Below are 72,089 nucleotides of genomic sequence, written 5' to 3' on the forward strand. Positions count from 1 at the left end.
CTTTGAGTGAGGTTGAGATTGAGAAGCATAGTGAGGTGAGAATGGAGAAAGAAATTGTGAAACCCAAGCTTCCTTATCCACAAAAATTCATGAGACATAAGTTAGATGAACAATTTGGAAGATTCATTGACATGCTTAAGCAACTTCACCTTTCTCTACTATTTACCGAAGTTGTCACCCAAATGCCCAACTACGCAAAATTCCTCAAAGATATTTTGAGTGGTAGGAGGACTTGTGATGGAGTAGAGACGGTGAACTTGACCGAGAATTTGACCTCGAAAAGTGCTAAAATTTCACTCAAAGTAGGGGATGAGGTGATAGAATTTGACTTGAATGATAGCAAGAAGAATCCAAGTTCTTCTTTAGAAAATTGCATGTTGATTAATTCTCTCGATCATGTTGTGTCTTCTATGCATGAGCAATTTCTCACTTCTAACGATGCTCTTGAGAATGTTTTGTTGAATAAGGAAAAGATAGGTACTCCTAGCAAGGAGATGGCTTTGTATGAAGATGTGTTCAATGGAAGCTTTGAGGATGTTGAAGAGCAAATGTGTTTGAGCATTTCTATCCAAGAAGCGTTGCAAGTGGCAACATCAAAGGAAGGTAAAGGTGTTCCAATGGTTGAGCTCAAACCTCTTCCATCACACCTTAGGTATGAATTTTTGGGACCCAACTCCACTTTTCTTGTGATTTTTAGCTCTTCTTTGAGTCAGCATCAAGCTTAAAAGTTGTGTGGTGTTTTGAGAAAGCACCGAAGTGCTTTGGGTTAACCATTGATGACCTTAAAGGTATAAGCCCCGCTTTATGTACACATCACATAACTCTTGAGGAGAGTGCTTTACCCTCTATTGAGAGACAACAAAAGTTACACCCCAAAATGGGAGAGGTAGTGAAGAAGGAGATCACCAAAATTTTGGATGCGGGAATCATATTCCCAATTTCTAGTTCTAGGTGGGTCTCTCCCGTTCACATTTTCCCAAAGAAGGGAGGTATGACCGTCGTTGAGAATGAGAAAGGTGAGCTCATTCCGACGAGGACGGTCACGGGAAGGAGGATGTGTATAGACTATAGACGTCTAAACACATCTACAAAGAAAGATCATTTCCCCCTTCCTTTTATTGATCAAATTCTTGAGAGACTAACAAGGTACAAGTTCTATTGTTTTCTTGATGGTTATTCGGGATTTTTCCAAATCCCTATCCACCTGGATGACCAAGAGAAAACAACCTTCACTTGTCCATATGGTACATTTGCTTATAGGAGAATACCGTTCGGCCTTTGCAATGCTCCCGCGACATTTCAATGCATGATAAGTATATTTGGAGATATGTGGGAAGAGGAGATGGAAGTTTTTATGGATGACTTCTCCGTAGGTGGTGTTTCATTTGAGGTATGCCTTGAAAACCTTGAAAAATGTCTTGCAAGGTGTGAGAAGGTGAACTTTGTCTTGAATTGGGAGAAATGTCACTTCATGGTAGAGGAAGGCATAGTCCTTGGCCACAAGATCTCTCACAAGGGGATAGAGGTGGATAAAGCTAAAATTGAAATCATTGAAAAGCTTCCACCTCCGGTGAATGTAAAGGGAGTGAGATCTTTCTTAGGGTATGCCAGGTTTTATAGAAGATTCATCAATGATTTCTCGCTCATTGCAAAGCCCCTCAATGATCTTCTTCAAAAAGATGCCGAGTTTGTATTTGATGATAAGTGTTTAGAGGCATTCAATAAGTTGAAGAAAGCTCTAATCTCTACTCATATTGTTCAAGCTCCAAGATGGGATTTACCATTTGATTTGATGTGTGATGCAAGTGATTCGGCAATAGGAGGTGTCTTAGGTCAAAGAGTGGACAAGAAACTTCATGTGATCTATTATATGTCCAAGACTCTAAATGGAGCTCAACGGAATTACACTACAACGGAGAAGGAATTCTTGGCTATATTTCACGCTTTTGAGAAGTTCCGTTGTTATCTATTAGGTTTCAAGACCATTGTATTCACGGATCATGCGGCTCTCAAGTATCTTTTTGCCAAGGAAGAGTCTAAGACAAGGTTGATCCGGTGGGTTCTTGAGCTCCAAACCTTTGACATTGAGATTAGGGATAAAAGAGGAGCGGAAAATGTTGTGGCGGACCATCTTTCTCGTTTAAAAGATTCTCAAACTCATGATGATGGTTCTCCAATTGAGGATAGGATGCTTAATGACTTCTTGTATGCTGTTGAAGCAATGGAGCTCCCATGGTTTGCCGATTTAGTGAACTTTCTTGCATGTGGAGAGTTTCCTCCTTCCTTTTCTAAGAACCAAAGAAAGAAGCTCAAAAGAGTGGCACGGCATTATGTGTGGGATGATCCCATCTTATACAAGTGAGGGGTCGATGGTTTACTCAGACGTTGTGTGCCAAATTAAGAGGCGCCTAGTGTTTTGAAAATGTGCCATTCGGATCCAAGCGGGGGCCATATGGGTGTCTCTAAGACTGCCACTAAGGTCTTTCAATGCAGTCTATGGTGGCCACATCTCTTTAAGGACTCATGGCACTTTGTAAAGACATGTGACCGATGTCAAAGAGTTGGGAATATCTCCAAGAGAAATGAAATGCCTCAACAACCCATACTCGAGTTCGAAGTGTTTGATGTATGGGGTATTGATTTTATGGGGCCGTTTCCCTCATCTTTCAGAAATCAATATAATCTTGTGGCGGTCGATTACGTGTCTAAGTGGGTCGAGTCCATTGCCTACGCAACTAACGACCACAAGGTGATTATGAAGTTGTTTAAGAAGATAATCTTTCCAAGATTTAGGGTACCAAAGGCGGTGATAGGCGACAACGGTTCTCATTTTATTCACCATGCCTTTCAAAAGATGTTGAGGAAGCATGAAGTCCATCAAAGATTCGGCCTCCCATATCATCCCCAATCGAACGGTCAAGTGGAAGTCTTTAATCGTCAAATCAAGCTCATCCTTGAAAATACAGTTTCGAGGAATCGAAAGGATTGGTCGGAAAAGTTAGATGATGCTCTTTGGGCCTATCGAACGGCCTTCAAGACCCCCATAGGTACCACTCCATACTGCCTAGTCTATGGCAAGTCATTCCATCTCCCAGTTGAAATTGAACACCGTGCTTTGCGGGCAATCAAGAAGATAATTTTGACTTGGCAAGTGTGGGGGAGAAAAGGTGGTTAGATTTTCATGAGCTAGAGGAGCTTCGGTTTGATGCTTATGATTGTGCTAGTGTGTACAAAGCTCGTTCCAAGGAAACTCATGACAAGATTATTGAGAAGAAAGATTTTTGTGTTGGGGATAAGGTTCTTCTCTACAATTCAAAAATGAAGTTGTTTCCCGGAAAGCTCACGTCAAGATGGAGCGGTCCCTATTTGGCCAAGAATGTTTTTCCAAGTGGTGTTGTAGAGGTCTCAATGATGGATTTTTCTTCTCCATTTAAGGTCAATGGCCATCATCTCAAGAAGTATTTCAACGGTGCTTTTGTTGGCCTTGTTCACTCATTGCTTCTCCGACTACCACCTTAATTGGTGGAGGACGTCGAGCTATGACGTTAAACAAGCGCTACCCGGGAGGCAACCCGGTTTTCTAACCTTTTTCTTTTGATTTTACAATTTTCTATATTTCTTTTATCCTTGAGAATTTCTCTTATTTCTCATAATTTTTGTTTGTTCTCTTTATTTTAGGTACCATGAGATTGGATCGAAGAAAATTTCCAACAATTTTGGTGTTATTTCAAGATTTCACGAGGTTTGGTTAAGTTTAGGTGGAAAAGCTTGTTGGGGTTTTATGCTCTCATGTTTGCATTTTTATTGATTTTCTACTGTTTTTCGAATGCTCTTTCAACTATCTCATTATGCAATTACGAGAGTATATACATGGCTGAGATATTCTTTCTTGGTGCACGCGCACCATAGGTTGCACGCGCGCACCAAAGGGGTCAGAAATTTTCACTAACTTTGACAAAATTTAACGGTTTTTGAACCATCCCAGTACCCCCTTGGTGCGCACGCACCCATCCCTAAGCGCGGGCACCACAGGGGTCAGAATTTTGGCCTTCTTTTGGTGCGTGTCAAGCGAGAACCAGCCCCCCCAGCCCCTACCGGTGCGCACGCACCTTCTGGCTACGCGCACGCACCTCCTGGCTACGCGCACGCACCAGGTAGGCAGCGTTTTTTGCCAATTTTGCAGCCCCAAGCCTCGCGCTAAACTCCCCCTTTCGCTATCGCCTGCGCGCACGCACCGTCGCCAGCAGCTAGGTGCGTTCAGCGCCCCCTTTTAACCCCAAAAGCGCACCACCATATTTCTCCATTCTCTCTCCCCGACTATTCCTTCATCCCTATACCCCTTTTTCTCCTTTCAAACCCTTCAATATCTTTGAAAATCAAGCAACTTAATCCTTTTTCATTTCAATTCATCACAAATTACATTAAACACATCACATTTTCGAATTTAAACCAAAATATTTCAAGATTTTCGAACTTAATTTCGAAATTTTGGGGTTATTTTTCGGATTTTATAGCTTTGTGTTGAGGTTTGGAACTTGTCTTTGGGTGTTCTATTTGTTCTTAAATCTTCCATTTGGGCAATTTGCAAGTAAATCAAGGCTTCATTGAGGTATAATTTCTTATTTTCTAGTCATCTTCTTCCTCATTGTTCAAGCTTGAAACCCTTGTTTTGCTTTCATGGTAGAATTCTATTATTAGTTCTTTTAGCTTGTAATTTGTGTTAAATGATATTATTGGATGATAAATTGAAGCTTTTTCATGATGAATTTGTATACCTTGCTTGATTCCTTGATTCACCATTGTTGGTCATTTTCTTTCTCATGGGTATTCTTTATGATGGTTTTATTGTTTTGATAATTCAATGTTTGAGATTATTTTGCTCAATTTGATTCATGATTTGGTCTCTTATGTTCAATTTTGCCTTTAAATCCACGCTTACTTGCTTCATATACATGATTCTATATTAATGGCATTGTTCATATGTAGCTATATCTTGTTTCTATTTTGAGATAATTGCATTTGTACTTGATTCTTGAGCAATTACTTATGCTTATTATTGAAATATGACAAATGTAAAGATTTTCTCATGAGTTGTTTTCCTTCTGGTAGATGGCTCCAATCCGTCACAAGAAGCAGGCAAGATCAAGTTCAAGCAAACCTAGGCATGTTGTTCCACCTCCACCCGAGGTAGAAGAGACATACGACATTGAATTTTATAAAGAATCACATTGGGATCGTTTCAAGCGTCTATCCAAGAGGAAGCTAAGGCCAACAAGATTCTACGATCAAGCAACAACCAAGTTTCTCGGCATAGATGAGGACGTTAGGCTTCTTGCAAAGGGCCTTGATCTTTTAGTGTTCTTGGATTTGAGCCCCCCTACTTATGCTAAGGTGACCTATGAATTTCTTTCTTCTCTTGAATTAGTCCGAGAACCGAGTGACGATTACTCAAGGATTTTGACTTTCCAACTTTTCAACCATGATCACTCATTAACGGATTCTCAACTATGTTCGTACTTCTAGTTTCCATGGGCCGAGGACGCGGATCATTGTATCTATCCGGCGCATAGTAGAATGGCAAATGACCATGAATATAATGAGCAACGTTGGTGGAGAAGTATCTCGGAGGAAGGAAAGTATGAGCCTTAAAATTCCAAGACCGCTTCCATGATTCATCCGGCTATGCGGTATTTCAACCGTCTCCTCACTTACGCTCTTTGCTCCAAGGATTCTTTGGGAGCTATCTCCCGAGAAGAGCTTTGTTGGTTGTGGATAGCCGACCAAAACGACTTTAAGATTGAGCTAGTGGATTTCACGGAGCATTTGATCAATCGATTCTTGGATATCCGCGATGGAGTTAGCCTATCGGGGAGCATACAATTGGGAGGGATGATTTCTATCCTAGCTCTTTGCATCAATGACGACTATAAGACTTTGTTAAATGAGCTTACCCCAATTATCGATCCTCGAGAGAAATCCTCTTCTCATTTCCTTAACATCTCCGCCCTTGTGAACCAAAAGTTTCTCGATCGTACTAGAAAGGATGATGTTTTCATTTGGAAAGTTTCCCGGATTAAAGAATGGTTCTTAATCCCATGCAAAGAGGCAACTACCCGACCAAAAGAGAAAGATTCCTTGTCTTGGAGGCCTCCGGTGCGAGATATTGATCCTTCTATTCAACGAAGGACGAACCATACAAGAGGCCGCTCAACCAACGCCTTCTCATCGAGTATTCACACTCCTACTCCTACTCCAACTCCTCAACCGGAAGGTACGCCTATTCCTTCCCCCTCTCCTACTCTTTCTACTTTTGATTTGTCAACCATTCATGCTAGGCTTAATTCTATTGCTAATATGTTATATTCTATGCCTTCTATGCAAACCCCTAATCTTGGTTATGACTATCATACAAATCAATTGTACGATTTACATGTTTGGAGGGGGGAGATCGTGCCCTATGTTAATTACCCGTATCTCCCAGTCCAACAAGGACCTATCCCTCAATGGGAGCCTTTTGATCCTACCGTTGGTCCTTGGCCTTGCTACCCTTATATGGAGGGCCCTCATGTTCACCCTAGTTCTATCATAGGCACCACCCCGACCACTTACGACTATCGGCGGCCCGGTGGTTGTGATTATACATATGATCCGGCTAATCCTTCACCCTTTTCGGACCCCGAGACTTTTTGAAGGTGGGGTAATTCAGGTGAGCCGGTCTTAGATGATTGGTCTCATTACTTTGAGGTTGATAGAGCTAGGAGGGAAGGTAGGTTAAGGGGTAAGGCTCCCATGGACGTGAGCGAGATGGCTAGCTCTAGTCATATGATGGAGACCGGTGAGGGGAGTTCTCATTCTACCCCCTACCATAGTGCGAAGTGATACTACCATGGTTACCCCCCTTCTTATGTTCTTTATATGATGTTTCTCTGTTGCCTATATGTCTTTAGGTTTAGAGTTAGGGGGGTAGTCCAGTTTAAGCTTGGGGGTGCTTTATGTCATTTGTTTCTGTGCTTCACCGTTTCCCCCCTTTATTTTGTAGTTCATTCCTAGTCTCCTATGCTTCTGGTGTTGATCTCTGTGTCTTTTGGTTTTATGATGATGATGCTGTATTTCTGCTGATTTCTCTTCCCGGTTATTGGTTTTGTTGCTTGTTTCGCTGGTCGCTGTCCGCTGAGTTTCTCTGTGTCCCTGTTATGATGATTCCTGATGATGACTGTCTTATTTCTTGTCTCCTGATACTGCTTTAGTCTGATGATTCTGATTCTTGCTGCTATTATTACTTGCTTTTTCTTTATTTTCATGAATTTAATTTTCTCTTTTCTTCTTTTCTTTTGTATGGAAGTTACTAACAATTTTCTTTGTATATAGTTTTTTATTTCTCACCTTGCTCTATTGCTTATGCTTTGGATTTCGACGATTCATAAAGGTGCTTTTTCACCTTGTTTAATGTGCAATAGCTTTGGCGCCCGGTGAGATCTTTCTTTTTCTCTTCTTTTTCTTTTCTTGGTTGCTAAGTCTAGGATTAGTTGTAGGAGGAGTTGAATGGTTCGAGGTTGTTTGCTTTCTAACACCCTAGTGTGTTTGGGAACATTGGCGTTGTGGCCGAATGTTCACTTGTTTGTGGATTGGGATTTATGTGTGTTAACATTACTTCCTTATTGCTTCCTACTTCTCCTTTACTTTTCTATTTTTCATTTCATTTCCCTTTTCTTCTTTTTCCTTTTCTTTTGGTTTTCTTCTTCCTTCTTGTTTTCCTTTTCTCTTTTTCTTATTCTTTTGTTTTCTTTTTATCCCTTGTTCTCTTTATTTTTTTTTAGTCCTTTTCTTTTCTTCAAAAAAAAAAAAAAAAAAAAAAAAAAAAAAAAAAACTTGTTTTTGTAAATATGAATAAAATGTTTTTAAGGCATTGCTTTTCTTTCTTCATCTTTTTGCTTTTACTTTGGACTTAATACCACTTGAACTTGCACATTGGCTATTTTCTTCCTAAATACAATGGTTTGCACGGTTTGAGAGTATCTTTGGTTGACTCTAGGATAGGGTATGCTAAGGTAGAGGTTTAGACCTTTTGGGGCCTTGAAGCCAGATTCTTTTGGGTTTGTGGTAAGACGGAGTTGCTTCCTTTGGTGGATTTGACAACTTTAGTAAGTTTTTGCTACATCCGTGTGAGCATTTTTTTTAAGCCTTCATCATTTTTGATTGTGCGGCGTGGATCCTTCGCCTTTGTATACCTAATCTTGAATCTTGACTCATAATTCTCAAACACGAGACCGAACCAACTAGGAAGGACAAAGGCCATTTTTCAGGGTGGTAATTTTTCATTTCTAGGAATTTCTTCTTTCTTTTTAGTTCTTTGGGTTTACATTTGCCATCTTGCTAACCATTTGAGCCTTTCCCCTTCTTTTCAAGACATATCTTTAGAACTTTGAACCTTTTGTTTCTTTTTGTTCCATTCTTGGTTTTTGTGAAGCAAATGGTCATGTTTTTGGAGTTTGTGGTCTAAAAGGTTGGATATTGGTTTTATTTGTAAGAAAGCTCGTCGTTTGTATATATTGTGAAAAATGGCAAATGAATAAATTGAAAAAGCCGTCCAAAGTTGGAAAAAGGCAAGGACATAATAAATGCAAAATCGAAAAAGTCGTCCAAAGTTATAAGAGGCGAGGACAATTGCTTTGATAAAATGAAAATTAAAAAAAAAAAAAGGGGGAGTGAAAATGAGAAAATTCAAAATACAGTTTGATGTGATTCTTTTCCCTCTTCAAGCATTGAGCACAATGCTTCTTTTTAGCTTGGGGGAGAAGCGTTTACGCTTTTTGTATATATGCTTATGGATATAGCTTTGAATAACCTTGGGGGTATTAGTTTGTTTTTGTTTGGTGACTTCTTGGTTTTGGTGTCGAGGTGTGGCCAATCTTTGCTTCATAACCTAGGTGTACCACCAAATTCTAAATTTTAAGCCTACCCCTAACCTTTTTCCCTTACGTTACAACCTTTGGGAAAGTCCTTTTGACCTAGTAGTTGAGTCATATACCGAGGGAGGGCATTATGAGTTAAAGCCTAAGGAAAAGGGATGCAAGGTCAAGATGTCGAGAACCCTAAAATTCTATCCTTTTCCGGTTCCTTTGAGGAACCGTAGAGACGCTTACTAAGGGAAGATTTGAATCCATTAGGGAGAACGTGGTTAGATTGGTTGGGATGAAAGTGGATTGCGCCTCATTAGTTCTCTACTCTTAGCATGCCCTATGTTTCAATCAACCCTCGATATCTTAGAACGTGCTTACCATTGTTGTTTTAGAAAGTTTGATATCCTTCGTGCCTTGATCATGTGCAAAAGTCCATTGTATAAGCATTTCTTTTCTTTTCAAGGTTTTAAACTTTCTCTTTTCTTTTTGCTTTGCCTCCCTTTTAATAAAAAGTGTTATAGGTTAACCTCTTTGGAAACCTTTATGAGAGCATCACTTTCTTTATTGACCGTGATTATTCTCATCTTCTCTAGTTTTCTTGTTTCTTTCTTTGCTTGAATAGTGTCATCATTTTCCATTGGGTTTGATTTTATTTTGCTCGAGGACGAGCAAAAGTTTAGCTTGGGGGAATTTGATGAGCGTCGTTTATGGCGCTCAAAAGAATAAGATTTAGATTCATTTTCTTTATTTTCTTTCATCATTTTCATATAATTCCCTTAGTTTTATTTGATTTTCCATTTTCAGAATTCACTTTGGTTCTCGTTTAGTTTTTACGAGTTTTTCATATTTTTAGTTGATAATTCATAGTTTTAGTTTTGTTTTATTTTGTTATGCTTTCTCTCTTTGTTTTATTTGTGTTTTGTAGATGAAAAATCAAGTCAATTTGCTCATTTTGGGACTGCCTTGCTCGCGGGCATCATCTCGAGTGCACTGATGATGGGGATGCTCGGGAGCGCGGAGTTTGATCAAGCAAGCGAAGGAGCCAAGGCCTCGTGCACCACACAGGGGTGCGCACGCGCGGCACAGGGGTGATCAACTTATAAGATTAATCTAGATTGCATTGTAAATTTCAATGACATGAACCCTTGATTTGAGAATTGCTTTAATTGATTGAATTTGATTGTGATTTTTCTTGTTAGCAATTCATAGTGAACCCTAGCTTGGCTTATATGAGATAGCTTTTAGATTCCTTTGATTGCAACTATTGTTTGTCCCTTGTGATGTTGAATCGATTGAGTGATCTATAAATTAGCATAATCATTGAGCTTGCATGTGGAACCATTATCCCTAGTGTTTAGCATATTGAATTCTTCGATTTGTATAGCTTTTAGACATCTTAGTTACCAACCACAACCATTTATATTCTTCGAATTAGCTTGACATAGGCTATAACATTGTTCCTACTCATTCCTTTGGGTTCGACCTTTGACTTACCATATACTTGTATTAGGTTGGTGGAGTGTTTACAAATTAAGTTTGGCTCTAGGGAGAGGTAGATAACGACCTACATTTTCCTCTTGTCAGGTGCGCGCATGGGCAGCAGCATGGCGCTGTAGCTGGTGCATGTTGTGCGTGTGGTATGTGTGTGCAAATAAGTGGCTGTGTGCGGCTTTGGTGCAGAGAGAAGGGCAGGCGACCAAGTGCGTGCTGCCTCGCACCTTGTAACCCGCAGCAAACACTAGTAGGCTTAGAGCCTAAGGAGTGTTGTGTTGGTGTGGTGCGGGCGCACGCACTATGCCGCATTGCCAGAGTTGTTAGGCAGGTGTGGCTAGCAATGGCGAGCGCCTAGCTAGTCTAGGTGTGAATGCCACTTGCGTGTGGTAGGCTTTGTAATTTTGTGTTTTGCCGTTTAATTATTTTATTTAATTAATTTTTGGAGGCTAGGCCTCGGTTTCCGAGCGACACTTGCAAATTTTTAATTTGGCAAAATATTGGGTTTACCGGCTTAATTAATCGGATTAATTATTTTGGATGCGGAATTTAGTGAGAGCTTCATTATTCGAGCTATTTTAATTGCGCTTTATCACATAATCGATTAGCAACTTTGACTAGTTTTAATTAGGCGCGTTAATCAGATTAACCACCTAAGTTAGTTACAAGTTTAGGAGTGTTGATGCATTGTTATTTTTTTTTCGTTGTAAAATGCATGGGTCATTCACATATAGTGAATGGGTGAATTGAATGTATATTCTATCACAGGTTTTAAGAAATGACAACTAGTAGGGCCCGATTAGGATAGAAAATACGGACTGCATTTCGATATGTATTTTTGTAAATCTAAATAAGGTTTGCGAACCATTGCGTTTTTTTATACCTTAATATTTAGATTGATCCTAATCGTAGATACTAGTAGTTGCATTTTTTTTTATGTCTTGAAGACGGAGTTTCTTGGAAGACGAAGTCATGAAGTTGCAAATCAAGACCCTTGAAGACTTGAAGACTCAAGGGGTCATGCTAGTTGCCAAATTGCATCATTTACTTGTGTTTTTTCGGTATATATTTATGCTTATATATATGGATGATATGTTAGATGCATGTGTTTGGATTTCGAATGTTGTGATAATTAATTAAGTTCACTTAAATCAACCAACATAGAAACCCTAGGTCCCTAAAATATTGAATGAACTTGTCATTCCAAACCAACACTTACCGAACTATTGAGATTAGTGATGGGCTACGCAAAATCGAGGCATTACTACTTTCCTAGGAACATAAGGTATGTTGATTGGTTTTCCAAAGCAAGACATCATAATATATGTTGGTTTTGGTTAGACTCAACGAAATGAGTGATGGAGTCCTAACATGTCGTAACAAAAGAGATAAATTATTAAGAGAGCATTAAATGCGACGATTTATCTAACCAATAGTGGCTTGGAGCCATTAGCAAAGAGTTTCTTACCTTAGAATAATAAGTGTTAAGACAAGCCAAAGCATGCTTAACTAATCATTGATTCTTTGGATCTTGGAATCGACTTATTCTCACCAAATAGGGACAAATTTAATGTGTGAATAAGACGTTTAAATAAGTTTGATATATATGCATGAATTCAATCTTATTAAAGTATTATGAATAGTTTTTCGTTTCAAATTCTTTCAATTGTAGAACCATGTCTTCAACTTATATCGACAACAACTACATGTGCCCGGAACTCCCGAAGAAATTGCCATTTTGTCTCAATTTGACCAATTTCAAGGAATGGGAAGAAGAACTCAGGAAAACTCTTTGTAATTATTCCATAGAGTACATTCTTGACACTCCCATTCCAAATTTCTTCGCCAAGGGGATAATGAGTGATGAGACTCATGAGACTTGGTTCTTGGATTATGACAAGGTCACACTTTTGGTGAGGAATTCCCTTCCGGAGTATTAGAAGAGGAGATTCACCTCATACCTTCTAAGCATGCTTCTAAACAGTCATAAGGAGCTTGTCACTATGTCTTCTGAGACAAGGGACTTGAATGTTCATAACTTAACCAATTCGTTTATGAACATGAAGATCAAGATCACGGATGAAGGTTGCCTTGCTAAGGAAAGGCTCGAAGTGTGGAACAAGGTCTACAATGCTAGGCTTCGACCTGGAATGCCTCTTCAACCTCATGTGCTTCGAATGAAAAGGCTTTTCAAGCATTTGGAGCTCATTAGGAAGCCAATAGTGGATGAAAAAGTGGCTTACATGCTACTAAGCTCACTCCACTAAGGTTATGTTGCATTGAAACTGCATTTGATGGCCAATCGAGATAAATTCTCATTGATGGAGGTGGTTCAAGAGCTTTATAGAACCGATTCTTGTAAGGGTACCAGGTTTTTTCTAAGGCCAAAGAAGAAGGAGTTCAAAGACAAGTCAAAGATGTTGTGCTTCTACTGTAGTAGGCGAGGCCACTACAAAAGGGAATGCAATGAGTACCTAGAAGATGAGGTGAAAGGAAAAGTAGCTCTCACCTCTGGTATCTTCCTTATAAATCATCACTTGAATATGAGCAATTCATAAAGGTATTAGAGGTCGTACATGGCTCACTATATGCTCCGATTTCAGAAACTAAGTGAGAAGAAGCTTCACTAGTGGATGTGCATTTACAAGCAGAAGAAGAAGACAATCTATCCATTAATCATGTTATTGCATATTTTGTCTTAAAATAGATCTTATTTCAGTTTTATTGTTGAAATATTTTGATCTTTCGATGTCGGACGTCGGGTTGTAAGATCACAAGACTATAACTGTGATTGTTTTAAGTCTTGTTTATATGTTTTATGGAATGACACGTTTATCCAAATGCTCTTTATTTAGACAAACAAGTTTGTAATGTTAATGATACCACCAAAGAAAGCTAAAACCATTAAATCAAATGAGACATACTTGTGGGATTGTCATCTTGGCCACATTAACATCCAACGCATCAAGAAACTTCTACAAGAAAGTGTTCTTAACTTATTCAATTTACAATCATTTGAAAATTGCGAAGGATGTCTATTAGGCAAGATGATAAAGCAGCCATTCTCCAAGTTTGGAGAAAGGGAATGTGACTTATTGGGCCTAATACACACTGATGTATGTGGACCAATGAGGACAACCACAAGGAACGACCATCAATATTTTATCACCTTCACAGACGACTATAGTAGATATGGATATTTCTATCTTATGTCGTACAAATCTGAATCGTTTGAGAAATTCAAAGAATTTAAGAGTGAAATTGAAAATCAGCATGGCAGGAAAATCAAAGCCCTTCGATCAAATCGAGGTAGTGAATACTTAAGCCAAGAATTCGATGATCATCTGAAAGAACATGGTATAATTTTAGAATTGAGACCTCCAGGAACTCCATAATGCAACGGAGTATCCGAAAGGAGAAATCAAACCCTGCTAAACATGGTACGATAAACAATGGATCTTAGTGATCTTTCTATCTCTTTATAGGACATGCACTTCTAACCGTGTCATTAACACTGAATCGTGCTCCATCAAAAGCTGTAGAAAAGACTCCATATGAATTATGGACGAAGAAACCTCCTATGTTGTCTTTTCTCAAGATCTGGGGATGTGAAGCATATGTTAAAAGATTAATTTCAGACAAACTTCACCCCAAATCTGACAAGGTTTTCTTTTTGGGCTACCCAAAAGAAACCAAGGGGTATTACTTCTACAACAAATCCGAAAACAAAGTGTTTGTTGCTCGCGATGTTGTCTTTTTAGAGAAGGAACACCTTTCTAAAATAACAAGTGGGAGGAAAATCGAACTCGATGAAGTTCGAGAGGACGAGCAACAAAATCAAATTGACAATCAAAGTGCTCAAACAGCATCTGCTGACGTTTGTCAAAATGCGCAAAGTCAAACAGATAATGCAAATGCTTAGTCCATTACCCTACGTAGGTCGCAGAGGATAAGGTCTCAACCTGATAGGTATCTTGGTGTCGTGTTAACCGAGAATCAGGACATCCTAATGGTGGATGGAGACGAATTGGCAACCTACAAGTAAGCGATGGCGAGCTCCGACTCTACTAAATGGCAAGAAGCCATGAGATCTGAAATGGATTCCATGTTTGAAAATCAAGTATGGGACTTGGTTGACTTACCCGAAGGTTACACACCTATCGGATGTAAGTGGATTTTTAAATTAAAAACCGAGAAAGATGAAAATGTATTCATTTACAAAGCTATACTGGTAGAAAAAGGTTATAGGCAAATTCACGGCGTTGGTTATGATGAAACCTTTTCTCCTGTCGCAATGCTTAAGTTCGTTCGGATTATCTTAGCGATTGCTGCATATTACAATTATGAAATATGGTAGATGGACGTCAAAACCGCCTTCCTCATTGAAATTTTTGAAGAAATTATGTATATGACACAACCTGAAGGTTTCGTCGACCAAAACAATGCTGGGAAGGTGCGTAAGCTTAAAAAGTCCATTTATGGGCTAAAGTAAGCTAGCAGAAGTTGGAATCTGCGAATCGATGAAGCCATCAGTAAGTTTGGTTTTATCAAGAATCCAAATGAGTCTTGTGTTTACAAGAAGGTCAGTGGGAGTGACATCGCCTTCCTAGTCTTGTGTGTTGATCACATATTTCTCATTAGAAATAATATTCCGATGCTAGAGTCTGTAAAGACATGGGAGAGGCTCAATACATATTAGGCATCAAGATCTGCAAAGATAGATCTAAGAAGATGATTGGATTAAGCCAAAGTACTTACATTGATAAGGTACTGGCACGATTCAACATGTAAGAGGCCTAAAAAGGTCACCTACCCATGTCACATGGCATAACCCTAAGCAAGAAGCAATGTCCAAAGACACCTGATGAGCGAGAAAGGATGAATTAAATTCCATATGCTTCGCTTCTTGGATCGATCATGTTTGCCATGATATGTACTAGGAAAGATGTATCGTATGCCTTGAGTGCTACGAGCCGATACCAATCTAACCCAAGAGAGGCGCATTGGACTGCGGCCAAAAATATCCTAAAGTACCCGAAAAGGAACAAGGAAAAATTCTTGGTATATGGTGGCTCAGATGAATTAGTTGTTGAAGGTTACACCGACGCAAGCTTCCAAACAGGCAGACGATTTCAAATCGTAGTCAAGATACGTATTCTGTCTAAATGGAGGAGCGTTTAGTTGGAAAAGTGCTAAGCAGAGCACAATTGCAGATTCTACAACTGAAGTCGAATACTTGGCAGCTGCTGAAGCGAGTAAGGAGGAAATTTGGATTCGTAAGTTCATTGTTGAACTTGTTGTTGTACCCTCCATCAAGGGTCTAATAGCCCTCTATTGTGACAACAATGGAGCTATTGCTTAGGCTAGGGTGCTAAGGGAACATCATAAGGTCAAACATGTCAAGCGGCAATTTCACATGATAAGAGAATGGAAGTCAGAGGGTGAAATAAGAATTTGTAAAGTTGGAACGGATGACAATACAGCCGATCCACTTACTAAACCTCTGCCTCAAGTGAAGCAGAAGAAGCACGTTGAGGAATTGGAATCAGACACGTTGGTGATTGGCTTTGGTTTCCTTGTTAAGTGTTTTGATTAATTTTGAAATTTTAATGTAAAACACTATGTTGAAGCATTCAAATTTTGGAGTAATTTAATTTCATGCAATTTTATCACTCCGTTTCTATTTAATTGTGGTTTATGATTAAATACCAAGTCGATTCGATTATGAAAATATTCAAAATAGGGTATCAAGATTAGTCTTGGATAAAGAAACCCCTATTAAGTGAACATTGAATATTATAATAAAAAATTATTCTTAATGGAGGTCATTTAAATAATGGAAGACTAATCACCACTTGAGATTAGTGTGTAGTTTGATTTATAGCACCGTTTCTTGTGCTACAAGGACATGATTGTCATAAATCATTTGCACGGGTATTGGTTTAGAACCATACCTGTTCGACCAAAGAGAATACTTTAAGAGATTTAAAAATCGTCATAAGTACACCTCTCATTATTGCTATCAGAACCTCATTCCTCGACCATGAGTATTGTGAGTTCTCTTGTTTGAGAACTAGTCCGTTTTGATGTTCGTCAAACGTCTGTCGTATATGGGAATTATAACGGCAACACTCTGGCTGCTAGGTCCTCTTAGTAAGAAAAGCTGACAGTACAAGACTGGGTATGTCCCCCTATAAAGCATAGGGAACATGTCTTTGTTGTTTACAAGGCCTCTCGAAGAGCGAGATTATAAAAATGCATGGCTGTGCTCAGATGGATTTTAAGAAATCATATGTTTATTGACAGTCGAACTCGGATTTCGAGAAACACTTCTTAACGTAATAAGGATGACGAATAATCTTACTTTATAGTTTATAAAGAGACATTAAGTGACATAGGAAATAGGCTATGCACAAAAGCGCACTTATTCCGGACAAGTGGGAGATTGATAGGAGTGATGTCCTTCGAACAAGTGTATTATTCCGATAGAGGGTTCGGAATTATTAGAAAGCTAATTATTCAAAGAGGCCAAGTGATCGAAATGCCTAGTTGGATGCCGCTTCCAATCAGTTTTATTAATGTATAATTAATATTATAGCTTAATCTTGACTGAACCCTTCGGGTCACACCCAAGCAACTAACAATCCGTCACAACGAATTAATTCGAAAGGAATTAATGAGTCGCTCGAGTATTATGAACATAGACGTCGGAAATCAAGCTAGGAGCATCAAGACCGAGCGTCGCAAGTCGATTTAAATGAATAAAACGACGAGACGGTAAAAATCAATTAATAAACAAATTACCAAAATAACCCTAGCAAGGGAATACCCCGAGTAAATCGAGTGCTAAGGGCATATGGGCTAGCATGCGTGCCGCACCAAGCCTAGGCTGCTAATAGCGGTAGTTGGTACATGGCGCAGATTGCTAGCACACCAATGCTAGCAATGCTAGCATAGCTGTCAGCGTAAGGCTAGCAAGCAATTTTAACGCGCTCGCACAGGCAGCAGGTTAGCAGCGCCATCAAGCTAGTAGCGTGCTAGCGAGCTAGAAATACTAGCAGTAGGGCGCAATGCCTCGCCTAGCATCCCGCATGTATGTGAGGCATGTTGGGCTGAAGCATCAGCCCGCACCGAGCATTCACCCATCAGGCCCAGCCAAGGGCACCAGGCGCTAACGAGGCTACCTTAGCACCTAAGGCCGAGCCTGCCAACTGGTAGCAGCTCATAGGGGCCGAGAGAGTTGTGAGGGTGGTTAGGGGAAGCTTAGGGATCAAGGCTTTGGTCCCCCCATCTTGTGGTCCTCACCTATCTCTCCTTCCTTGTTGCCACTTGTTGATTAAGTATTGCTTTGTTATTTTTCTTTTCTTTTGAATTAAAAATAAAATGGAAATTAAAATGATTTTTACCAATTCTCCCATACTGATGGGAGAGTGGAATGTTTTTGGGAATTCTCTATAAATAACCATGTCTTGGGATTTGAGAATTCAACTTAAGTTGAACTCCACAAGGCATTTCCAAAGAGAGAAATTAAAACCTTTAAGTTCATTAAAACTCAAGTTAGTTTTTTTTTGTCCGACTCGGCTAAACTCTGAGTTAGAGACCTGACGAGTCGAGTTGTGGGTGGATTTTCGTTGGAGGTCTTCACATGTGCGGGACTCGAGTCTTTTCAAGTAAGAGATCGTCAAATGAGCAAAGTGCGCATCAAGGGTAATATTGTTTTTTCTCTTTATGTTGTTTATTTTGTCTTTTAGTTATGTTAATTGTGAGCGGGTCTTGGGGTCGGGTTTTGTTCTGCGGAAAGTCGGACCTTCTAAAACCCAACATTCTTAACCATAAAATGACATTTCTCCTAATTCAAAACTAGATTCACTTTCTCACATCGAGCCAAACACTTTTCAAGATTCTCTAGGGAAGCATAAAATGAAATACCACCCACCGAAAAGTCATCCATGAACACTTCCATTCCCTCTTCCAACATATCTCCGAATATGCTCATCATAAATCGTTGGAAAGTGGCGGGGGCGTTGCAAAGCCCAAATGGCATTCTCCTATAGGCAAAGGTTCCATACGAGCATGTAAAACTTGTTTTCTCTTGGTCATCTTGTTGAATAAGAATTTGGAAGAAACCAGAATAGCCATCAAGAAAACAGTAGTACTTATGCCTTGTTAGTCTTTCAAGCATTTGGTAAATAAAGGGAAGGGGGAAATGATCCTTTTTGGTGGATGTGTTTAGACGTCGATAGTGTATACAAATTCGCTATCCTGTGACCGTTCTTGTAGGAATGAGCTCGCCTTTCTCATTCTCTACAACGGTCATGCCTCCTTTCTTTGGGACAACGTGGACCAGGGAAACCCACCTTGAGCTAGAGATGGGGAATATGATTCCCGCATCCAATATCTTAGTGTTTTCGTAGTTTTGGTAGCGTTTTGTAGGAAATTGCACCTTTGGAGCATTTTCCCGGGATTATTGGGAGCAACTACAAGCATTGGAGGAGTACAACCACCTTTCGTAGCCCAAAGCTGGTTGGAGTAATCAAACTAGTGATTAAGGGCTCGACATATGAGAAGCCGAGGCTATAGACCAAGTATTCAATCCCCTTAGAGGGAATTTGGATTTGGTTAAATATCACGGCCCAATCATTATTCCATTTGAAGCCCAAGGCATTCGCCCGTCCGGATAGGGCCTCGCCCGAAGGCGCGCCCGGCGGGGCGGGGTGGTAGAGAAAAAAGGGCATGCTACGCCCTGTCTCGCGCACGGCCGAGCGCGAGAGATGCATACCTGATGAAAAAGGCGGGCACGGCCGGGCAAGCTGGCGCCCGACCGAGCGCTTGTCTTGAAGAAGGAATTCGGCAATTTCCTTACATAGATTTTAATTAGGATTTTTATATTTTGTATAAATACGTTTTAGTTGGTTTTGATACAATTACCTCTCTTTCATTAGTTTAATCTTCTGTTAAGCTTAAACTTCTCTCTTATTTCTCTCTCTACAACTCTTGATTTAATTCAATTTATTATGTCCGTTAACTTTGGTAACAATTTCTTCCCTTTTAATTTCAGTAATTTAATTGCTTTGTTCATCATGTTTTGCTTAATTGCTTTAATTAGTTTAGATTTAATTATGTGTGAGTAGATTTTATTCTAGGGTTGTGGGGATCCATAAATAATATGAAGGGGTAATTTATTATTGTTAATTGTCAATGCTTGATTAATTTCCTATTGATTGATTTAATGCTATGCAGTTAAATTAGGCCTGGTTTAATTGTATGAGTTTAGCAATATTGATTCGAGATTCAACATATGAGAATTAATGTTTAGGCTTAGTTTCAATAGGCAGATTAATTTATAAATGGTTAAGTCAAGATTCGAATGATGCGAGTTAATACTGGTAGATTAATTCTGTAATTGTAATACGTAGCGAAAACCCTTTATGATCTGATTAGTTGATGCATTGATGATTGATTAATGTGTTTTACCCCGGAATATTATTTATTGGTGAACCTATACCCTAGGCTTTGATTAATTGATTTCACCCTACTTTCATCTCCCTTAGTTTAATTTATCATATCTATAATTTAGTTACTTAATAATTTAGATTATTTAATTTAATTAGGAATAAATTAATTCGTTTCCCTGTGGTTCGACCCTTCTTCCCTATGTGCATAGTTAGTGGACTTGGGAATTATTTTTGACTAGGTGATACGACTTTATCCTGTCAAGGAACCGGAGACCGACCAAAAATGTCGCCTTATAGCAGCCGAAGTAACTGTTGGCATTTTCTTGGTCATCCTTCCATGCAATGGTGCCCAACTCAGGCGGCACCCAGATCCCATACCCTTCACCAAGGGGCCGTTCGAGTGTAAAGTTTTCAAGTTCCTTCTCCATACTCATTCTCTCTTAAGAAGAGACGTGAATTTTAAAGGGATCCGCCTTTTCACTCCAATTCTTTCTCTCCTCCACTTCACTATTCTCAAGCGGGGAAAGGGGCATCGCTATAATCCTCAGTGCTAGACCCTAAAGCGGTGCTTCCTCCATCTCTCTCCTTAGAGACTTCTTCACCGTCTGACCCCGAGGCAGACGCGGTTCCCTCCCTGTCTCCATCTTCGGGATCAGCTTCTTCAATTCCAGCATTGGAGATGGCCTCCTCACCGTCTCTACCCTCACTCTCATACAAAATCCCGTCACTTGTGGTCCTGGGGATCCTAGACGGGGAGAATTACCCCGAGTCAACTTGCATGTCTCCCCCCTTAACTGGGGTCACTTCATCAGATGGTACATCCAATGTATCGTCTCTCCTTTTCCGTCTAGTGGCTTTTTATTTTGTTCTAGCCATTGCGTCCTGCACGGACATAGAGACAGTCGATTTTGGGGCACAGACATAGAGACGGTCGGTTTGGGGGATGTACAAAATTGCTCCATGCACCCAGAGCAAGCACCCCTAGTCCTAGACTCAGCCGTACCAGGAGACCTGCTGACTACTGACCTAGGTTGCGCGGTGTATGTTGGTGATGAATCCATTTATTGAATGAAAGTATATAAACGGAAAAATCAAGAATGAGCTGAAGGGGGTAGAGACGGTACCTTAAAATCTGACTCTGAAAGGGGTCAAGCGTTGACCGGCTACAGAAAGCGGGTTGAAAGTGATTTTGCTTGTATATAGCACAAGCAGTTGCTAACCGCCTGGACAGACGGGTGAAAAAGGAGTTATTTCTGTTTAACACAGACGGTTGTCAGAGTTTCTCTCTCTAGAACTCTTTGACTTTCTCTCTCGAAAAGCTTTCTGGAAACGTCCAAAAAGAGAGGGGTAAAACCTATATTTATAGAGGGGTAAATACAGGGGCATTTTCGTAATTTCCTCAGAATGTGAAAAAGTAAAAATTAACAGTTAAAATCCAACTAATGGCAGAGAAACACGTTTCACAAATGCCACGTGGCGTGCCACGTCAAATCTGTGAGAGGCAAATGTTTTGGGTTATTTTAACCCATGCCACGTGGGCCAATTAGAAGGCGACAAGTGGCAGCCCTGGATTTGTCCAAACTGGACCTATCCACATTTGACACGTGGCGTTCCTAGACTTTAGGAAAAAAGACGCCCTTCAGGGCCCAAATCCCGAGAAAGCCGTAAATCGGCGCTGCCCATCAGAATTAGGTCAGAGGGACCTAATCAGGGGCACATTTACCAATGACCCTATAAATAGGGAGATTCCCCCAATTATGGGGACATTTACAATTTATTACGGCCTACCCTACATTATCTTACATTAGAGAAAACACCTAATCTCGGAATCTGAAAAGATCTTACTTTTACTTTTCCGCACTCTTTACATTCTCCTACACGTTCTAACTTGAGTCTCCGTGCTTTGCAGGTACGGACCACGCCGGGCCAGTCTTCAAGCTGTAACTCTCCCGAGGGAAAAAAACACCCAAAAAACCTCCAATAAAACAAAAGAGTTAATTAAACCTACTCCTAGTATAGGGTCAAGTCCGAGTCGAACCACGAGGAATAAGGGGGAGATTGCTATAGCCTATAGTCAAGCAACTTCGAAGAATGAGAGGGAATTTGTATTGTAACTAAGGTTTCAATCAACTAAACAATGTAGAAAATTGATATGATAAACACTAGGGATTAAGGATCAACATGCAAGCTAGATAATCATGCCAAGTGAAGAAAACTCTACCGATTCAAACGTTCGAAAGGAAAATAATAGTTGCAATCAAGAGGATTCAAGGGCTATCTCCTATAAGTCAAGCTAAGGTTCACTAGGAATGAATAACAAGTAAAATCACAATCAAATTCAATCAATTAAAGGAATTCCGAAATCAAGGGTTCATGTCATTGGAAATTACAATGCAATTTAGTTTGATTATCAAGGTTGATCACTCCTAATCAAATCAATCACATGCACAACTATATTAGCAAATTTAATCACAACATTTCAATCAATCAAGAATCATCAACTAGAAATGATCATCATTCAAGCATGCTTCACCATCTCCCTAGAAACTAATCTACTCACTTGACATATTAAGATTGAAGAACAAAACTAATTGAATCACAAACATCATCTTCTCAAGCTTAAATAAGTAGAAATCCAATCAATCAAACTTTTAAACCAAAGATCAACAATCAAACAATCATACATGAATTAAAAGTAAAATCAAGCAATAGAGAAGAATTAAAGGAAGAAAATCTCACTAATTATCATTGAATGAAGACTAAATCCAAGCTTAGAACTTCTATCTCAACTTACTCCCAACTGTACTTTAGTTTCTCTATAAAAACTAAGAAAAATAAAAATAATCCAAAAGTTGCCTTCAAAAGGAAATTCAAGAGTATATATATACAAAGGAAAAGAAAAAGTCATCCGCGCCCTCTCCTTTAATTCCCGCGATCACGGAAAAATGGGTACGGAGGATGTAACAAACTCCACGGGCTGTCTGGGCAAGTGCCGCGCCTGCGGCTACTGTTGCCCGCGCCCGCGTCGACATTGCCGCGCTGTAAATCCCCCGCTCCCAAGCTGCATAAAGGGTCCACGGTGTTTCTATAAAACCGCAATCTCTCCCTTTTTACTGCGCCCGAGGTTAGCCTGCGGCAAGACCGCGGGTTGTTCCTGCCTTGAATCTCTATAAAGTGCACATTTTTCGCGCCCGCGCCCATGGCTTCTAGAAGAGAAGCGCGCCCTCTCCAAGGGCCTTGCTTCTTATTTTGCTTTGTCCTTATAGCTCTTGTTGATCCCACTGCGAAGCTAACTCCTTAAGTACCTACAAAGTCAACAAAGAAAGGAAATAGGAGAGAAAAGGAGCCAAGTAAAAGGTGAATAAAAGAAAATCCATATAAAGGAAAGCAATACACGAAGTAAGAAAGGATAAAATAAATTTAAGGAGAAAAGACCAAACTAAGCAAGGAAAGCTATGAAAATAGGGTAAAAATGCCCTAAAAGACTACCCTATGAGTACCATCTATGTTGCTCATCAACACCTCACGCATGTGCGCACGCTGGCAGACCCTGCCAAGCACTAGGCCGCCAGTGTGGCGCGCCTTGGTGCCCAAGGCTGGGTGCCGCGTGGCGCACGCTGGTTGGTTGTGCTTGAGGGCCGGCTTTTTTGTGGGATGTTTTTGGGCACAAGGAGGCCATGTTGTGCTTGAGGGTCGGCTTTTTTGTGGGATTGTTATGCTTTTTATTTGATTTTGGAATGAAAATTAAATTGAGAAAAGGCATTTTACAAAATCTCCCGCATTAATAGGAGATTTGAATTCTCAAGTGATTTCTCTATAAATACCTAACCTTGGGAATTGAGAAAATCACTTTGACTTGTGAGCTTGAAAGGATCACCAAAGGCGTGAACACTTTCACTCTTAATACTCTAAGTTTCTTTTCCTATCCCCGGCTAAGCTCCAAGGTAAGGGCCAACGGGTCGGTCTTGAGGGTGTAAGCCATCAGAGGCTATCTCAAGTGTGAAGCTCGGCTAGCTTTCAAGTAAAAGCTCTAAGTGAGCGAAGCACGCATCAAGGGTAATTCCATCATTCTCTTTCTTGCTAATTTATTATGTTATTAATTATAATGTTAATTAATATGCATGTTTTAGTTGCTTTAATTCGTTTACGGGTCGTGGGATGGGTTTTAGTTCTGCGTGGTGTTGGACATCACGAAACCCAATAGCTGTAACTATTTTTCAAGGTGACATAAATGGCTTTAAAATTCTTGTTATGTTTGCTAATAGATTATTGGAAGCTCGTTTTGATTATTTTTAATCTCGATTTTAATCGAAGTTTGGCTCCAGAACCCAGATTTCGTCCCAAGACTAGTGAATTTTGGGTGGAATCGTTGTTCTAGAACATTTATGACCCTTATAGGATTGTCCAGGAGCCAAATGCTGCCCAGAAATGCTATTTTCGAGGCTTTTTTCATTTTGACGAAATTTTTTAAATATTTGAATCTTTATTTTTTTATGGCATATTAATTGTTCATTATGTGTATGGTTGTTTTGTTAACCTACAACATTTATAAGCGTTTTTAAGCATGATTATAAAGTTATAATGGGTGCACAAATTGATTTTACTCATTTTTCACAATATTGCAAATTAATTTCTCCAAGTGTGAAAAATTTGTGATTTTGAAGCCCTTAAGTATTAAAGATCTTACATTTAATTATTTTAGTTGGTTGGAACTTTACCTTACTAGATTCCATGTTGTTTATTGAACTATGTTGATTTAATCATTTTTCAAGTTCATTAAAGTCATAAAGGTTCAAACTTTTGATTTAAATTTAATTAGTCTTCATATTGGAAGATGTAATTTTTCAAATGCACACAAGTTAGTATTGGAGTTGTTTTCATTAGATGATTATTTTATTTTCTTAGGTTTCGGAAAGTCGGAATTTCCGCGGAAAAAAAAACCCGACCCCAAGACCCGCTCACAATTAATGTAACTAAAAAGCGTAATTAACAAGATAAGGAGAAAGACAATATTACCCTTGATGCGCGCTTCGCTGGCTTTATGAGCTCTTACTTCGAAAGGTTTGAGTTCCGCAAGTGCGTAGACCTCCAACAGAAATCCATCCGCAACACGACTTGTACGGTCTCTACTCGAAGTTTAGCCGAGCTAGACTAAAAATAAACTTACTCGAGTTTTTATGAACCTAAAGGTTTTCTCTCTTTTGGAAATGCTTTATTGAGTTCAACTCTCGTGAATAATTCCAACTCCTAAGGTTGGTATTTACAGGAAAAAGCTCCTAAAAATTCCTATCATCTTTCCATGTAGGAGAAGTGATAGTGTGAGAAAAAGAATGATTTAATTTAATTATAAATTAAATTAAATATTCATGCAATAAGTAAACGACGAGTGGCACAAGAACAAGGAGGGTAGGTAGAAGCACCACCAAGCCTTGGGGGCCAAGGTTGGTTATCCACCCACCTCACGCCTCATGGCAGTAGCCGCCTTAGGAAACAAGGCGTGCTATAGCAGCAGCCTTGTGAACCAAGTTTGTGCTACTACTGGGCTTTTTTGCAAGGCCAGACTAGCAGCCAGCCTTGCTATGCGGACTAGCCAGCCCGTGCATAGGCCAGCCTTGCGTGCTGGGCCTTGTCTTGGTGTAGGGAATATTTCAAGCATCCCACACTTGAGCTCCACTTTGATCATAAACTTAAGAATGGTGGCGTCCAAAGGGAAGGAAGCTAGAGTAAAAGAGTCGCCAACAAGTTTTAGGAATTTGTAAACCGTTCACAGGGTGAAGGTTACACCCCTTCACGATCCATGGATCAATAACTCCATAATGGTCAGGAACCATGACTGGATATTCGGGGATGAAGGTACAAATCTAACCTAAAAGAGATTGAACCTGCCCTAAAAATAGGCCTCTACTTTATTCTTCTCATATTCATGTGCGGTTTCTGACTAACATACAATCAATAGATTAACCCTAAACCTGTTTAATCTATGTTGGTTGAATATTAATGCACAAGCAAATCTATTATTGGCGATCACTGGAATTATAATCATATTAGCCTAATCAACATTATTAATTATCTTATTAAGCGTGATTACAAGTATAAATTCCCTTTAAACCTGCAAGAGAGGGCGTGATCAAGCAATAAGAATAATAAATCAAGCAACATAATAATATTGACAACAATCATCATCATCATAATAATAATATTAGCAAAATCCTAGGCATGATACTAACAAGATTAATAACAAATCCTAGCATGTCACTAAACATTAAAGATCAAAGCTTTAGCCCTAACATGATACTAACATGATATTAGAAAGAATGGGAAGCAACCTAAACATGATACTAGAAAGCAATAAAGACATCCTAATATAATACTAGGAATTAAAATAATTTAAGCATGCTCTCTATAGAAAAAGAATGTAATTAAAACAACTTACTTGGATGCCTAGTATCTCTTTCTAATAACAAAATACACGCGTTAGTAACTTCAAGGAAAATATTAAATCAAACAATTAATTCAAATAATTGAAATAGAGATTTGGGACCAAACCTTCAGAAATTATCAACCTTTCACGTCAAGGGCGAAGGCAATTTTAAACTTGGTAGGTGTGTCTAGGACTCGTGAATGTGAAATTTTGTATGAGGGAAGGTTCAGAAAAAGAATAGAGGGATAGAGCTTCTAGATTTTAGAGAGAGAGAGAAAAGAATTAGATGGTTGTGAATGAATTAAAGCGGGGAGATACGACCCCTATTTATAGAAAATAGTCCGGTAACCGATCAAAAAACAAATCAAATCCCATTCGGAATAAAATACCTCCTATCGCGAATGACAAAAGTTAGCGCTAGGCGATAGGCACTAGCGCCAGGCGACAGCGGTTAGCGCCAGGTGACAGTCCTGTCGTCTTACGCTGAGTCATAAATAAGACACGCTTTGCACGCGGAATCCTCTTCTTAATATGATTAAGCATCAAATTCCGCATTTATTAAAACCGGGTTTATCATAAAACACTTATTTTATTGCAAATAAAACTCTTTAAAATAATAATTATCAATCCTAATTCCATTCGAACTTAAAAGAACCTTCTAGATATTCTAGAAGTTTAAAATCAATCCTAATAACTTTAGGAATAATAATTAATAGGCCCTCCTCTAGATAATTGGGCCACATAAAAAATTAATTTCGAGCCCAATTTAATATTTTGACCACAACTTCCTCATTATTCATCGGAATTGGGTTTATAACATATCGTTGGAAAGCTCTTTTCGAGCCCGATCCAACTACACTATTATTGGACCCTTATCATGGACTAAACTAAATTAGACTGGATATTTTCATAAAATAGAGTAAGAAAAGAAATATTTTCAAAAACAGAAAGAAAGATTTTTAACAAAAACAACTGCATCACTAGACTTTTCACACTTTCACTTCGTTCGATAATCAAATGACGTGAAAGGTATTCATCACTGGGTTTGGTTTTGGGGAGACACATTTGGGTGTCTACAGAAGCCCCCACTTTGACTTAGTTTGGAGAAACACATGTTTCGAAAACAAAAGTCAAAGTAGCGATAGGGACGGAGAATAATTTAGATGGTTCTGCGATCCTAAATCATTCTTATAACATGATACCTGCAAACTAGCGTTATTTAAACAGATAAAAGATTTAAGAAACGCGTATCTTACACCATTGAGCACACGTCTCTAAAGTAACCAATGTTGCTGCTGCATTTTTTGTTGTGACAACCTCCACAGTGCCTCGTGAACGCCATCGTCGAAGACCGTTGCTTGTAACCATCTTCAACTACTTATGACAATCCTCCACATCTTAGGAAACATCGTCGATGGTGATTGCTTGTAGCCATCTTTAGGGTTGCTGTGACAATCTTCCACATCCTAGGGAACACCGTCTATCATTGCTACTACATCTCGAGCTATTTTCTTGAATCATGGTGACAACCTTCCCAATCATAGCAAATGTCGTCGAAGACCGCCCATCTCGTGCCATCTTCTCAAATCTGGGTGACAACCTCCACAATCTTAGCGAATGTCGTCGAAGACCGCCCATCTCGTGCCATCTTCTCAATTCTAGGTGACAACCTCCACAATCTTAGTGAACGTCGTCGAAGACCGCCCATCTCGTTCCATCTTCTCAAATCTAGTGATAATTTCCACCATCCTAGCGAAGCTATCAAAAACTACTTCATCTCGAATCGTTCTTTTCTCAAATAAAATAATAACCTCCCCAATCATAGTGAAAGCTATCGAAGGCCGTTTCATCATGAACCGTCTTTCTAAAATCTAAGCGAGAGACTCTTTTGGAGCCTTCTGTTGAAAGCTTCTTCATCTTGAATCCTCAAATCTTCTTGTCCTTACTTTTAGGAGTAATCGACCTTTCTAGCTTTGGGAAGAACTTTATCTTAAGATTCTTCGATCTTCAAGTCAATCTCTATAGAAATCTCCATCCTAGGGATCCTTTGTGATTATAATCAATCAGTACTCAAATTAGTTTTCAAATTCGCTTAATCAATATGCAATCGATAATTTGATCGTAATCGAGCCGACTACTAATCAAATATCTATCAATTGCCCAAATGTTCTTCAAAAAGGCTTGAAATCAAAGTCGAGAGAACATCGAAGGCTGGTGCGAAAAAATAAAAGCCGTTGCGCCGCGTCAAAGTGTATTGTGATGCGCCAAGGTCTATTGTCTTGCGTCGGGGTGCATCCTGTGGCATTGTGCTTTAATCCATGTCCGAGCTTTTTTTGCTCATTCATTTGTGCTCAATTTAATTGTCTGTGATTGTACCTACATCTATATTCTTGGACTATAGCATTTTGCTCATGTTTGTAATTATCTTAGGGTTGACCTAAGGCTCGGTGTTACTCAACTTAATTTGCAAGACCACATATGACTTGTCCTGACTCAAGGTGATTGACACGTGTGTTAGACTCAACTTGATGTGATATGACATGACATGACTCAATGTGCATGAATCATGTGTGCATTGTATTGTGATGTGCTTGACTCAAAATGTAGAAAAGCAAAAATTTTCCGTCATTTTTGTGGAGGGTACCGACTTTCTCTTGAAAAAGAAAGGCGCAAAACGAAAGGAGTGAAGTGTTTGAGGTGCATGTTGAATGAACTTAGTCGAATGCATGTATTAATGTCGTATCTCATAGTGCAAAGGATTAGTTAATCCTAGGCTATCTCAATTATTGACTTGATGATGCAAGTATTTAGGTAACTTAGGCACGGAGGCTATATATTCATACTTTGTGATGCAATGAAGAGTGAGTGATGAAGGACTCTAAGATGACGAGGCATGCTTCAACGTCGTGTTGAGATTTCATGACAAAAGGTTCCTAAGGGGAGGATTATTTGTCTATGTGTATGTGATGTGTGTGAAAGTGACACTAAAGCTAGGCTGCGAAGGCTAACGGTATGGAAAAATATTATTTCAAGAAGAGTCAAATGATGGTGACTCTTAGGCTAGGTAAGCTAATGATGTAGGGATCAAGCCCCCAAGTCTAGCTCTAAGTGGATAGGGATGAGCATAGGAGATCCCTAGATATGATCATGCATGAATGTATATATGAATGAATGCATTTTATATGGTCGTACCCCAATTTGAGGTTACCTACGTATTCGTTAGGAATCAGGCTGAACGTAGCTCTAGCCGAACCTCGCACAAGTGTGTGTATACCTCATAGAGGTATTTTGAGGGTTGTAATGTGGTTAGGCTAAAGGTTAAAGAAGAAAGGGGATAAAGGATCAAAACCCTTGATAAGCTCCCAAGGTGCGCAACCTTGCTTTTGAAATCATTATATTTTTTATGCTTGAAGTTTCCTCACTTTTTAATTCTCTTTTGTTTATATTTTGCTCTTTCTTTTTTTGCTTTATCATTTTTTCAAATTCAAATCCCTTTTTTATAAGCGTGGGCAATCAAGATCATGCGATCTATCACTCACTTGGCATTCATGTTTTTCAGGCACGGTACCGAGCACTTGATAAGAGACGCAATCTGAGACGTGTTCATATCAAAGACATTTCATATCAAAGACATTAGAACACTTTCCCTTATGCACACTTATATATTTTTTGCTTATTTTGAAATTGTTTTTGAGATCTAGGTAAAATCACTCAAGCTTTTATATTTGCATAAGTTGTACACCATCCCTTCCCAAGGTTAGGTAGATGTGGGTTGAAAAAATAAAGGTCTATCGTTAGACGAGGCTCAAAGAGGTTTGTCAAGAAATGATTGTATATTTGAAGGTGATATGATAGGCTACAAGGGGTGCCTCAAATCATTGGTATACCTTGTGCTTAGTTCGGAATGGATTTTTTTTTAATTTTTTTTTTAGAATGCGATGCAATGATCATATGCAAGAAAAGAAATGCTCATTTACTAAAAGGAAAAAAGAAAAATCATACAAAAAAATCTAAGGAAAATAAAAGGTGCCTATGCTAGACTTATTGGGGGAAAGGAAGAATCGAAGAAATAGAAAAAAGAGTCACGAAACCTTGTCGTTGAAGCTCGCCTCGTGTCTTATGCTCTATCATCACTCGGTCTTCTTGCCGGCTGGAGGTATGGGAAGCTTTTTATTATCGATCAAATATTGGATGGCTTCTTTTAGCTTCCAACAGCTCTCAGTAGTATGACCCCTACCTTGATGGTACTTGCAATGTGCATCTGGGTTCCAACTAGGAAATCTATTCTCAGGTGCGGGATCTTGAATAGGTCCAATGGGATCTTGAATATTCAACCAATTTAGCCTAATTATAGGTTGGAGCAAATTGAATTTTTGTTTGTAGCCTTTGAGATCGCAGGAATCACTTTTCACTATAAGAATCGAATAGAGGCCAATACGGGCGAACGTGACTCCATGACTCACTTCGTACCATCATCCCCGATCCTCTTTTCGTGGTTCCGAACCATATGGAGTTAATAATCTCATGGATTATGAATGGGATGTAACCTTCACGGGTCAATCGTTGTTGCCTATCGTTGTCCCTTATCGTGGTTGCCTTTTATGATCCGTGAACGGTTTACAAGTTCCTTAAAAACTTGTTGGCGGCTCCCTACTTTCCTTGTCCCTAATCGTATATGTCAATTCCCACTTCCTATGAGTGCCAAACATATTCACAACATGCTTTAACGTAGGCGCACTTCGAACGACGCCTACAATTTGGCGACTCCACTGAGGAGGATTCTTGATTATTTATTAATTTAAGTGATCGGTATTTAATTAAGATGAGTGGATGAGACTTGAAAGATTCTTGAAAAATATTCGTGTGATTAAGTTGGCATTTTTACATAAGCATAAACGTTTTAACGTCGCATTTAAGTCTGTCCCGTAGGAAAAATTGAATAACTTGATTGCGAACGAAGGAAAACAGGGCACCAGTCAGATTTTCTGACTGCCGCGCCACGACAGATATTGCCGTGTCACGGTGCCGTACACCGTCACACGGTGTGCAGCACCGTGACACGGTGCACTCTGCCGTGTCATGGCAGTCTTGAAATCCTTCTAGTGGCTTATTTCTCTTCTCACAGTCAGCTTCCTACGATTTTTCTGAAAAAACATGTGTGTTCTACATACGTCTTAGCCTCGGGGGATTTCAGCTCTATCAACCCAAAAACGCTCATGGCAATAAGGGTTCATGCGAGTTTTTAAATCCACCCAAACTATGGAGTCGAGTTCAATTTCATCACGAACTCGCGGAGCCGCCCGTTGGCATACACCCTCAAGGGAGGCTGCCTTACTAACACGTCCAAACTCTTAACCATGGTACCCTTTTGACACCAAACAAAACCTGACCATAGTGGAATATAGAACTGGACCTTAGGTTGCGAACTATTCTTTGCATCATTGTGCCTCCGTGTCCTATGTGTGTATATTTGGTCGTTTTGATCCTAACCTTAACGATCTTTCTTTGTCTATGGTGGATTATTTTATGACTAACAATTGCCAATGGACAGTACTCACTTAGTAATTAGCACAAACTCTAAAAAAAAAATAAATAAAAAAAACAAAAACTAGAACTGATTATCGTGACACGGCAAAAAACCGCCGCGTCACGGCAATCAGTACCGTGTCACGGCGGCCTGTACCGCGCCACGGTGCAGGTTTGCCGTGACACGACAATTGCTCCGCGACACGGTGCCCAAGTTTAAGCCCCGTCAGCCCCTATTTTGGTCTTCCGTGCTAATTTGGTCCACATGTCAGTCATTTTTGTTACTATTCACATGTCTAGCCATACGATCATACCACGAGTCTTATAACATCACTTAATCACTCACGAGTCAAGTATAGTCCACACACTTTCTTTATGTTCCTACTTGAGTTGTGCACCATGTCGTTTATGATCATATACTAGGTTCATGCACTTTTTTTCGTCATAATAAAAAAATGAGTAGAGTTTATTCTCACCTGTTTTCAAATGCCTATTTTTTCCCTTCCTTTTCTATCTTGAGCAATGAGTCAAAAAATTAAGTGAATTGTTTTATTTCACAATACTTGGTCAAGGAGCAGGGGTAGATTAATACGGTTTGAGTCATTACCGCAACGATCTCTTAAATCCAAGAGGCGTTCAAAGAGAACTTCGCCATCTCCACAGTACTTATCACCTTTCAATGGCCACTAAGGAAGATATTGAGAACATCAACAAATCCATCGAGGCACTGTCTGCCATGATGGAAACCCTTACCATTAGGGTCACTACCATGGAACAAAACAAGGTCACTGTATGTACCCTTGACAAATTGAGGGAACAAATTAGTAAGATTTCTGAGGATTTCACTTATATGGAACAACCTCCCTCTCCTTTGGATATGAAAGACAGGCTTCCTGAAAAGTTCTCCACTACTGATATTCCAAAGTTCAAACCTACTAACAATCCAATATTCCATTTGAAGGCGTTCTCTGCAACCATGGCTCTCAAGGGATTGGACGTAACACTCTTCCCTACGGTGTTCCCTCTATCCTTAGAACATGCTTGCCAACAATGGTTTTATTCCCTAGATGCCAAGCGTACTGCGACTTGGCAAGATGTCACCGACAGTTTCATGAATCGTTACAAGTGTAACATTCAAACTAAAACTTTTGAACGTGAACTCTCCATTCTCAAACAGAAAGAGAATGAAGGCTTCACCGCTTATCTGAACAGGTGGAGGGAAACGGCTTCACTCTTGGTAGATCCTCCCAAAGAAAGAGAGATGGTTCGCCTCTTTATTCAAAATCAGACTCACAAGTATAGGGACCATCTCAAATTTCTTCCATGAACACTTTCAAAGCTGTATATGACATCGACATCAATATCGAGGATGAGCTAATAAAGATTGCTGGTAGTAACAATAATAACACTTGGAAAAACAAGAAGAACGACCATCCTTCTTCTTCGTCTTCTAAGCACGAAAATACTACCAACAATATAAGACTAGTTGATCTCCATGAAGTGTTAGCTCTTGATGCTCCATTGCCCAAGAAGAAAAGAACTTACACTCCTTTAGGAATGACTTATGATGCGGCCTTTGATCGCCTTTACGATCAAGGCTTGATCACACCTATTGGTCCATTTCCAGAGCCAAAACCTGAAGAAAGGAGCGCCAAATGGAATCCCAATGCCCATTGCAAGTACCATCAAGGAAGGGGCCACACTACAGAGCAATGTTGGAATTTGAAGGACGTCATTCAAGATTTGGTGGAGGCAAACAAACTTCCTGTCCCTCCAGGCGGCAAGAAGTAATGAACACAAGGCGCACAACAAATACTTCATACAAGATTTTATGATTTCCTTTTTTTTTTTTCTCTTCATCATTCATCTCCATTCCCCCATTCATGTCTAGCATAGGTTTTCCATTTTGAATTTTTATATGTTTCATTTGTTTCGTTCACCTTTTCCATTAATAAAATGAGCAATTTCCTTTATAGCATTTTTCATTCATTTATTTTTTTTTTTTTTTAAAAAAAAAATCAAAATCAATTACCGAGTTAAACACAAGGTACACCCATGACTTGAGTCACCTTTGCAACCCTGTCATTCCCTGTTAACCGTTCAAACACATTCCATTTCTTCATCAACCACTTTGAGCCTCGTCTAACGTTTGGCTTTCATTTCTTCAACCCACATTCACTTAACCCTGGGATTGGAAGATGTGTAATTGTATAACATTCAAAAAGCAAGTTAAAAAAAGGGGGGCAGCAAAGCAACAATAAAACAATGTCTAAAGGCAAGTGTTCCAATGTCTTTGATACGAACACGTCTCGAATTGCGTCTCTTATCGAGTGCTTGGTACCGTGCCTGAGAAACATGAATACTAAGTGAGTGATGGACCGCATCATCTTAGATTGCCTGCATTGATTCAAAAGAATAAAAAAAATGAAAATAAACTTGCAAAATTCAAAATTTTCAAATTCATAATTACACATCTTGGAGATTCTCTCGGGTCTTGAGCCTTGTACCCTTTTCTTCTTTAAACCATCAGCTTAACCATTACAACCCTTGAAAGACCTCTTTGAGGTGTACATACACTTGTGCAAATTTCGGTTAGAGCTACGTTCGGCCTGATTCCTAATGGATACGTAGGCAACCTCACATCGAGGTGCGGCCACATTCACATTCATGTGCATGATCGAATTGAAGAATATCCAATGCTTACCCCTATGACCCTATCTATCTGGAGCTAGACTTAGGGGCTTGAACCCACATCATTTAGACTACCTAGCCTAAAGGGTCACCATGTCGACTCTTCTCACATCTATTTCCCTCACCATAGCCTTTGCTGCCTCACCTTGGTATCACTTTCACACACTTCTTTCACACATACATAGCCATATCATCTTTCCCTTAGGGACCCTTTATCATGGAATCTTGTTTCAACACTGTGCATGTTTCATTGTCTTTCAAGACAACATTCATTATAAGAAACATTGTATACTTGCTTAGCTTCCTGACCTAAGCAATGTTCATTGTTTCACGCATTGCATAATGTGCTAAGCAACATTTATATATCAATGATTTTTAATCATACAAAGCATATCGTGCTTAGCTCCTTGACCTAAGCAACATTCATTATACAACACTCATCAATCACTTCATCTATATACGTGCTTAGCTTCCAGACCTAAGTGACGTTCAAGATCACTTCTTTACACCATATATGACGCTTAGCTCCATGACCTAAGTTCATTCATCTATCGTGTCACATGATGTAATTGTCCTTAGCCTCCTGGCCTAAGAACATGCATCATGCCTATAATATTTTCAAAACAAGCAATTTAACTCATGCGATTCATTTTTGTCTTGCTTAACGAGGAAGTGCAAAAAATTTTCCCTTTTTCATGTCTTTTCTTTTGGGGAAGTTCAAAAACTTTTTCAAAATTTTCTCATCGAGGGAAGTTCGAAAACAAAACTTCATTTTCACGTATTTCTTTTTCGGGAGGAAGTCGGTACCTTCCACTCGTCTCATGACAAAAATGATGGAAAATTTTTGCTTTTGCATTTTCTGTTGCTTGTGTCTGCACACACACCATATACACACACAACGACAAGTTATATACATGTCATGTCGTGTCAAGTCAAGCTTGGTCAAGTCAGTTGGTCAAGTCAATCATAGTCTATACGAGTCCCTTGGCAAATTTTATTTTTCAGATCTCAATTACAGCCCACGACCAAGGTCAAGCGGACCATCTACAGCCCACGTCTGGGGACAAGCGGACTATTTACATCCCACGTTTGGGGACAAGCGAAGCATTTACAGCCCACATTCGGGGACAAGCGGACCATCTACAGCCCACGTCCGGGGATAAGCGGACCATCTACAGCCCACGTTCGGGGACAAGCGAACCATCTACAGCCCATGTTCGGGGACAAGCGAACCATTCTCATCATCTCCCAAGCGAAGACGATTCACGGCACAAGGTTCTCGATACACAGAGACTTGCAATCGCATCATCTGTCGACTTTTCTCAAGCATGGAAAGTATTATCTGGTGGATTTCTTCAAGCATAGAAACCTGCCAAAATCATCTGTCGACTTTCCTCAAGCATGGAAAGTGTCATCCGGTGGATTTCTTCAAGCATAGAAAGTTGCCAAAATCATCCGTCGACTTTTCTCAAGCATGGAAAGTATTATCGGTGGGTCTTTTCAAGCATAGAAAACCGCTAAATTCCTTTGTTGGCTTTTCTGAAGCATGGAAAGTATTATCGGTGGGTTTCTTCAAGCATAGAAAAACGCCAAATTCATATGTCGACTTTCCTCAAGCATGGAAAGTATCATCCGGTAGGTTTCTTAAGGCTTATAAAGCTACCAAACTCATCAGTCGACTTTCCTCAGGCATGGAAAGTATTTCAACAAAACGCCATCCGGTGGATTCCTTCAAGCATAGGAAGCTACCAAACACATTTGTCACCGATACACTAGTGTTAGATAAGAATTATATCACTTCGCTCTTTTATTTGCGGAACTAACACTTTTCTGCAGGTATCGGCGTATACAGAGTGATTTAGGATCGCAGAATGTATGAAATCATTCTCCGTCCCTATCGACTACTTTGACTATCGTTTTCGAAACTGACGTTTCTACAAACTCGGTCAAAGTGGGGGCTTCTGTAGACACCTAAAAATGTCTCCCCAAAACCAAACCCGATGATGAAAACCTTTCACTGCCATTATTGGTTTGGTTGAGTATTTAATCTTTGGAGTGCTTAAATCCATGTTCTATCCAATACATTTCATAAACCAATCCATTTCCTAGCTCATTTCCCTAAACCATAACTTGTTTTCCACTTTTCGTGTCCACATCGAAAAATCGAGAGAAACTGATTTTGTTGACTTAAAATTTTGATCCAATTATTATTTGGTTAGATATAACTTTTAATAAGCTTTCCAACCATATATCATAAGCCCAATTTCGATTTAAAACGAAGAAGATATGAGCCAAACACTAAATTCGACCAAAAATCAACACCCTTCTATTAAAATGGCCATATCTTCAAATATACAAATCATTTTGATATGATTTTAATTGGGTTAGAAAGTAGACTTGATAAGCTTTCCAATTATATATTATATGTCTTATTCTGAGTTACAGATCAGAAGTTATGATGATTTTAAAAATGTGTAAAAAACTGGAATTACCGCGCACGGTGTAAAAGCACCGTGTCACGGCGCCTGATGAGGTGGCACGGTGCCTGGTGCCGTGACACGGTACATTACAACGTGTCACGGTGCTATTTTCAATGTTTTTTCACGTAAATTTCCACCGTGGCACGGTACCTATTTGCTGAGACACGATATTTCTCACCGTGTCACGGTGCTTTTTCCGTGTAATTTCCGCGTTTTCTCAAGCACTTTTTAATCGTGACACGTTGGACTGTACCGTGCCATGGTACTTGTGCCGTATCATGGAATTTTCTCGTGTCTTTTCCGCGTAAACCCTTCACACGTTTTCACTTCCCGTAGGTCAAATATGTCCCGCGTCGCTCCAATTTTCCCCGCGTCACGGGATTTTTTCCCCATGTGACGGTGCCTGGAACCATGTCACTGTGTTCTCTTTTGTGTCGCGGTGTTATTTTTTAGGGTTTTTATCTTTTTAGGGTTACGTGTGTTCCTTCTACTCATTTTCCCTATAAATACCCCCTCCTTTCTGCAGTTCGGGGCATCAAATCATTCTCTCTTCCTCTCTTTTACACCTAAAATCATTCTCTTCTCTTTCTCCCATATTCTAAGCCTAAAACCTATATTCCTAATTACACCATTCATCCCTTAAGCACTCCAAGGAGTCCATATTTAACCCGAGGTTCCGTCCTTAAACCAAGGCATGAAAGGTACAAATAACGGAGGGCTTGGATAAAATCAAATATACATTTATTTAATTTAATTTCCATTTGATTTATATTTTTTATTGAAGTTACTAACAATTTATTCATGATGTAGCAATTTCAAGGAACGCGTGGAATGTGTGTAATTAATTAATTTAATTACTTATTTTTTTTTTATATTGCTAGTATCATGATTAGGTTATTTTATATTCGATTTGACTAACGATATTATTGTTAAATTGCTTCCAATATTAATGTTTATTCTATTATTATTATGATCACCATATTGCATGTTAAAGGGAAGATGTAATTGAAAACCTTACCTAATAAGATTATTTGGACGACCGATTTAGGTTCCTTTTTAATCTTGTTATTAATTCCAGTAATCACAAATATTTTAGGATTATATGCTGCATTAATATTCAACCAATTTAGCCTAATTATAGTTTGGAGCAAATTGAATTTTTGTTTGTATGCCTTTGATATCGCAGGAATCACTTTTCAATATAAGAATCGAGTAGAGGCCAATACGGGCGAACGTGACTCCATGACTCACTTCGTACCATCATCCCCGATCCTCTTTTGGTGGTTCCGAACCATATGGAGTTAATAATCTCATGGATTATGAATGGGGTGTAACCTTCACGGGTCAATCGTTGTTGCCGATCATTGACCCTTATCGTGGTTGCCTTTTATGATCCGTGAACGATTTACAAGTTCCTTAAAAACTTGTTGGCGGCTCCCTACTTTCCTTGTCCCTATTCGTATATGTCAATTCCCACTTCCTACATGACCCGAAAGGGTTCATTCAAGATTAAGCTGTAATATTGATTATACATTAATATTACTGATTGGAATCGGCCACCATTTAGGCATTCTGATCACTTGACCTCACTGAATAATTAGCTTTCTAATAATTCTAAACCCTCTATTGGAATAATAAACTTGTTCGAAGGACACCATTCCTATAATATTTCCCAACCCCTTTTTCATTTTGTCAAATCTCATTATTAGTTTATGTTTAGGTAAATTAATTATGAGAATAGCCCTTCAATTTTGTAGCATCAAGAAGAACCAAAAATTATTTAAAGAATGATTCTTGAATTAATTTTGGTTTGTGAACTAAATATTTAATTTAATCAAGTTCAACATGTTTTATTTTCATTTTTGCTCAATATTGGTTCTAAAATTTAATTTATAATTAATTGTTTATGTCACACAAAAATCGAGAAATAAACCCGAAAGAACAAGCACGTAAATCGAGGCACAATAGCATTCTCTCGACCAGCTGGGCTGCTTATGCAGCCCGCATGTGGATGACGAGGCTGCTGAGATAATGCCTCGTGTGCGTGTATGTGCGGTGTGTGCAGGATCATTGTGCAAGCTCGATGCTAGCTTAGAGTTACGTGGAGTGCTGCCATGTGCGGCAACAGCTAACACAACCTCGTGCAACCTTAGTCCTCTTGAGGCCACATCTTGTGAGTACGCGAGCACGCTGATGCGGTCAGCATAACGCACAAGCGATGCTGTCAGCCACTCCCACATGCTTGGTGCCGTAAGAGGCTGTGCGAGGGCAACAGCCGCGCAAGCAGCCGTGCCATGGTGCCTAGCACACTGAGCCTCAGGCTTGATGCTAGTCAATTAGGCGTTGTAGAGGCTATATGTTTTGTGTATTTTGCCGATTTAATTATTTTAATTGTGTTTAATTATTTCAATTAAAATGAGGCTAAGCCTCGGGTTAAAGCGACACTTGTAAAAATTTTATTTGGCAAAATTTGGGTTTATCAGATTAATTAAGTTGGACGTGGAATTTAGTGGGAGCGTTATTATTCATTTGAGCTATTTTGCTGCGTTTAATCACATAATTGGTTTCATAGAGTAATTGGTGTCGGACATCACAAACCCAACATTTACTGTTTATTCACATAATGTCCGAGTCCTTCATGTTTAATACGGTAATTGGTGTTGGACATCAGGAAACCCAACATTTACCGTGTTAAACAAGGAGGACATGGAAAGGATTTCGACCTAGATGTATGAAACACGGTATAAGATAGACTAATAGTAAGTCAAACAAGAAAGTATCTAGTAGAGACTTTAAACCTTATCACATAGCAAACAGTTTAGCAAGACTCTGTGAAACTAGATGAGCTAAAAGGTCACATGAATGCAATAAGTTGGGAATAAGTCTGCATTTGAATTCATCATGTATGCTACGATATGGAATTGTCACACAACTTACATGCTTAGAGCATGTAAAGTATAAAAGTACCAATCAACTTAAATCTAAGTAATGGATCATTAGATTATGATCAAGAACATCCAAAAGTACTTGGAAATGTAAAAGGGATGAGTTCTTGACGCATGGAAACAAATGTAATTTGAGAATTGATGTTGCAAGCACAACCTTAGCAAGGATTAGATCCTTAACGAGGAAGCGTTTATAAGCACGAGCTAAAATGTGTCGTGGCATGAGAACGGTAACATGGACACGCATCCATGTGCAATGTGTGGATTTTAAGGTAAATTTCCATAATCGCAAGTGATTAGGGTATCCCAAATCATTGCGAGGCGTTTGGAGTGAAATCCAAGAAAAGCATCATTAGGAAGTCTATTAAAATATATGTTAAGAATATTGTTGCCTTAAAGGCAATAATAAGGAAGTTGTACAATGGATAGTTCGTTGTTAAACATTGATGATTATGGGTTGTCAAGTTGAAGATCTCAAATCATGAGAATGAGTGGGAGCCATCACTAGGACAACAAATCCTAAATTACATATAATCCATGACACTCTCGAATTTTATAATCTTATTATGAAAGTGTTTGATAATGAAGAAGCTAAGATTTGCAAAGTAATCATAACTAAACCAATGCAATAAGTGAACCTCAACATTCACAATTTCATAAAAGGAATAAATCATATAAATATTGGTGTGATTTCTATAGATGTTTTGTAAAGAGTATCACTCTTAAAACATTTAGGGAAAGCCATTGATTATAAAAATGAGATGTTGAAAAGTTTCATGGTGGAATGAAATTTTTACTAATTATTCCACAAATTATTTAATTGTGGTTTAGAATTAAATTATAAGTCCATTCGATTTGACAATATTCAAAATAGGGTATCAAGACAAGTCTTGGATAAAGAAACACCTATTAAGTGTACATTAATATCATATTGAAATTATCCCTAATCGAGGTCATTTAATTGTTAGACGAGTAATGACCACTTGAGATTAGTGTATTGTATGATTTATAGCACCGTTTTTTATGCTACAAGGACATGATTGTCAAAATTGATTTGCACAGGTATCGGTTTGGAAACATACCGGATCGACCTATAACAATACTTTAAGAGATTTAACAATTGTCAAAAGTATATTACTCATTATAGCTATCAGCTCCTCTTTCCTCAACCATGAGTATTGTAAGTTATCTTTTTTAAGTACTAGTCTGTTTTGATGTTGTCAAAAGTCTACCATACAAGAAGATTATAACAACAAAAGTCAGGCGACTATGTCCTTGCAGTAAAGGAAGCTAAAAATGCAAGATTGGGAATGTCCCCCTATTAACAACAAGGAAGCTAAAAATGCAAGACTAGGAATGCGAGACTGTGAAAATGCATGGATGTGCTCAGATATATTTTAGAAATCATTTGTTTATTGACAGTAGAACTCCAAAATCGAGAAACACTTCTATACGTAATAAGGATGACGAAGAACCTTACCTTATAGTTCATGAAAAGATATTATGTGACATAGCAAATAGGCTATACACAAACAGCGAACTTGTGCGGAAGGACAAGTGGGAGATTGAAAGGAAAGGTGTCCTTCAATCAAGTGTATTATTCCGATAGAGGGCTCAAAATTATTAGAAAGCTAATTATTTTAGCGAGGTCAAGTGATCGGAATGCCTAGTTGAAGGCCGCTTTCGATTAGTAATATTAATGCATAATTAATATTACAACTTAATCATGATTGAACCCTCCAGGTCACACCTTATCGAGTAACCGAATCAAAACGACGAATTAATTTGAAGGATTAAATGATTCATTGGAGTATTATAAACAAAGATGTCGGATTTCTAGATTAGAGCGTCGAAAGCGAGCGTCGTTAGTCAAGTCGATTCTAGGAGTTAACTTAATGATGAAATTAGTCAAACAACATACTTACGTAGACCCAAATTCCTAGTGTAAGGTCTTTATATACCACGAGAGTTGGACAAGACCTAGGACAAGAACACTTGCCAAGGACACCAACGAAACCACTCAGGTCTTGCATGCTAGGTGGCCTTGTGTGTGCTGGCTGATGGTTGCAACACAAGGCCTAGCTAGCATGCTAGACCATGCAGGCTTCCAAGCTGCCCAGCATAAGGCCCAGCGCACAAGTTAGCTTATGTGTGGGTTGGCCATAGCACCTTGCAAACTTGGCAGCTAGCCAAGCCTTGCGGTAAGGGCCTAGCATCATGGCGCATATAGGGCAGCAAGGCCTAGCTAGCATGCTAGGCCATGCAAGCAGCAAAGCCTCCCAACACTAGGCCTGTGCGTGGGCTGGCTGTACTGCATAGCAAGGCTGCCTGCAACCAAGCCTTGCTATAAAGCCTAGAGGCAGCACAGCCTTGTAGCACAAGGCTTCTATAACAATATGCCTTGTTGCCCAAGGCAACTATTGTCAGCTGTCGTATGGTGGGCGGACAGCCAACCTTGGCCTCCAAGGCTTAGTGGTCCTCCCTTCTACCCTCCTTGTTCTTTTACCACTTGTCTCTTACTTATTGAATAGATATTTAATTTAATTTAGAATTAAATTAAATCATTCTTTTTCTCACTTTACTAACTCTCCCACATTGATGGGAGATTAAATTTAAAGGGGCTCCTTTCCCTATAAATACCAATAATTTTCATTGGGAATGGGCACATGAGTTGTGAACTTGAAAGGATCTCCATATTGGAGAACACTTTTGTTCTACCACTCTAAGTACTTTGCTCTAGCCCAGACTAAGCATCGGGGTAAGGTCAGCTCGGTTCAGGTCTCAAGGGTGTTAGCCGTTGGAGGCTTGTGCATTTGTTGGGCTCTACGCTTTCAAGTTCGAGCTCTAAGTAAGAGCGAAGCACGCATCAAGGGTACGATCGTCTTTTCCTCTTTCTCTCATTTGGTTGATTAATTATGTGGTTGTTGTTAATATGCATGTTTAGTTACTTTAATTTGTGTGCGGATTTTGGGAGGGTTTTGCTCTGCGTGATGTTGGACATCAGGAAACCCAATAGGAGGCGGTATTGAATTTTGAGTTTGATTTTATTTAGGTGAAGGTCCATTTGGTTGTGTTTGATAAACTCGCCTAGAAGGAGTTACATGATCAATCTCACTTGGATTAGTTGTAGTGGTCATGAACTAATTTTCTTTTAGAGGTTTTGAATGTGCCTCTATTCCAGATGTTCCATGAGTTTTTCTTGATGTCATTGTTCATCTAAGGAGATATTTAATTAATCTTGTGACTTTCCCAAAAAATTATCCCAATCAAGTTCTCCACTTGTTTCAACTTTGAGACAAGGTGGAGGTGGGACGGCGGCGTACTTGGAGATATATAAGTCAATGGAGTCCTCGTCTCATAGCCCACACACTTCATTAGTTGCCCCTATAAGGGTTGTGATTAGAGGTTTTCCTATGGGAGTGATGTAATCCAGGATATTGAACGCATCGCTCCTCACATGGTCCTTATCAATATGAAATATTCCCATTTAGGAAACATTATTACACTAGAAATAGGCTTAATTCCGACGAAATTTTTCCAACGGACATGACGTTCTGTCGATTTTTTTGAAATTTCCGAGGAAATTTAATTCGTCGAAAAAGGAAGGTTCCGATAGATTTCCCCTCGAAAATGTTCCGAAATAAATTACTTCCATCGGAAATAATATTAAAAAAAAAGGGAGACTTAACATCTCAATTGTCACGAGACAGATAGAGAAAAGGGGGAATAGAGTGAACGAAGGAAAGGGAGAAAGATAAAGAGAAGGAGGAAGAGGGCTTAACAGGCAACCAGTGCCGATCTGCCGCGACCACCACTACGGCCTAAATCATTGGCCGCCGATCGATAAGTGTAGTGGTTTTTTTTTTAAATTTAATTTTTTTGGACAAAACCCTAACATCACCACCATGTCAACAGCCACCACCGGCACTTTGTGCAACCGTACCACCGCCTATTCACTGCTGCAGGGAATATTTCAAGCATCCCACACTTGAGCCCCACTATGATCATACACTTAAGTATGGTGATGTCCAAAGGGAAGGAAGCTAGAGTAAAAGATTCACCAACAAGTTTTACGAACTTGTAAACCGTTCATAGGGTGAAGGTTATACCCCTTAACGATCCAGGAGATCGTCAACTCCAATAGGTCTGAACTATGACTGGAAGTTCGAGGATGAAGGTACAAATCAAACCTAAAAGAGATTGAACCTGCCCAAAAAATAGGCCTCTACTTTATTCTTCTCGTATTCATGTGGGCTTTCTGACTAACATGCAATCATTAGGTTAACCCTAAACCTGTTTAATCTATGTTGGTTGAATATTAATGCACAAACAAAACTATTATTGGCGATCACTTGAATTATGATCATATTAGCCTAAATAAGATTATTAATTATCTTATTAAGCGTGACTACAAGTACAAATTCCCTTTTAAACATGCATAAAAGGCGTGAGCAAGCAATAACAATAAATAAATATAATATCAAGCAACATAATAACAATCATCATAATAATATTCTCAATCTCAAAGCATAATAATATTAGCAAGATCCTAGGCATGATACTAACAAGATTAATAACAAACCCTAGCATGTCACTAAACATCAAAGATCTATTAGCCTTGACATGACACTAACATGATATTAGGAAAGAAATAGGAAGCATCTTAATAATATACATGATATTAGAGATTTTAATTAACCATAAAAATGATACTAAAAAGCAATAAAGCATCCTAACATGATACTAGGAATCAACAAAATAATCTAAAGCATGATTTCTATATCAAAAGATCAATAAAGCAATTAAATTACTTACTTGGATGCCTCGTTCTCTGTCTAATAACAAAATACACGCGTTAGTAACTTCAAGGAAAATATTAAATCAAACAATTAAATTAAATAATCAAAATAGAAATTTAGGACCAAACCATCAAAAATTATCAACCTTTCACGTCTAGGGCGAAGGCAACTTCGAACTTAGCTAGGTGTGTCTAGAACTAATGAGTGAGGAATTTTGAGAGAGGGAAGGTTTCGTAAAAGAAGAGAGAGAGGAAGCTTCTAGCTTTTAGAGAGAAGAGAAAGAGATTGATGGTTGTGAATCGTAGATGCTTGAAAACATGGAAATTCGACCCCTATTTATAGGAAAAATAGCACGAGATCAAAGAAAGTCATATTCGGAATAAAATACCTCTTGTCGCCTACGACAGGAGTCAGCGCCAGACGACAAGCTCGTCGCCAGGCGACGAAAGTCAACGCTAGGCGATGACTCTGTCGTCTCGCGCTGGTTCAAAAGTACAACGTGCTTTTACACGCGGAATCATTTTTTAAACCGGTTACAGGTAATTCTGCGTCCAAGCAGATTTAAAATAAGATTTAACGTATTTTATTCAAAAAAAAATATCTTTTTAAAAATATAATTATCAATCCTAATCTTATTAGAATTAAAGAGAACCTTCAAAATTAATCTTATGTACTTTAGGAATAATAATTAATAGGCCCTCCTCTAGATCATTGGGCCACATTTAAAATCATTGGGCCTAATTTAATTTAATCCATAACTTACTCATAATTCATCGGAATTGGGCTTATAATATATCATTGGAAAGCACTTTTCAAACCTAATCCAACTACACTATTATTGGACCCTTACCATGGACCAAACCAAATTGGACTGGCTATTTTTCATAAATAGAGTAAGAGAAGAAATATTTTTGAAAACGGAAAGAGAAATATTTTAATAAAAAACATCCATATCACTAGACTTTTCACACATTCACCTTGTTCGATAACCAAATGACGTTAAAGGTATTCATCACTGGGTTTGGTTTTGGGGAGACACATTTGGGTGTCTACAGAATCCCCCACTTTTACTTAGTTTGGAGAAACGCAAGTTTCGAAAACGAAAGTCAAAGTAGCGATAGGGACAGAGAATGATTCAGAATGTTCTGCGATCTCAAATCATTCTTGTAACACCGATACCTGCAAACTAACGTTAGTTAAAACAGATAAAAGAGTTAAGAAACGTGTATCTTGCACCGTCGAGCATATGTCTGTGGAGTAACCGATTTTTGTTAACGATCTTCCTCAAGCTAGGGGATATTGTCTGATGACTGCTACGCTTGCAGCTGCCTCCAATTTTTGTTGTTTTATGACCGTCTTCCACATCCTAGGGAACACGATCAAAGATAACTTCGCTTGAAGTCACCTACTGTTTTCTGACAACCTTCTTCATCCTAGGGAACGCCGTCGAAGATAACTCCGCTTGATGCCATCCTCATTTGTCTGACAACCTTCCACATCCTAGGGAACGCCATCGAAGATAACTCCACTTGAAGTCATCCTCAGTTGTTGTGATAATATTCCAAAGATAATTACCAAAAACCAACGCTTGTTGTTCCTCAAAGCTCGCTTGAACTTTGCCACTGTGATATTGTGCTCGCGCTTCGCTGCTGTTGATGCCTTCGGGATGATGAAAATCCTCTCTTCTTTAGGAATAGTTGCCAACACAACTCTTGGATGGAAAGTTTTTAATGCCACGTAACAATCCGTCCTAGGAATTGTTGCCACGATGAAGCGACAATCCGTATTTCGGAAATTTTGCCAAAATCCAATTTTGGGAAAAGTTGCCAATGCTTCGTAACAATCTGTGATAAGAACCTTGCTACAGTCGACAATCCAAGTCTTGGAATATAACTCTTGAAAGCAATCCACCTTGGAAATTTGCCAATATTATGTGACAATCCTTTTGGGAAAATATTGCCACAATTGACAATCCGCGTCTTAGAACATTTGCAAAAAAGAGTCGATCGACAATCCCTTTTGAAAAATTTGCCACTACTGAAATGAATGACAATCCACGTTGGAGAACCTTTGCCGAAACGTTAAGATGAATAGAGACCTACGACAATCTTTTGGGAAATTTTACCATAGGGAACTTGATGCATGACAATCCAATCTCGGAAATGTTGCCAAGGATTTAATGAATGTATGACAATCCGAACTTGGAAAAACTTGCCAAATAGAGAAGGAGCACGACAATCCATGCTTGGAAACATTGCCAGTTTGAGATGACAATCCAATCTTGGAAAAATTGTCGAAGATTTGATGCTTGAGAATTCACTCTTGGAAATATTGTCGTTTTGGTGATGTGCTTCTTTGTGAACCATTACTTCAGTGCCTGCGATGAGCCAATACTTAGGCGCTTTAAGTTAAGTGAGATGATCATTTGTCAGGTCAATCACTTACTGCGATTGTAATCGAGCCGACTACTAATCATGTCAATTTTCTTATAGGGGCTAACTGGCGTACCAAGGAACCCAATCAATCAATATGACCATTTGACTCTAGTTGATTTGCTAAGCCATTCGCGTCCTTTTGCTTCAAATCTTTTGTAAAGGTTGCTCGTACCTGCATTTATATTTTGGACTATAGGACTTTGCTCATCTTTTACATTTTTAGGGTTGACCTAAGGCTTAGTGTTGCTTGACTCATTGCATAATACACATATGACTTGTCATGACTCGACTCAAAGCGTTTTGACATACATGGCTTGACATGACTCAAGGTATCAACTTGACTTAATGACGACTCACTTCGTGTGACTCGTGTGTGCAAAGTGTTGACTCATGAGACTCGATGTGTACATGACTTATGTGTGCATTCGACTCGAAAACGCAGAAAAAACAAAAAATTTCCGTCATTTTTGTGGAGGGTACCGACTTTCTCCCGAAAAAGAAAGACGCAAAAGGGAAGAAGTGAAGTGTTTAATGATACATGTTGAATGAGCTTAGTAGAATGTATGCATTGATGTTGTATCTCTTAGTGCAAGGATTAATTCACCCTAGGCTATCTCGATTGTTGACTTGACGATGAAAGTATTTGGGTAGCTTAGGCACGGAGGCTAAGTACTTCATACTTTGTAATGCAATAAGAATTATGATAATGAGTGATCTTGATATGACAAGGCATGCTTCAACGTCATGTTAAGATTTCATGACAAAGGGTTCCTAAAGGTAGGATTATTTGTTTATGTATCTATGAGGTGTGTGAAAGTGACACTAAAGCTAGGCTGCAAAGGCTAACTGTATGGAATATATTTTTTTTGAAAAGAGCCAAATAATGGTGACTCTTAGGCTAGGTAAGCTAATAATGTAGGGATCAAGCCCCCAAGTCTAACTTCTAAATGGATAGGGATGAGCATAGGAGATCCCTTGATATGATCAATTATGAACGTAAATATGAATGCATTTTTATTACGGTCACACCTCGATGTGAGGTTGCCTACGTATCCGTTAGGAATCAGGCCGAACGTAGCTCTAGTCGAACCTCGCACAAGTGTATGTATACCTCAAAGAGGTCTTTTAAGGGTTGTAACGTGGTTAGGCTAAAGGTTGAAGAAGAAGGGGAATGAAGGCTCAAGACCCTAGATAAGCCCCCAAGGTGTACAATATTGCATTTGAAATCTTTATATTTTTATTCTTGAAATTTTTCATTTTTGAACTCTCTTTCTTTTGTTTATAGTTATTTTTTCTTTTTTGCTTTATCATTTTTTTATTTTGATAAGTGTGGGCAATCCCGATCATGCGCTCTATCACTCACTTGGCATTCATGTTTCTCAGGCACGGTACCGAGCACTCGATAAGAGACGCAATCTGAGACGTGTTCTTATCAAAGACATGTTCATGTCAATGACATTGGAACACTTGCCCTTTTGCACACTTTTATAATTTTTGCTTATTTTAATTTTTTGAAATTACTCAAGCTTCTGTTCTATGAGAATTGCATAAATTGCACAATATCCCATCCCAAGGTTAGATAGATATGGGTTGAAGAAAGAAAGGTGTATCATTAGAGGAGGCTCAAAGTGGTTTATCAAGAAAGGATTTATATGTGAAGGGTAGAGATGATATGATATGGATACAAGGGGAGCCCAAATCATTAGTATACCTTGTGCTTAGTTCGACATGGATTTTTTTTTTATATTATATTATATTTATTTATTTTTTTTATGCAATGTAATGCGGTAATCATATGCAAGAAAATAAATGCTCATTTTATTAAAGGGAGAAGAAAAAACCTACAAAATAAAATCTAAGGAAAACAAAGGGTGCCTATGCTAGACTTATTTGGGGAAAGGAGGAACAAAAAAAAGATAGAAAAAGAGGTCATGAGATCTTGTCGTTGAAGCTCGCCTTGTGTCTTTTGCTAGCTAGAGGCAATGGGATCTTGTTTGCTTCTATGAGATCTTGAATGAGATTTTGAAATCTGTAACATTCATCCGTGGTATGACCATTTCCTTGATGGTACTTGCAATAAGAGTTGGGATTCCATCTCGAAGATCGCTTTTCTGGCATTGGATCTTCAGTAGGGCCAATAAGTTTAATTAATCCTCGATCATAGAAATGATCGAAAGCAACATCATAGGTCATTCCAATGGGTGTGAACCTCTCTTTTGGGTTTCCTTTTAGATCCTTGATTATCCATGGCTAAGACACCGTTATGGTCAAAGATACTAACATTGTTACTAGAGTGGGTGTTTTCAGAAGAAGAAGGATTGTCGTTCTTCTTTCCTTTCCAGCCGCTGCTGTTATTGTTGTTAGTAGCTTTTTGTTTCGCAAGGTCATCTTCGATTTCAATACCTACGTCGTAGACAACCTTGAAAGTATTCAAGTTGTGTTGATACTTCAAATGCTTCGAATACTTGTCCTGAAGGTTCTTGATGAACATCCTTACAGACTCCTTTTCAGTAGGAACTTCAACCATATTAGCGGATGTTTCCTTCCACTTATTGAAGAAAGAGGTGAACACTTCGTTTTCTTTTTGTTTTAACATCTCACGTTGTCTATGGTCTGTGTCGACTTGGATGTTGCACTTGTATCTATCTATGAAAGCGTTTACTATAGAATCCCAAGAAGGTCTTCTCTTTATCAAGAGAAAAGAACCAATGTTTACAAACGGTTTCAAGAGATAGTGAGAACAAGGAATGAAAAATCTTCCTATCAATCCTCTTAATGTTCGTTACGGTTTCAAAAGCCCTTAAGTGAAATAAGGATTGTCTGTTGGCTTGAACTTAGGGATGTCATTGGCTCTGAACTTCTGCGGAAGAAGTTCCTTATCCACTGAGACCCCTTTGTGAGCTAATGCCCTGGAATCTATAATCATTGGATATTTTGCTCAAGCTTTCTTGCATGAGCTCTATTTGTTGTTGCTTTACAGGGTCATTGATTTGAAGAGCCATGGCCTTCATCAATTCATTTAAGTTGGCCACGTCCTTCCTAAGTTCGTTAACTTCTTCTTGAGACGCCATTATCTTCTTAGCTTTTCTTTTCCGACTAACTGGTTTGTCAAAAAGTAGTATTTGAACAAAGGTGTTGTCCTTGATTAATCTCCCTTCTCTCCTTGACCAAGTGCTGTGGAAAGGAAATTGGGGGTAAGTTTTTATTTTTGACTCAAGCTCTTTTCAACATGCAATAGATGGAAGGAGGTAGGAAGAATGAAGGTTGTGATATGGGGAAAGCATGTAGAGAATGGAAGGACGATGTAGATGGAGAGGTATGAAATAATTAAGAATAGAATGTACTCCCAACTCAAATGAAGGAAAAAACCGACTCATGCATGAACCTAAGACAAGGTCATGGTGAATATTCACAAAGTGTGTGCTAAGACTAGTGAGTGTAAGTGACATGTTTGACTCTTGTGTGAGGCTATGAGACTATGTGTCTAGACTTAATTAAGGACTGAACATGATTATTGCCATTAATAAAACAATTAAATCGTTTAGCAAATTGATTAATCAGACTCGTTGTAAAGACTCGAGCAAAAATACAGGCTGTCGTCAGACAACAAAACTGTCGCCAAACACTAAGGGTCGGCGCCAGATGACGGGATCGTCGCCTGGCGCTAATCTCTAGCGCGTGGCGCCACAATCCAAATCTCTACGCCATTCTGGAACATCGATCAAGGACTGTTTCGAGTATTTTGCTCTAAAGGGACAAGCTTAACAGTCGTACTAAGTAAAGTTTGATCAATTTATTAGACTTTAAACATTTATAATTAATTAATTAATTAAATTAGCAAAGTCCTTAAGTCATTAATTAATTTATTTAAACTCATTCACAAGTCAAACAAACGGTTAGGGGAAACATAAAATATGCACAACAAATAATGAAGAAGTAGTCAAGTAGTCATAACATAATGGAATGAGTTCGCAACCTAACCATGGCTCTAGTTCTCTAAAGTTCAGGATATGGGTTAGTAAAAGAGGGTCCATGGTTATGAGTCCAGATGCACCGCACGGAAGCCTTACCTTTGGAAGGGTTAGCGCGTGTGGATGGGACCCCGCGAGTTAAACTCGCTTTTATGGTTTGGTGAATTCAACAAACTCGGATGTACCCTTCATTGCCAGGAGCGTTCGATTGGGTAGATGGAGCGTGAATTCCTAGAAGGTTATGGCCACATGTAGAACACATATGGGTTTCAGAAAAAAGGGAAAAACTCAATCAGGAAGTAACACCGAGCAAACAGTACTAGAAAACTAGTTGAAACAAGAAGGTAGATTTTTGGCTCGGTATTGGAAGAATTCGGCGCGAGAAAATAGCGTCGTCGCTAGGCACTGGCATTATCGCCAGACGACAAGACTGTCGCCAGGCAACAGCGCCATCGTTTGGCGCTGACGCTGTTTTCTCGGCGCTAACTCCTACATGCCTCGGCAGCTTTCTGCTCTTGAATTTTCCATTTTTTTTCGCAACGTTATTTCGACTTTAGTTGTGAAAGATATTTCCCTAATTTCCTACGTGTAAAAATCCTATGTTTTTGACGCCTTATGGATGGTCTTTCCAATGCGAACCTTTTTATGCTTATGCCAATCATGTCAATCAAAATTACGCACATGAAATACATAGAACTTTTCGAGTCTCGTTCACTCATTTTAAATAATTACCAAAATAAATTTTAGGAATTAAAATAGAAATCCTCCCAGTGAAGTCGCCAAAAAACTGTAAGGAATATTTCAAGCATCCCACACTTGAGCCCCACTGTGATCATACACTTAAGCATGGTGGCGTCCAAAGGGAAGGAAGCTAGAGTGAAAGAGTCGCCAACAAGTTTGATGAACTTGTAAACTATTCACAAGGTGAAGGTTACACCCCTTAATGATCCAGGAGATCGTCAACTCCAATAGGTCTGGAACCACAACTGGAGGTTCGGGGATGAAGGTACAAATCCAACCTAAAAGAGATTGAACCTGCCCTAAAAATAGGCCTCTACTATTTTATTCTTCTCGTATTCATGTGCGCTTTCTAACTAACATGCAATCATTAGGTTAACCTTTAACCTGTTTAACCTATGTTGGTTGAATATTAATGCACAAAAAAAACTATTATTGGTGATCACTTGAATTATAATCATACTAGCCTAAACAAGATTATTAATTATCTTATTAAGCGTGATTACAAGTACAAATTCCCTTTTAAACATGCATAAAAGGCATGATCAAGCAACAACAATAAATAAATATAATATCAAGCAACATAATAACAATCATTATAATAATATTCTCAATCTCAAATCATAATAATATTAGCAAGATCCTAGGCATGATACTAACAAGATTAATAACAGACCCTAGCATGTCACTAAACATCAAAGATCAATTAGCCCTAACATGACACTAACATGATATTAGGAAAGAAATCGGAAGCATCACAATAATATACATGATATTAGATATTTTAATTAACCCTAAACATGATACTATGAAGCAATAAAACATCCTAACATGATACTAGGAATCAACAAAATAATCTAAGCACGATTTCTATATCAAAAGATCAATAAAGCAATTAAATTACTTACTTGGATGCCTCGTATCTCTTTCTAATAACAAAATACACGCGTTAGTAACTTCAATGAAAATATTAAATCAAACTATTAAATTAAATAATCGAAATAGGGATTTAGGACCAAACCCTCAGAAATTATCAACCTTTCACGTCTAGGGCGAAGGCAACTTCGAACTTGGCTTGGTGTGTCTAGAACTAATGATTGAGGAATTTTGAGAGAGGGAAGGTTTAGAAAAAGAAGAGTTAGATAAAGCTTCTAGCTTCTAGAGAGAAGAGAAAGAGATTGATGGTTGTGAATCGTAGATGCTTGAAAACAAGGAAATTCGACCCCTAATTATAGGAAAAATAGCACTGGATCAAAGAAAGTCATATTCGGAATAAAATACCTCATGTCGCCAACGACAGGAGTCAGCGCCGGAAGACAAGCTCATCACCAGGCGACGAAAGTCAACGCTAGGCGACGACTCTGTCGTCTCGCGCTGGTTTAAAAGCACAACGCGCTTTTACACGTGGAATCACTTTTTAAACCGGTTACAGGTAATTCTTCGTCCAAGCAGATTTAAAATCAGATTTAACGTATTTTATTCAAAATAAAATATCTTTTTAGAAATATAATTATCAATTTTAATCTTATTAGAATTAAAGAGAACCTTCAAAATTAATCTTAAGTACTTTAGGAATAATAATTAATAGGCCCTCCTGTAGATCATTGGGCCACATTTAAAATCATTAGGCCTAATTTATTTTAATCCATAACTTCCTCATAATTAATCGAAATTGGGCTTAAAATATATCATTGGAAAGCACTTTTCAAACCCAATCCAACTAAACTATTATTGGACCCTTACCATAGACCAAACCAAATTGGACTGGCTATTTTTCATAAATCGAGTAAGAGAAGAAATATTTTTGAATACGGAAAGAGAAATATTTTAATAAAAACATCCACATCACTAGACTTTTCACACTTTCACCTCGTTCGATAATCAAATGACGTGAAAGGTATTCATCACTGGGTTTGGTTTTGGGGAAACACATTTGGGTGTTTACAACCGCCGTCCCCTTGTAACTCATAGGCCGCCGCTAGGTGCTCGATAAGTAGTTGTGCATTTTTTGTTTTTTTTTTATTTTTTTTGGGTTAAACCCTAACCACACCATACGTTGGCAGTTTCCACCATTCCTCCTTCTGGACCAAAACCACCACCACCTCCATCCTCCCGCCGTCCTCCAGCTGGTAAGACTTATATTTGTTTTTTTTCTTTTTTAATTTTTTGGGTTATTTTTTTTATAATAAAAACTGACATCATAATCCCTAATTAAATTTTCAAGTTAAATTTTTGTAGGATTTGTGGATTTTCTCGGTCTAATTAATAAAAAGTGTAGATCTATTGGTTAGTGACATAATAAACCCTAAAATTCTTAGTTTAATTGATACATGACATGTTAGTGAGTAATTGTATATAGATGTGAGTAGTTGTATATAGATATTTGTTAATTTATTTTTGTCTTTAGTGTAGGGTATAGTAATACATGTTTGTTGTATTTTATGTTTAAATATGTTGAAATATTTGAAATGAATGTGATGTATTATGATATGTTAGTTTAGTTTTGTTTAGTTTAATATAATAATGTATTTAGTTTAGATTAATATAATGTATGTTTGTTTATTTAGTTAAAAATATTTGTTAGTTTAGTTTATTTAGATAAAATTAATATGTTAGTTTAGTTTATTTTAGTTTAATTATAATTATGATATATTCGTTTAATATAATGGATGTGTTCTTTACTTTATATATTTGTTAAATGAATCATTTGCATAAACATATGCCTAGATACCCGTTCAAGACATACACATTAGGAGTATGTCTTGAATAGTCCCCATTTGGGACTATCCTTGTACATGTATTCTCACTTAGGTGGTGAATGTATGCCTTGTTAATGATTGTAGGGAAAATCCTAGCTTGTCATTTCTCTACAATGTTCTCTAGGTACATATGGAGGGTTATCTAATCGCCTACATCATGTACTTGGAGAACTAAAGGGAAATGCAGCCGGATTTTCCATAGAATTGAAAACCTGGCATACACTCACTAGTGAGATTAAACTTCAAGGGATGGGTTAGGTTGGAGTGATAAGGACCCTTGGACATCATTTTAAATCTCATTTGCACTAACATTATGATGGATAGTGAATATGGAATACACTTTGTGACTAATGAATTTATACATATGCGTGAGTTGTGTAGAAGTTGTAATCATGAAACGAATAGAACGTAGCTAGATGTATGAAAGGAAGGTTGGGCATTCTATTAATCCGGAGTTAGTGGAAAGGGTAGATGAATTCCTTAAATACGTCGAAGATCACCCCGAGAGTAGCAACCCGAATGAAGTTACGTGTCCATGTTTTAAATGTAAGAACAAAAGGCTTTGGGATGTGGAAACGGTTAAACTTCATTTGTATTGCAAGGGTTTTGTACCTAATTACTATGAGTGGATGTTTCATGGGGAAGGGTTTCCAGGAGTTCCTGAATGACAATCAAATGAATATTGTGAAGTGGTTTTCGATGCTTTTGGTCATAATGAAGATCAAGAGCATTAAGAAGAGGTTAGTGTTTCTATAGAGGAGGAGCCTAATGCACAAGCTAAGCATTTTCTGGATTTGTTGAAGGCTTCCGAACAACCATTATACGAAGGGAGTTCAATGTCTGTGTTAGAGATGGCTGCCAGAATTACTAGTCCTAAGTGCGAGTATAATTTGCCCCACAAATGTGTTGACGGGTTTGCTTTGGTGAAAGAAGCGATTCCTAACAACAACCATATGGCCAACACATTCTATGAGGTGAAGAAGATTGTGAAGGGGTTGGAGTTGCCTCATGAAAAGATTCATGCATGCCCGAAAGGATGTATGCTGTTTTGGAAGGATGATGCTCAGTTATCCACATGTAGGGTGTGTGGTAGCGACCGATGCAAGAAGACTTTTAAAGGTAGCTTAGTGCCTTTGAATGTTTTATTTAATTTCCCGATCACACCCAGTTTGCAAAGGCTCTATGCAACGAAGAAATTTCGAAGGAAATGACATGGCATTCGAAAAATCCTCGAGTTCAAGGCACAATGGCGCACCCTAATGATAGTGAAGCTTGAATACACCTCGATAGTTGCTTTCCAGAGTTTTCCAATGAGCCTCGTAATGTTCGACTTGGCTTGTATACAGATGGTTTTGCTCCTCATGGTAAGGTTGGGGTACAATATTTTTGTTGGCCTATCATTTTTGTAGAAACCTGATTGTGTCTTCCCAAAACCAAACCCAGTGATGAGTACCTTTCACGTCATTTGATTATTCAAACAAAGTGAAAGTGTGAAAAGTCTTGTAATGCGGTTGTTTTTATTAAAAATAACTCCTCTTTCTGTTTTAAAAAATGAACTTTATTTATGAAAATGTCTAGTCCAATTTAGTTTGGTCCATGATAAGGTACCAATAACAGTGTGGTTGGATTGGGATTCATAAAGAGCTTTTCAACGATATATTATAAGCCCAATTCCGATGAATAATGAGGAAGTTATGGCCAAAATACTAAATTGGGCCTGAAATGGTTATGGCCCAGAAGATAAGTACGAACGTTGTTAATCGAATTTAATTAGATTAAGGATTCTGTACAAGGATTTTAAAAAATGCGTGAATCAGCGTGGAACGACAAAACTGGCGTTGAATGACAAGCCTGTCGCACAGCGACAGGTCTGTTACATCGCGCTGGACTCTGTCGTTCTGCGACAAAAGCAGTTTTCCTCTTAATAGGATTCGGTCTATTTCTAATTGTTTTCGGAATATTTTCTCTATAAATCGGGTCGTATTTCCTCGTTTTATTGATCAAAAATCATCTAATTCCATCATCTTTCTCTCTCTTGAGCAATAGTTTTTCTTTCTCCCTCTTTCTAGCCTTCCCTTTTCAAATAAAATTTCGCATTCACGAGATCTAGACACACCTAGCCAAACTCGAAGTTGCCTTCGCCCTAGACGTGAAAGGTTGATAATTTCTGTGGTCCCAAATCCCTATTTCAATTATTTAATTTAATTGTTTGATTTAATATTTTCCTTGAAGTTACTAACGTGTGTATTGTTTTGATAGAAAGAGATACGAAGTATCAAAGTAAGTAATTTTAATTGCTTAATTATTCTTTTGATATAGAAATCAAGCTTAGATTATTTTAATTCCTAGTATCATGTTAGGATGTCTTTATGATTCCTAGTATCATGTTTAGGGTATTAACTAATTTTTTAATATCATGCATGTTTCTAGTATCATGCTTAGGTTGCTTCCTATTCTTTCTAATATCATGTCAGTATCATGTTATGGCTAAAGTTTTGATCATTATTGTTGAGTGACATGCTAGGATTTGTTATTAATCATGTTAGCATCATGCCTAGGATCTTGCTATTATTATTATTATGCTTTCATGAGATTGAGAATATTATTATGATGATGATTGTTGTTATTATGTTGCTTGATATATTATTTTTGTTGCTTGATCACGCCCTCTCTTGCAGGTTTAAAGGGAATTTGTACTTGTAATCTCTTTTAGGTAGGATTTGTACCTTTATCCTCGAATATCCAGTCATGGTTCTAGACCACTATAGAGTTAGCGATCTCATGGATCGTGAAGGTGTGTAACCTTCAACCTGTGAACGGTTTACAAGTTCCTAAAATTGTTGGCGACTAATCTGCTCTAGCTTCCTTCCCTTTGGACGCCACCATACTTAAGTGTATTATCACAATGGGGCTCAAGTGTGGGATGCTTGAAATATTCCATACAGTTTTTGGCGACTCCATTGGAGAGGATTTCTATTTTAATTACTAAAATTTATTTTGGCAATAGTTTAGAATGAGTGGATGAGACTCGAAACGTTCTAAGTATTCATGTGCATAAGTTTGATTGACATTATTGGCATAAGCATAAAAAAGGTCCGCATTGGATAGACCATCCATTATGCGTCAAAAACATAGGATTTTTACACGTAGGAAATTTGGGAAATATATTTCACAACTAGGATCGAAATAACGCTGCGAAAAACTGGAAAATTTAAAAATGGAAAATTTAAAAAACTAGGAACCGACGCTGAGAAAACAAAGCCTGTAGTAGTGCGATGGCCCTGACGCTGTGCGACAGCAATGTCACGTGGCGACATAGTCAGCGTCTGGCGACAGTCTCTGTTGCCTCGCGCTACGCTCTTCCAATACCGAGCCAGAAATCTACCTTCTTGTTTCGACCAGTTTTAGTACTGTTTGCTTGATTCTACTTCCTGATTGAGTTTTTCTTACTTTTCTAAACCCATATGTGTTCTACATATGGCCATAACCCTCTGGGAATTCACGCTCTATCTACCTAATCGAACCCTCATGGCAACGAAGGGTACATCCGAGTTTGTGAATTCACCAAACCGTGGAAGCAAGTTTAACTTGCGGGGTCCCATCCACACGCGCCAACCCTTCCAAAGGTAAGGCTTCCGCGCGGTGCATCTGGACTCATAACCATGGACCCTCTTTGACTAACCCTTATCCTTAAACTTTAGAGAACTAGAGCCATGGTTAGGTTGCAAACTCTTTGCATCATATTGTGCTTACTAGACTACTTTTGCATCTCTTATTTGTGCATATTTACTCTAACCGTTTGTTTGACTTGTGTTTGAGTTTAAGTAAATTAATTAATGACTAAAGGACTTTGCTTAATTAATTAATTAATTAATATGAGTTTTTAGAGTGAAAATGAATTGATCGAACTTGACTTAGTACGTCTATAGGAATTTCCCTCTAAGCTAGAATACTGGAAATATACCCAGACTGATGTTTCTATTATGACGCTGAAGTTTGGTCTGTGGCGCGACGCGACAGAAATGGCGCACCGCGACAGAGCTAGCGCATCATGACAGTTTCGTCGTTTCAGCGATGGTCAAGTTTTCTACTTGAGTTCTCACGCCAAGTCTGCTTAATCAATTTATTAATATTATAAACCGTATTGAGTTCTTAATTGAGTCTAAGCACTTAGTCCCATGGTCTCACACTAGAGTCGAATATGTCACTTTTACTCACTTGTAAACCACACACTTTATATGTTACACCTAGACCATGTCTAGAGAGTCTTGTGCGCGTGTTTTCTTTCATTTTTTTTAGGGGGGTAAGTCGGATATTAATCCTCCAAACATAACCATGTTGTTTGAACCCTATACTTGATTCCTCCCAAAAATATACACCTTACTTTTGCCAATAAAGTCAAAGTCAATTTAAGTTAAGTCATTAAAACAAATATGGTTTAAATTTACAGTACTTGTTCAAGAAGAAAGGGACGATTAATCAAGGACAACACCTTGGTTCAAGTTTTACTTTTCGATAAGCCCATCAGACACAGAAAAAAAAATTCATACTAATGGCAACCTAACAAGAAGTCGATGAGCTTAGGAAAAACCTCGTTAACTTGACCAAGATGATGAAGACCCTAGCTCTTCAAGTCAATGACCCAGCGAGACAACAACAAATGGAGCGAATGCAGGAAAGCTTGAGAAGGCTCTCCAATGACTATAGGTTTCAGGGGATTAGCTCACAAGGGGTCTTAGTGGACAAGGAACTTCTTCCGCAGAAGTTCAATGCCAATGACATCCCTAAGTTTAAACCAACTGACAACCCCTATTTTCACCTAAGTGCCTTGGAAACCATAATGAACATCAACGGGATTGACAGGAAAGTTTTCCACACTCTATTCTCACTATCTTTAGAGACTGTTTGCCAGCAATGGTTCTTCTCCCTTGAAAAGGTGAAAGCTCATCTTGGGATGGCATAGTAAACGCTTTCATAGATAGGTACAAATGTAACGTCCAAGTCGAAACTGACCACAGAGACCTTGAGATGTTGAAAAAAAAGGAGAATGAAGGCTTTACTTTTTTCATTAACCAATGGAAGGAAACCTCAGCTAAAATGATTGAGGTGCCTACTGAGAAAGAATCCGTAAGGATGTTCATTAAGACTGTCCAGGAAAAGTACTCTAAGCATCTCAAATACCAAAGTAACTTGAACACTTTCGAGGTTGTCTATGATGTAGGAATCAACATTGAGGACGACCTTGCAAAGCAAAAAGCTGCTAGCAACTCCAACAGTGGCCGGAAAGGAAAGAAGAGCGACAATCCTTCTTCTTCCAAAACTACCCACTCGAATAATGTTAGCATCTTTAATCTGAATGAGGTCCTTGCTATGAAAAACCAAGGACAAAAGAAGCCATTTAGGAGAAACTTCACACCTATTGGCATGAGTTATGACATCGCATTTGATCGCCTCATGTCGATCATGTCGATCTAATAACCCTCATTAAACCAATTGAAGAGACTCTTGTCATCGAAGAAGAAGAGGAAATCTTTTTCGATACTAAGAAACACAATATAGGTGAATCGCCGGCTAGTAAAGAGGAGATATGGAACCTCATAAACACGATAAAAGAAGCAAGTGATACCTATCGTGAACTCCTCGACCGTTTAAAAAGAGTTCAAAGTGAGAGTGCTGTGGAAAAGGCAACGATTGCTAAGACTAGTGAGAGAAAATCATTTTCTCTCCAAGTGGTCGAAAAACCCAAAAGGAGCAATAAATCTTGTACTCCAATTGGGACCTCTTATGCAAACATGTTTCGAAAGCTCTTCGAGAATGGGAAGATTAAACCTCTCGAGCCAAGACCTTTTGAATCACTGAAAAGGACACACAGATTCTGTTGTCCATACCATCAATCTGGGGACATACCATTGAACATTGTTTTAAGTTCAAGGATCTAGTCCAAGGACTAATTGATAGCAAGAAGTTAGTCCAAATAACTCCAGAAAAAGATGCTAGCATCAATGGAATCTGGGAAAGCGATGATGAGGATGTCTACCTCAAAGATTTGGAAGAAACTCCACTTCTAACAATCTATCCGGTAGACGATATTTGGGATGAAGAAGATCATCCATAAATGTCCTCACAAGATCAGGGAGAATACAACCTCCTATTGAAACACAACCTATTCCTACTACTCAACAAATTCCCATACCCATCATTGATGACAATGATATTGTGAAACAACTCAAGAAGACTAAGGTTGAGATGAATGTATGGAAATTGCTAGCCACATCCCGTGAGCATAGAGTTGCAGTAATGGATGCTTTGGCTAAAATAGGGATAGATTCTGAAACCACTCCTGAAGGGTTAGCTAATTTTCTCACAAGTGATCTTCCAAGTCCCATCAACCTAATCACCTTTTCTGACAAGGACCTCCCCTAGAAGGTGATAAGCATAATAAGGCCTTAAACCTCACAGTGATCTGGAAGAGAATGAATGTCCTAATGACTCTCGTAGACAATGGGTCAGCAATCAATGTCTCCACTTTGAACTGCGAGGATGCTAGGGATAAAAGATGAAGATTTGTCTCCACTACACAAGGAATAAGGGCTTATGACAACACTCGTCGCCAAGCTCTTGGGACTATCACTATGAATGTCACGGATGGTGTCATTGAACATGCTACTACTTTCCAAGTGGTAGATATCAAAGCTTCTTTCAACTTGTTGTTAGGACGCCCTTGGCTTCATGACCTCAAGGCCGTCCCTTCATCCCTTCATCAACAAGTGAAGGCCATAGTTGAAGGAATTCCTGTCACTATCGATGCTTCTACAATAAGAATTAAGCCAATTGATAAGCCAATTATAAATGTGGAGCACGATGAAAATGATGAAGACCTATGGGGCTTTAATGCAGAAGAGGTCTCTTTTATCAATAAAGATGAAAAGACCCCTCTTCACTATGACCTCCATTAGAACATGATAGTTAATAGCATACTCTGAAAGTAATGACACCTTCCTGGAATGACTCTAGGAGAGAAGAAAGGAGTAGCAACACAAATAGGATTGTCTGGCCTTCCTAAATTAGATTTTTTTGGACTTGGTTTTGAACCGACTCCGAAAGAGTATAAGCAAGCCCGGGAAAAGATTAATGCACGGAGGAATGCTCGTACCCAAAAGAAAGCAATCCCAATGGATCAATATCCTCTCACTCTAAATGGTCAATTCATAAGAGAGGGTGAGGACTACCCTTGTTACGAATTTTCCAAACCCTTTGTCAAAAATGGGATAACACAACCTGGGTTTAAAATCTTCTTGGATTGCAATTTCTTGGATGATATCCCAACACCTACCCATAAACAGAAAGCACCTCCATGCTTTGACTTTAATGTCATGGGGTTATTCTTTGGCTACGAGAAAAACGAGCCTAAGCGCATCGATGATAATTCAGCGCTTATCCAAACAGTCTTGCAAAGCGAAGACTTTGATCCAACAAAACTCATTACTCCGGCAGAGGGATTAGTCCAAGGATGGAGAAAGACCGTAAAGGTGACTAAGCCAAGTGAAAGAAGGATCTCCATAACAACAGGACAAGGACCAATGCTCGACGAGTCTGAGTCATCTGAGTTTGAGTCTGAGTCTGACTCTGAGTTCAAGTCTTCCTTGGTCGAGTCTTCTAAACATTCTGTAGTGGTATCTCCTTCTCTTCCTTCTACTTCAAAATCCACCCCTAGGATACTTAATAGTTAAGTCCTAACAGACATATCTTTATTTGATGTAATGATTTTCGAATTTAATAATATGTCTTCTTCTGCTTACTCCTCGTGTCATTCCCTTAATCAAGATGATGAGCATTGCTTAGCTAACAATGAAAATGACAAAGAAATAATTAAGGCAATGGAAACACTTGAGAATAAAACACCGGTAATTGAAGATACTAAAACGGTTGATATCTCAAAAGATCTAACCATTAAAAGAGAAGTTAAAATTGGTCTAACTCTTAATAAAGAAGAAAGAACCGATTTAATAAATCTATTAAAAGAATTTATAGATGGGTTCTCTTGGTCATACGAAGATATGCCAGGAATAAATAGAGAAATAGCTTAACACACAATACTGCTAATCCCAGGAATGAAACCTGTAAAACAAAAGTTACGTTGAATGAAACCCGACATAGCTCTAAAGATAAAAGAAGTTCAAAAACAAATAACAGCAGGTTTTATAAGGGTATCCAAATACCCCGAATAGGTCGCTAATGCGGGACTAGTCCCCAAGAAAGATGGAAGGGTAAGAATGTGTGTCGACTACAGAGATTAAAATAAGGTAAGTCCAATGGACGACTTCCCTTTACCACACATCGAAATTTTGGTAGATAATACAATAAATCACGCACTTCTCTCATTTATGGATGGATACACAGGATACAACCAGATTCTCATGGAAGAAGAAGACATTGAGAAAACTACATTTATAACACCATGGGGCACTTACTGTTACACGGGAATGCCATTCGGGTTGAAAAACGCGGGTGCCACATAACAAAGAGCAGCGACTGCCTTACTCCATGACATGATGCACAAAGAGGTAGAAGTCTATGTGGATGATATGATTGTGAAATCAAAAGATCGTCCAGGACATCCAGTAGCCTTAAGGAAATTCTTCGAAAGGTTAAGGAAATACAATATGAGGTTAAACCGATCTAAGTGCGCCTTTGGAGTCACCTCAGGAAAACTCTTGGGCTATGTCATTAGCTTTAAAGATAGAGATAGACCCAACTAATATTAAGGCAATCATGTCAATGCCACCGCCCAAGACCGAGAAGCAAATTCGTGGATTCATTGGCCGGTTACAATATATAAGTAGGTTCATATCCCAGCTAACCACGATATGCGAACCAATATTCAAGAAGCTCAAAAAGAATGCACCAGTAATATGGGACGACGAGTGCCAAAACGCCTCTGAGAAAATCAAAGCCTATCTCGCCAATCCTCCCGCATTGGCGCCAACACTTCCGGAAATTCCTCTTCGATTATACCTAATAGTCACTAAACAGACCATGGGAGCTATGCTTGCGCAAGAAGTAGAAGGCAAAGAGAATGCCATCTACTACTTAAGTAAAAAGATGCTCGAGTATGTAGTGCGCTACACACCACTTGAGAAATTATGAATCGCATTAGTGTGGGCCACAACAAAGTTAAAACACTACATGCTCGTTCATATAGTCTATGTAGTATCTCGAATGGACCCACTAAAGTATCTCTTCGAGAAATCTACACTTAACGGGCGAATATCAAGATGGATAGTCAAGTTAGCCCAACTCGATTTAAGCTTTATGCCTCAAAAGGCTATCAAAGGATCAGTGGTCTCGGACTTCTTAGCAGATTTCCCAATAGAAGATTCAACGCCAATGAATGAAAATGAATTTCCAGACGAAGACTTAATGCTTACAGAAGATGATACTTGGATATTATACTTTGATGGAGCTTCAAACCAAAAGGGTTGTGGCGTAGGAGTATTACTAGTATCACCTAAGGAGGAACACGTTCCAATCTCTATAAAGCTAGATTTCGTCATTACCAACAATGCTGCGGAATATGAAGCATGTGTGGTAGGCCTTGAAACTGCTTTGGCATTAGGAGTAAAGAAACTTCGGATATTCGAAGACTCCTCTTTAAACATCAATCAGATTTCCAAAAGATGGAAAGTAAGGAGTGAAAGCTTAGCTTCTTATCAAACACATTTGGAAACTCTTACTAATCAACTAGAAAAGGTAGAATACACATATCTACCAAGAGAGGAAAATCAATTTGCTGATGCCTTGGCAAGACTAGCCTCAATGGTTAGAATTCCTAAGGAAATCGAACAAATGCCTCTAGAAATAGAGAAAAGGCATAAGCCAGCTTACATCAAAGCTATAGAAGATGATGAGATAGCTTAAGAACAAGAAGAAGAGGAAGAACCTTGGTATACTGACATCTTCAATTATATCACCAAAGGTGAGTACCCACCTCATGCTGACAAGAGAGCAAAGCGAGCTCTAAGACTTTTGGCTTCCTAATATGTACTCATAAATGATGAGCATCAATAAAGGGTACCTAAAGTTAGAGCTCTCCTATGTGTAGGCAAAAAAGAAGCTCAAAGAGCAATGATAATAATCCACGAAAGAGTATGTGAAACTCATATGAATGACAAAATGCTAGCCCAAAAAGTAATGCGCCAAGGATATTATTTGGACTACCATGAATAGGTATTGCCATCAATATGTAAAGAGATGCCCTAAATGCCAAATATATGCTAACTTGGAACAAGTTCCTCCATCACTCCTTTACACCTATACATCACCATGGCCATTCTCAACATAGGGTATAGATATTATTGGGAAAATTACCCATCTTGGGATAGGAGGTCATGAATACATCTTAGTGGCAATCGATTACTTCACAAAATGGGTCGAAGCAGCATCATATGCAAAACTCACTACAAAACATGTAGCATTCTTTATCGAAAGAAATATAATATGTCGATATGAAGTCCCACATGAAATGATAAGTGACAATGGAACTCACTTTCAAGCAGAATGTGAAGAATTGCTTTAAAAGTATGGTATTCAACACCATCATTCTTCCCCATATAGGCCTCAAGAAAATGGTGCAGTAGAAGCAGCTAATAAGAACTTAAAGACTATCATCGAGAAAATGACAGAAAATTACAAGGATTGGCTTGACAGACTCCATTTTGCTCTTTGGGGTTATCGCAAGTCAATTCTCTTATCCACAGAAAATACGCAATTCTCCCTAGTCTATGGAATGGATGTCATACAACCTGTAGAGCTAGAAATACCTTCTCTACGCATCGTGTTAGAAAGTAAACTCGATGAAGTCGAATGGACTAGAAGCTCTACATCATAACAATGCTATCAAACTCGCATGGGTAGACACTTTAACAAAAAGGTCAAGACAAGAAACATTAAAGTGGGAGACTTGGTGTTAAAAGCACTAAGGAAAAATGTTCAAGACCCAAGAGGCAAATTTAGGCCTAATTGGTCCGAACCATACATTGTTAAAACTATTCTATCAGGAGGTTCCGTAACATTAACTGATATGGATGATAATGAGTTCTCAAACATGATAAATCTTGACCAACTTAAAAAGTTCTACCCATAATAACTTAAGTAACATACTCAAGAGAGCTACGTTTGGCCTAATCCCTTATGAAATGATACGTAGGCAACCCTTTACAGGGTGCGGCCACTTTAATTTTTACAAATCTTGCATCCTCGCATCAATGCGTCAACGCAGTTCAAGCGGCGTGCGGAATTCAAGACTAGTGCTGCACCAGCATCTGTCACGCAACGATATATCCGACGCATCACGACTGGGTCGTCGCGCTGCGACAAATTCAAAAGTCCAGCGCCAGTATTTTTTCTCGATCTGGGCGTATTTCGGTGTATTTCAAGAATTTTTGACTTCCGTACTCAAATATTTTTTGAAATTTATTCAAGTCATTTTTATTGCTTTAATAATTAATTCAATGTAAAAAATTAAAAAAAAAAAAAAGAGTCAATTTAATTTAAAAGCTGAAAATTGCATTAATAATAATAAAATTACATTATTGATGGAAATATAAGATAAAGGCTTAAAAATAAATTGACTTGAAAATAAAAGTATCTAATAAATCGATAGCAAAAGCAATGCTCTAATATGTCTTCTCTTTTCTGGCCCTCTTCCAATTCTTCTCTACTTCTTCTTCATTATCCATCACTTTTACCAGTAGGCATCCCTTAGAAGACCTACATACGATCTTGGAGTTAATAGTTTCTCCAATAGTCATCACGCCGTGCTTCTTTTCAACCCATATTTTCTTTTCTGCAGAGTCAGTCTTTCTTTTCTCCTTGCCCTTTGTAGTACTTTTCTTCTTAGGCATGACAGGAGTCTTGAATTCAACTTTCTCACCTAAGCGCTCCTTAGGAGGAATTTTCCTATCCCCTACGCGGTCCTTCACGCTGGGCTTACTCAACTTCCGGACTTTGTTCTTGTCCTTTTGAGATCTACCAATTAACCATTGCTTCACATCGTTAGACAAAGAAGGAGGTACCTTTTGGGTAACAACATACCACAATGGTCTAGCACACCAATAGTCATCAAACCTCTCTATATCTTGTGATATTGGAAATTCATAAGGGCGACGGAGATCTCCAGAGGGAATGGTTTGAGCAATTCCATATTGTCTCTTCACTCTAGAAGGGTAATAAAAGGTCAACTTGGACAAGCTAGGAAGACGGAAAAAAGGTTGTCTATTGACACTAACCATCTTCTCAATCTTCCACCAAGGAACAACCCACTTGATAGCAAAGTCGCAGATTTCAAAAATTCTACTCCACTCCCAGCGGCCCATCTTTATGGAGAAGCGTTTCTTCCTTCTTACAAAGCAATTTGGTGTATATTTTTCAATATTGTCAAGAGGACTAATTAATTCAAGTCTCTCCATCAGCCATACCTGCAAAAAAATTCAATGCAAATAGTCAATATTACTATACAAAATTAAACTTTTGATTTCTATAATTAAAAATATCAATTTTCTATCTGTAATAAAATTAGAGAACCTCGAAGAGGTGCTTTTGGATCTTTTTTTAGCTCATCTAAGCTAAGCATCGTTTCTCCAACAATTAATGGCATTAGATTTCTCCCTGATTCGATTTGCTCCATGACAGACACTAATACTGCTTGACCCTCACGAATATTACCACTAGTGAGGAGATATTGGCTAACCATGCAAAAAAGAAAAGCTCTTCCCTTATAAACATGAAAGGACTCCGAGCGTGGTCAATCAAAATAAAAGCGTGCAAATTCATTCAAATTAACCACATTTCCATGCACTAAATCTTTTAAGTCCCTATCCCTAAGGTTAAGAAAACGCTCAAAATCTTTATAATAATATTCATTAAATTTAGGGATTACTGCAAGATTTAAAGAGGGAAAGCCAAGGATGGCACCAAATTCTTCCGATAAAGGGAAAATTTCATCACGACAAAGCAATGGGTGTCTGGGTCCCGATACTCTAGGGCGGTATGCATAAAGTCGATGTCAAGATCTACCCCTTTAATGCCAAGCAATCCCCCCAAGTGAAAAAATTCAAGCTCTTTTCTCTTTTTAGCAGTCAAAGACCGGCACCACTCACGAGTAAAATCGCTAAAACTCTTAGACATGATGAAAAATTAAAGAAGAGATTATTTGTTCAGTTCGAATTGTACAAAAATCGACGGATTTGGGGGTTATTTATTAACAGAGCTGGCGCAAACCAAATCCTTAAAGGATTCGGAAAAATAAAACCAGCGCGCCGCGACAAACTTGTCACGCCGCCACAGGGTTCAGCGCACCACGACAAGCCTGTCACGCCGCAACAGATTAATTTTCCCACGTCAGCATTATGCGCCTTGCTGAGCATATGTTATCCGACTTTGACTCAGATCTGTACTTTGATTATGCGGTTTTTATTATTTTCAAAGCCTTATCCACACATTATTTTTTAAAATCTTATCCAAACATTTACCCCCTATTTGATTATTTTAAGTTTAAATAACTTTAGCTCATTTTTAATCAGATTTTATTTTATTTTTCATTTTTTCTTTTTGGGGGAGAAAATCGGATACCCTCCATTAATAATAAAAATGAAGGGAATTTTTGCGCAAAATTAGTTACACTTTTCACACACTCACATGCACACAAAATGAAAAATAAATAATAAAAACTGCAAAGATAAAAGATATACAGGTACTACTATGATGGCGGAGGACGCAAATGGGGAAGAACCTCAAACATATCAAAATTATGTAGTCCGCGGAGTTAACCCCTCGCCAGTAGCCTGATCACTAGTGGTCGGGATCGAGAGAGTAAAGCCAGTCCATCCTGCCTCACCCTGCGGCTGCACTCCCAACTGCTGAGGCTACTACGGCTACTGCGATGATGAGCCGACCTCATACGTCCCACCAACCGCTGAAGGAGTCGATGTCGCGCCTCCTTGGCCAGTCGTTCTCTTTGAAGCACCCTCATACGAAGAGCCAGAATCCTCTACTACTATAGTGTGTTCCGACTCCGGTCGACTACCCTGGCTCCCTGCCAAAGTACAGCGACGCCTCGAGCCAGATCCAGATCCTTCCCAAGGAGTCTCAAGTCTCGAACGAGTGCGTGTCGAAGGAACAGGATGAAATAGAAAGAACAAATCAAGTCAAGCATGGAAAAATAAATAAGTACAGTAAGCACTAAGGTCAAGAGAAATACCTCCGTGTCATCATCTCCACGACACCTAGCTCGATGACTCAACCACACAAGCTAGTACCGAAAATCTTCCATGCCTCTCGCCATCCTCGTCATCACCTCGCGGGAGAACTATCAAGCAATAAAGTCAGAAATAATCAAAGAACATTTACGCGAACAAAATAATGATGAAAGAATTATCCAAGTCTTGTGGCGAGGTATCGACTCCTCTATCAACCGCAAGGGCTGAGGGGCCAGAGGAATCATCTCCTCGACCGGGCCAAAAGACCCCTGATAGGTGATAGACACCAATGGAGGCACAAAATCCCTAGCCGCTGCTGTAGCCTGAAACAAAACTTGGGCAATTAAAATCGGCTAGGGGGCTATCAAGAGAACAAATCAAAGGCACAAAATATACCTGTGCTTTCTCCGATATACAAGGAGGTGGAGCCAAACGGGGCATGTGACGCTCTCCATAACTCCGGCTCGAATGGATATGGCGCTGCCAATCTGTACCAGCTGGCGACCCACCGAAATGGACTCTCATGTTCGTCTTGTTCAACATATGCCGTGGGGGACGAGCAGGAACCACAAAAGCCTCGGTAGAGTGCTGAATTGCAACTTTCTCGCCCAGATACACCACAACGTCGTACGTCCCCTGAAAATAGCGACGCTGAGCTGTATACTGGACAGCCCATTCATGAAGATCGAAATCGGCCCAAGGCCGAAATTGCACCTCAAGACCCTATAAAATAAAGATCCATGAGGAAGGATCCCATTAAACAGCAAAAAGTAAAAATGTTAAGCCAGGCATACCGAAAGGATCAACTCTCGAACACAGGCGGTAATAGTCTGGTCATTGTAACGACCTCCCCAACTTGCAGCAATAGGGAGCCCACGAGGCGAAGGTCTCGCCAATGAAAGAGACGGGAAGTACTCATAGTTACAGACCTATAAATGACAGATAAGCATCAACGAGTGCTAAACACATGTCTAAGTAAACATTAGTAAAGAGAAACAAAGTATACCTCTACGACCCTCTAGAAGCTAGAAAGAGTGACCTCCTGTTGGGGTTTGGTGAGTCCGACTCACCGCGGAAACAAACCCAAAACCAAGACCGCACTTGCAATAAATAAAACCATAAACATAATTAACTTAATAACAATATTAAGATAATAATTATACCATTGACACGTGCTTCGCCCGACCTTGAAAATACGACGACCTCCAACGAAAGTCCACCCACAACTCGGACACTGACTAGGTCCAATGCCTTGGACTTAGCAAGGCCCGACCGAAACACGAGTAATTGAGTTCAAAGGTTTTCACAATGGTGATGCCTTTTTCAACTCTTGAGTTCAAAGGTTTTCACTACTACTGATGCCTTTTTCAACTCTTACTCAAGTGATTTTTCCAATACCCCAACTTGGGTATTTATAGGGAAAATCATAAGTGTAAAAAGCTCTCCCATCAATGTGGGAGAATTTGAATTTCCCATCGTATTTTAAAGCTAAAATAAAATTAATAATCAAACTAGAAATAAATCAACAAGTGGCAAGCTCATATGAGAGGTTAGGTGAGGACCATTTGGAAGATGGGGGGACCAAACTTGCTCCCCACTCCCTCTCCCAAAACCGGCCAACACAACACCTCACTACCCTCTTACCTTGCGCCACATGGCACCCACACTTCGGCATCAAGGCACCCAAGGTGGGCTGCCTTGCGCTGTTGTCCATGCTTCGGCCAGCAAGCCACGCATTGCTTGCGGGCTGCTAGGCCGAGGCCCAGCTTGCTAGGCAGCAAGCAATGGCCCAGCCATGCTGCTGCTAGCCAATGCACGCACAAGGCACCGCCTAGCAATGCGATGCTAGCATTGGTGCACTAGCACGCACCAGCTAGCCTAGGCTCGGCTTGGTGCGCATGCTAGCCACCATGATAGGCCATATGCCCCTAGCACTCGGTTTGCTTGGGGCATTCCAATGCTAGGGGTATTTTGGTCTTTGTTGATTTATTATTATTTTCACGTCTCGTCTTTTACTATTTTCGACTCGACTTCCGACGCTCAGTTTCGACACTCCAAGCTCGAATTTCCGACGTCTAAATATTAATTACTCGGTCGACTTATTAATTAATTCCTAATTAATTCATCGCTTCGGCTCGTTAGGTTCTTGGGTGTGACCCGAAGGGTTCAGTGGAGATTAAGCTGTAATATTAATTATGCATTAATATTACTGATCGGAAGCGGCCTCCACCCAGGCATTCCGATCACTTAACCTCACTGAAAAATTAGCTTTCTAATAATTCCGAACCCCCTATCGGAATAATACCCCCCATCCGAGCACGGCCATGCATTTTACAGTCTCGCTCTACGAGAGGCCTTGTAAACAACAAAGACATCTTCCCTATATTTAATAGGAGGACATTTCCGGTCTTGTAATGTAGCTTCTCTTACTGAGAGGACCTAGCCGCCCGAGTGATGCCGTTAAAATCCCCTGTTACGGAAGACGTTTAACAATCATCAAAGCGGACTAGTACTCAAACAAGAAAGCTCACAATACTCATGGTCGAGGAAAAAGGTTCCGATAGCAATAATGAGAAGTATACTTATGACGATGTTTTTAATCTCTTAAAGTATTCTCATAAGTCGATCCAGTATGATTCTAAACCAATACATGTGCAAATGATTCATGACAATCATGTCCTTGTAGCATAAGAAACGGTGCTATAAATCAAATACACACTAATCTCAAATGGTCATTAATCGTCCATCGTTTAATGACCTCGATTAAAGATAATTTTTTATTATAATATTCAATGTTCACTTAATAAGTGTTTCCTTACCAAGACTGGTCTTGATACCCTATTTTGAATATTCCAAGAATCGAATGGACTCATTATTTAATTCTAAACCACAATTAAATAGCCAATGGAGTGATTTAAATCGCATGAAAAATTTAATTACTCTAAAACTAAACGGTTCATCATAGTGTTGTACATTAAAATTGTCCAAAATTAATTAAAACACTAAAATAAGGAAATCAAAGCCAATCTCCGATGTGCCTGATTCCCATTGCCTCAACGTGCTTGTTGTGCTTCACTTGAGGCAAAGGTTTAGTCAGTGGATCGGCTACATTGTCATCCGTTCCAACTTTACAAATTCTGATTTCACCTTCTGATTTCCATTCCTGAATCATGTGAAACAGCCGCTTAACATGTTTGACCTTCTGATGTTCTCTTGGCTCTCT

This window comes from Chenopodium album, chromosome 18 (genome assembly GCF_948465745.1).
Source record: "Chenopodium album chromosome 18, dcCheAlbu1.1, whole genome shotgun sequence".
Taxonomy (NCBI): domain Eukaryota; kingdom Viridiplantae; phylum Streptophyta; class Magnoliopsida; order Caryophyllales; family Amaranthaceae; genus Chenopodium; species Chenopodium album.